The sequence below is a fragment of the Centrocercus urophasianus genome, unplaced genomic scaffold (assembly GCF_019232065.1).
Source record: "Centrocercus urophasianus isolate 14NV4802_14NV808 unplaced genomic scaffold, USGS_Curo_1.0 seq_2, whole genome shotgun sequence".
Lineage (NCBI taxonomy): Eukaryota > Metazoa > Chordata > Aves > Galliformes > Phasianidae > Centrocercus > Centrocercus urophasianus.
Genome location: NW_024884755.1, coordinates 13,076,772 through 13,137,021, shown reverse-complemented (window position 1 = coordinate 13,137,021; position 60,250 = coordinate 13,076,772). Strand labels below are relative to the sequence as shown.

The 60,250-nt window shown below is 44.9% G+C and overlaps 2 protein-coding genes across 3 annotated transcripts in view; both read right to left on the bottom strand.

The window, feature by feature from the left end:
• LOC122161706 (c-Maf inducing protein) overlaps positions 1 to 654 on the bottom strand; it is a 99,957-nt gene extending 99,303 nt beyond the window's left edge. Inside the window, exon 1 of the mRNA XM_042821283.1 lies at positions 349 to 654. Within this exon, the coding sequence (XP_042677217.1) occupies positions 349 to 654 (306 nt within the window). The remainder of the gene's footprint in view (positions 1 to 348) is intronic.
• Positions 655 to 21,087: 20,433 nt separating this feature from the next.
• On the bottom strand, positions 21,088 to 57,675 carry GAN (gigaxonin). 2 transcript variants are annotated; one of them, XM_042821281.1, is made up of 11 exons: positions 57,509 to 57,675; positions 46,656 to 46,770; positions 45,458 to 45,808; positions 44,410 to 44,627; positions 43,434 to 43,555; positions 42,852 to 42,964; positions 41,941 to 42,090; positions 41,547 to 41,683; positions 40,775 to 40,903; positions 35,026 to 35,135; positions 21,088 to 33,908 (listed from the first exon to the last, which is right to left on the bottom strand). In XM_042821281.1, exons 1-11 carry the CDS (start codon positions 57,673 to 57,675, stop codon positions 33,727 to 33,729), a joined length of 1,794 nt encoding a protein of 597 aa, XP_042677215.1. In that variant the 3' UTR covers positions 21,088 to 33,726. The 2 variants fall into 2 exon arrangements, with proteins under 2 accessions (XP_042677215.1, XP_042677216.1); XM_042821282.1 differs by lacking the exon at positions 57,509 to 57,675 and adding an exon at positions 48,152 to 48,185.
• Positions 57,676 to 60,250: the final 2,575 nt, after the last annotated feature.

Below are 60,250 nucleotides of genomic sequence, written 5' to 3'. Positions count from 1 at the left end.
AAAAAAAAAAAAAAAAAAAAAAAAAAAAAAAAAGAAGAAGGAAAAAGAGATAAATAAAAAGGGAGGAGGGGGGCACGACGGCAGCGTCGCCCGGTCAGAAGCCGCGTAAAGCAGCGCGCTGCGCCCAGGGCCGTCAGCCCGAATCAGGGGCTCCGATCCCCACCGACGCGGAGCCGCACGCGGAGCTCCGGAGCGCGCTCCCGCGCCGCGCCCGCGCGCCGCCCTGGGCCCATTGATCGCCGGGGGGCGCGGGGGGCGCGGCGAAGCCCGAATTAACGACCGAAGAGCGGCGCGGTGCCACGACCTCGCGTTTTCACCCCCAAACGCCGCGTCCCCCGCTCCACTCACCGTGGCCGAAGCGACGGCGCCGTCCGCCAGGGTCAAGTGGTGCGGCTCCCACCGCCGCAGGAACTTGGAGGTGAGGATCTTGCTGAGAAACGTCCGGGGGTGCCGGATGACGCACACCTGGATGTCCCCCTCCTGCAGCAGTTTGTACCTCATGCCGTTGCAGTGCAGCAGGGCCCGGCGGCACGGCGCGGCTGCGGGGCGGGTGCCCTCGGGGCCCGGCGGCGGTTCTGCGGGGAGCGCCCTGCCGTCCTCTGCGCGCTGCCCGCGGTCGCCAGAGCCGCCGCCGCCGCCGCCGCTGCGATCCATCGCGGCTGAGGGGATGGCGGCGGGCGGAGGCGGGGAGAGGAAAAGAAAGGAGATCCGACCCCACGCGGCGGGCTCAAAAATTTAAATCGAGGAGGAGGAAAATAATAAAAATCACAGGCCTGTAAAAAAAAAAAAAAAAAAAAAAAACACAAAGCCGCCGGAGAGGGCGAGGGAGCGGGGTTCAAGGGAAGCGATCAGAAGCCGAATTCAAACTTCCCCCTCCGCCCCGCGGCGGGGCCCCGCGCCGCTCCCGCAGCGCCACATCCACGCCCGGCTCCCGGCGTGGGCTGCAGACAAAAGGCGGCGGCGGGAGCTCGGCGCGGGGCTGCGGGGTGGCCGGCCGCGGCTCCTTCCTTCCCCCCGGGGCGTGTGCGCGACAGCGGGCGGCGGCGGGCGCGCGTGTGCATGTAGGTGGGTGCGTGGGTGCCCGCGCGTGGCCGGGGCGCGGGCGCGTATATGTGAGTGTGTATGTGTGTGTGTGTCTGTCTGTGTGTGTGCGTGTGGCGCGGGCGGGCGGGTTTCTGTGTGTATATCTGTGTGTGTGTGTGCGTGTCTCTGTGTGTGTGTGTGTGTGGTGTCCCCGCACGCGCCGCCACCGCGGGAGGAGGCGGTGAGAGGAGAGAGCGCTGCCCACTGCCTCTCTCGCCGAAGCCGCTCCGGGCGCAGCCGATTGGCTCCGGCGAGGTCACGTGCCGCCCTCCCTGACGTCAATGGCCGCGGAGCCGCCGAGGGCAGCGGCGGCAGCGGCGTTGGCGGCCGCGCGCGCCTCTTCCCGCGCAAGCAGCGCGGTCGCCGCGCCCCTCCCCCGTTCTCAGAGGGGCCGGGGAGGGCGGTGCGACCCTGAGGAAACTGCCCAGGGAAGGGCGGAGGTGTGTGGGCACACCTGCGCGCCCCCGGAGGGCAGCCCTCCGCCCTGAGGAAAAGGCTGTTGAAAAAGGGAAGAAAAAGGGGTTTTGTTGTGTTCAATCACGATAGATAGCCCCGGGGCAGGCCCCAGGGTGGGGGCGGCCCTGCCTCAGGGCTGGGCGATGGCCCGACAATCCAAAGGCCAAGGAAGTCGCAGGCTGTGGATCTTGCTCCCATTTTCCTGAACTGAACCACCACGCCACGACCAATAACATGTATATCATATCATGTATATCATATAATACACACACGTGTTACCAAACGTTGGGATGCATCGTGCTAGGCCCAGCCCAGGTCAGGACTTGAGGAGAAACATACTGGGCTGCTTCAGCACAACAGTCAGGAAATCTAAATCTCAAATGTTGAAACTCCTTGCTAATGGGAAAGGCAGGGGTGCAGTTCCAGCAGAGCCATCACCTGCCCTGGAGAAAACTCCCATTGAAACTTAGGTTCACATCGGGAGTCACAGTTACAAAGCGGAGAGGCGAGCTGCGACTGGAAGGGTTGGGAGCTTTTGCTGTCCAGCCTTTTGTGTTGGCGGCTGTTAGAAACAACTCCTGACTGCATGGTGCACAATTCTGAGCGTGTCCATCGTGACTGTTGCTGTAAAGCCGTTCTGTTGAAATCGGCTTGCATCTGACAGCAGAATTGCTAGTTAAACACTTTCAGCGGGGAAGGATTTTGTAACCTATCAATACTAGCAAACTCTGTGAATACTTTTGTTGAATGTCAGCATCAAAATTATCTAGAAAAAGCTTGGAAGTTGCCAGAGTGCTTCTAAATACCAGTTTCTAGAATGATGCACAGAATTGCAGAATTTGGCTAAAGCTAGCAGAAAGACTCTCATTTAATAACAGGAATGATACAACCAACAGGAAGACAAAAACCTCTTTTGTAGAAGTTCAGTTTGTCCATATCTAAAAGCCTTGGTTTCTTCCTGAACTTAAACTAACCAGCCACTGTGTGCTAACTATTACAAGCAGCTCCCACAGAGCTTTGTATACCGTACACTGTGAGGGGTGATTGACACATGTGTTTGCACAAATTAAATCAGATCTACCCATACCTGTAAATTTGTGTTGATCTCCTATTAAGAAAAGAGAGTGGGGAAGGGAAGGGAAGGGAAGGGAAGGGAAGGGAAGGGAAGGGAAGGGAAGGGAGAAGGGAATTTAAAAAAAAAAAAAAAAAAAGATTTCCAAACTAAATTTTAAAAGGACAGCTTTGTTTAGATGTAAGCTTTTCTCTGCAGGAACTCTGTTTCTAGGATTTCCTACGATGGGCTGATACAAGGGAGACGTGTTCTTGTCTGACCCACTGCACTGTTCTGGTTCTCGCAATAATGGTCTCAATGGTAGGACTGTTTGCACACACTCCCCTACAGCAACACTTCCATCAGTCAGAACTGTAACCAATGAGACTATTTTGGTGCGAGTTCGTGCAAACTAGCCACCTGCTCAAACCACTGCTTTAAATCTACCAGAATTGTCATCACTGACAGCTGTCTGACAATAGGAGGGCAGTATGCAAAGAGAGTTTGATGATTTCAAGTGAATTTCCTTGCAAATCAGAGTAGAGGTTTTCAACTCGTGTATTACAGAAAGAAACAAAAAAAGCAGTGGTCTGCAGCAGCCAACACATGAGTTAGCTGGCAAGATCCAGGCCCTCGCTTGAAATCTGCAGCTTGATGTTGAAATTCACTGAGATATTGCAAAAGGACAGCACATCAGGCAGCACCACTGCTAGCAAGCCAAGGACACAGCCCCATAGCGGTGCTATGTCTGCAGATCACTGAATCCACCCTTCTAGGCTGCAGGTGATCTCTGAAGGAAATTCAACACAGAACAGGTATGAAATCTCACATTGCCTGCCAACATGGGGCAACCAAAAGCCCTGACAAGTGAAATCAAAACATGCTGCTTGCTGAAATGTGCTTTAGCCATCCAACCTGCAGCAAATGTGACCCTAGGCTGAGCACATTAAAACTAAAACCCCTTCTCACATTCCATACAAATTATACCAAGCAGAAGCCGGATGTCTTGCCTTCCCTGTATGAACAAAATAGACCTGGGAGTGCGGTCAATGCTCGGTTGAACATGAGCCAGCAGCGTGACCAGGTAGCCAAGAAGGCCAATGGCATCCTGGCTTATATAAGAAATAATATAGCCAGCAGGACCAGGCAGGTGGTTGTCCACATGTACTCAGCTCTGATGAGGCTACACTTCAAAACTATGTTCAGTTTTGGGCGCTTCACTACACAAAAGACATCGAGGCTCTGGAGCATGTTCAGAGAAGGGCAATGGAGCTGGTGAGGGATCTGGAGCACAGGTTGTATGAGGAGTGGCTGAGGGAACTGGGATTCTTGAGTCTGGAGAAGAGGAGGCTCAGGGGAGATGTTATTGCTCTCTATAACTACCTGAGAGGAGGTTGTGACCAGGAGTGTCAGTCTCTTCTCACGTGTAACTGGGGACAGGGCAAGAGGGAATGGCCCCAAGTCACAGCAGGGGAGGTTCGTGTTGGATATTAGGAGAAATTTATTCTCCAAAAGAGTGGCCAGGTGCTGGGACAGGCTGCCCAGGGAAGTGGTGGAGTCACCACCCTTGAAGGCGTTCAATAAGCATTTGGATGTGGTACTGAGGGACATGGTTTAGTGGGGAAGTGGAGGTGGTAGGTGGACAGTTGGAGTGGATGATCTTGGAGGTCTTTTCCAACCTCAGTGTTCTATCATTTTGTCTCCATGCAGCCCAACAGACATCTCAGCTGTACATGTATCACAGTATTGCAAAGTGGTGTTCAGGGGTCACTGTGTTGTTTGTTTTTTAATTTTCTTTCGGGAATCTAATTTTTGTGAGCAGATACATCAGTGTGTTAGAACAAAAACAATGTGACATTCTGAAGGAAAAGAAGATGGGTAATTTGTGAATACTGCTCAGTGCCAATAACACAGGCTGTAGAGCAGTGGGGGGCCTGGAAAACCCATGAGAAAACACTTGAGGTGCCAAAATGTACACAGGGAAAAAAGCTGTTGCCTAAAGGCACCTTGTATGAGAGTATACCCATGCAGTAGTGTTGTATGACAAGCTAAAGGAGGGGAGACAGGAACAAGGGCCAGAGCACTCTCCCCAAAGAGGATTAGCAGGATTTGTAGTATGATTTCAAAGGGAAAGCTAGAAGGAGGAATAAGATAACTCTTTCCTCCACCTTTGCATGATTCCTGACTTGTTTTACAGAATAATATGATAATAATGGTTCAGGCAAAATCTTTCTACAGTCCAATCAAAGAAGGAAGAAAACAAACCTGCTTCTGTTGTTTCACTGAAATTTTTACAGTTGGAGGCTGTAAAGGCCTACTGCATTCATACTCGCTATCAAAAAACAAAAACCACAATAAAACAAAACAAGAACCCCACTGCTATTGTAGGCTCAACAAGTCCCTGAGAGATATCAGTACAGAAATGTGAGGTGGTTTTGCCAAATAGAGAAGCAAGCACCAGGAATTCCCAACTCGTATTCAGTATCCGTTCAGACTCTTACACAGCAGCTGTCCCACTCATATTTTAATCCTTGATGCATACTAGAGATAATGGAGCTTTCTTCCCTTATTCACAGAGGTGTTGTGTGGATTATGGAATTGTTAGTCAATGCTTGTAAATTACCACTGTTGACTCAGAGCAAATTCCTGCTATCAGACTGGGTAGTCAGCTCATTCTCATAACAATGCTGTATTGTTAAAAATACTTTTAAACCACTCTTCGGTGAAACTGGGAAATACAATACATTCAGGCAAACATATGAAACATAAAAGAGGTGCTGTATCAATAGTGCTAGAAGTCCTGCATTTGAAGTTTGAGTTAATCACTGTAGTGGCTCCTTAGGAAGCTACAGCAAGTCATAAAACAGAATTGTTTCCCAAAAAGAGCGATGGATATTTTAAACCTATCTAGATAAAGATTAAAGAAACCACCCTGAAAGGAGCAGTTCTGTATTTGCCCCTGAGGGAAGGACAGGCTTGATTAGGGCCATCAATCACAAATGCATACAATTAAGATTTTCAAGCATCTCTTACCCAAATTTCTCATCACCCACTTCTAAGCCTGGCATCAATTCTGGGAGACACCTCCACAGGTGATGTCTAAAGAGGGAAATCAGACTCCAGTCTCCAGACTCCATCTCTGGCATTCAGATTTCTACTCCTCTCAAGTTTACTCCCTCACTGTGTTCTCGCTTTCCCAGCTGATGCCAATAACAGTATGTTGCTAACTGCGTGCCACGCAGACTATGGTAACACATCTACCTTTGATTCCTCTCTGACACAATGCACACTTCTGCGTGCATGATGCAGAAATCATTGCTTTTTTACTGCCCGTCACCATCAGATGTTCTGATGCAGGAGTATGTAGGACGAAGCTGGTGGTATCAATTGCTAGAAGGAGCCTGCCATCTGCTGATCTGAACAGTGCTCCAGTCTGACTTTTACCTGGTGTTGGTAGGATGGAGCACTATACGTGAAGGTTAAAAAATGTCTGAGCTGAACCAGCATTAACAGACTTGCTGTGGTGAGGAATTTATTTAAGTGGAAAGAGGAAGTCTCAAGTCAGTATTCTCAAGTCTAAGGCTGAATAGGACAAAGAGAAACAAAAAGGCAACTAAAACAAACTGACAAGTAGATAGGAAGGAAATCAGCAGAAGATACAGAGGAAGAGGTACGGGCCTAAAATTTCTTCTCTGTGTTGCTGCACCCAATTAGACAGTGCAGATGGTACCAGCTATCATTCTCCTGCATCACCCTTCTAAGTGACAGCAGCCCTAAGTGGTAAATTTCTCCCTCATGTGCATCTTTCTACCCTCTTGTAGGGTCACCACATATCTAGGCATGGAAAAAGCCCTAGAAGAAAGAAAGGCTTCCAACAAAATTCCTCAGGCTGCTGCCTTTTTCCTTTAAGATGCACGTAAAAGCTTTTATTTGGCAGCACTTTGTGGAAAGTCACCATTTCCGCTGAACTGTCTGCATTACTGTTACCTCATCTTCCCACCTCCAGCTAATACTTCCTATTCCATCAATAGGTCACATCCAAGCTGTGAGTGCTCATCAATCCAAAAAGGCACTGTTATTAACACTCATAAAAGATCACTGTAACACAGAACAAGCATTAAAAGTCCAAAGCAAATGGGATATGATGCAGAGCTGTGGGCTTGCCACAGTAAGGTGAAGTTTCCTCAAAACAGAGGAAGAGCAACTAAGAAAGAAAAAGGTAGTCCACAGATTAGGGAAGTGTATCTTCAGTCACTGAACCAACACTCTGGGGAAGTGAAATGAGAAGTGGAAGAAATGCTGAAAGTCTTGGATGTTTTCAAATGACCTGAAAAAAAAAAAAAAAAAAAAAAAAAAACCAGACTGTAAAAGTGTCAGGAGTATTAGCAGGATTAGTATCCACAGATTCTCTGGTGCAGAGGTGTCTGGGAGGACAAAAGAAAAGATTAAATAACATTCTTGATTGTTCTTTTTATTATCTTTTTATTACTAAATCGTGTGTTTCAACTGTTTAAATGCAGTGTTACACAAAGTGCAGCTGCAGCTCTCCCACTGGTTCTCGGTCCTTCCCTAATGTTACGTTTACGTGAACAGGGTTCTGATGTGAGGTGTGAACTCTCACCTGATAACAGAGCACACCTGGTGCTAGTGCCTTTGTTGTGCTGAGCACCTTCTAAATAAATATAAAGGCAGTCCTTGGACTACGAATTCTAAGAAAACAAAGGGCAGAGAGGAGCATCAATTTAACACACTTCTATTTTTTGATGATTTACAGATTCCCAGATACAATTAACAAAATCAGCTGTTGGGACGTGCTTTGGTAACTACACACCTTTTTATTTTTACCAGCAAAGCACAGCTGGTTTCTTGAAAGCGTAATGTCCTTGTAGTCTTGGTAATCTAAGGGGAAAATGAGAGAATCGCAATGATTTGCTTAGGTCAGTCCCCAGCTGACATGCAACAGAGCAAGATGCTGACAAATCCAGAGATTTATATGAAAAGAACAGATGGTCAGTAATGGCAGGTTTCACCCACATAGACAAACTGTACTACATACCTAAAAGAAATGCATCGGATATCACAACTAGGGGAAAAAGGAAAAAAAAGAGCATGAAAAAGAATAATGATGCACATAGGTTTTGTAGTGGCTAAGACTGACCACAGAAATCAGAGGTTCTGAGAAACCACACTATTGCAAAAGGGAGGCATTTCAGTGTACTGTCGGTGTATAAGGCTATGTTTTATAACATAGGAAAAAAGCCAAAAAGAACACATATTGCTGGAGGTTTTTGTTAATGCTACGTTAAGTTTGAAAAGACAGGTAAAAAAGGGCACTGTAGGAAAGAAACACCTATTTAGCACCAGTTGTTCAATTCTTTGGTACAACCTTGGGAGTACTATGGATGGCACAGCTGAAAAGCAACTTGCAAATTGGTTACCTCCATTAGCAGGTTGCACCAATGGGTATCAATTTACATTTGTATATCACAACAGCAGCAGAATAAAGGCATTGTGTGTAGCAGGTCTTGTTTGTGAGCACAAACAATGTGAGTTTGGCCTCTTTTTTGTTCTGCTGTCGAAAGAAAAAAGAATCAGAGCAGTTCTAAACACTATTCGAATTTTGACAGTGAAACAAGAAATAAAATTTGTGAAGTTAGCAGGAGGTGTACTGCACAGGAGAGTGTGAGTAGGGATCATAGGGCTGGAATGTTTGGAGGCATCATGCTATACGAATGATAGACTGAGGATGCAGGTGGATCTCATGGTTCAAGCACATCTAATGAGATTACAGCTAGCTTAGCAGCATTTTTAAATGGAAAAAGAAACAAAAAACTGTATGTGAGCCATAAAAAAAAAATTCAGCTAGAGAGCCAGCTTACTGCAGGCAGCTGTTTGAGTTCACTTCTCTCTGTAAGTGGGTGTGGGGGTACCCAGGTATAAGCCATTAATGAACCTCAGTGTTTTCCAGTGCCCCACACTTTGAGGACAGTGGGCATGCAAGAAAGAAGCCTATTTGGAACTGTGCAGCTGCTTTTGGGAATAAATCTTCTCCTAATTGTACACAGGGCCTACAGCAACCCTGTACCCTAAAGCAGCACCACACAAACAGCTGGGAAGGGAGCCATTTTAGGGTCCAAGAATTAGCTTTCTGTTACTAGCACCTGTAAATGAATATCCAAATGAGAGTTATGGAAATCATGGCAGGCTCGTTAGTTTCCTTTCATAGTTCTTCAGAAAGAAAGAAGGAAGACATAGGCTGCCCAGGGCAATCAAAGGAGGAATTTAGGATGCAGTTTCTGGAATCAGTCATTGCCTGGGAAGAGGGGAGGATTTCAGGAAAGTCTGCTGCCCTGTTTTCACACTGATTATGAAACCGTGTGGGTTCACACTTGGTATGCAGCTGTAGCTGCCATGTCCTGGCATAAGCCAATTAGTCCAAAAGAGTGAATAAAGAGGTATCGCCTTCAATATGTGGTGCTGCCACTGCTTTCCAAAATATCCTCCTGTGGGCACCGAAGCAATGTTTCCATTCATCCACCAGAAAAAATACAGTCTTTACCCATCTGCCTGTGCCTCTGTGTATATAACTGGGTAATTTAATAAATGCTGCTGGGTGTTGATTTACGTCATCGTATCTCTATATAAGCACATCTCTGTGAGCATGCTGTTGGGTGTCTGTGAATGCTCATTGTTCGTATTCTGCGTGTGTATGTCTGTGTGCCTGAATGTGGTTTTGTTTAAATTTTTTCCCTAGAAAAAAAGCAAGGAGTCAGACGTTTCATGAGGTTGTTAGCGAAAGCCAAGGAAAGGAAGGGGGAAGACAGTGAAGGCTAATTTACGGAGAAAAAGGGGTAGACTTGGGTACAGTTAATCATCTGCCTTAGTGTTCACCAGGGAAGAAGGGGGAGTTCATTCCAGACATTAACATGTCTCAGGGGAGGATCGTATAGATCATGGTAGATGAGAGATAGAAGCAGTAAATTACCTAAAGGCTGACAAAGCGATGGAGCCAGACGTCATCTGATCCCACAGCAAGAACAAAAGCAGGGACAAAGAACCTTCCCAGAGCACAACCAGGATTCCCAGCGTACACCTGGGATTTTCCCTTGGAAATTGTGGGTAGAGATAGGGAAAATTACTTCTAACTCCAATTAGCGAGGCAGATCTCTGGAAAACTGGATTCATTTTGAACCCCTAACCTGGTTCCAGCTGTAATTCTGGCTCGTAGGGGAAAGGTATTATTCTGAGTCAGAATGCAGAACAAAAGAACATTAAAATCGAAGTAAGCACAATTTCCCAACATGCCAACATCCCTTGAAAAATAAGCCTCAATAGTGGCCCAGGAACACTTTCATAACATAAGTCTCCTCCAACCAACAGCAAAAGGGTTCCTACAGATTTTCCAGCTCCAGTGCCCAGATCACATTGCACATACAGCTCGTTTTCCTGCACTTCAACAATCGTGGGCCTGACTCACCACCCCTTTGCTGTGGTGCTGGGCCAGCTCAGCTGCAGCAAAAACAGCCAACCTCGGTGGCACCTCACCAGAGTAAACATGGGGCAGCAGCAGCGTGCAAGGACCCGGCCCTGTGTGCAAGAATGTTCTTTATTTCAAAGGAGAAAAAGGCAATTCCTACTTCAAAGTGCTGCACATCTTCAGATTGTATGAAAGTGAAGGATTTTCTGCACATTCACTAGGAATGTCTCGATACATCAGAAAGAAAAAAAAACAACCTCACAGTTTTTTGGCACTGGTGGCCATGTGTTCAAAGGACAGCAGCCCTGTTCACACCCAGCTGGTCCTGGCCTTTGTGGGCCAAATGCTGTGAATGCAAAAACGTTTGCACACAAGGAGCTGGGTATGTTACCTATGTCCTCTGTGACATTTTGGCTGTGATTCAGCACAGTACCTGGGAAGTACCTGGGACCTGCTGTAAAGCCCCTGTTTGCAGAGGGACCAACTCCTGCCCGGTGCAATTCTTCCCCATCACGCTATTAGACACCAATAACATCAGCTCTGACCGTTACATACATTGACTAGAGGAGGTAAAAGAAACAGAGGAAATTAGGTCTAATATCCCATGTAACATACTCCAGATGAAAGTTGCCTAATGAAAATATTTCCTGCAATAAAATAGTATCCTTCTTCTTACAGAGAAGAGCTCATCTGAGATTTTAAGACAGCTGGACACTCACTAGCTTTCCTACAGTAATTCTTACTGAATTCATCAACTTCAGATGATCCTTTTCAGGAAGCTTCCCCCACATTCCCAGCGAGGTTTGCCCTCATTAACATCCTCCAAGCAACTTCCCATTGTGGCAGACCACCAGCAGCACCCCCTACATATTTCCCCAGCTGCCATCTATCTGTCCAGCACTGCGGTAACCCTGCTGACAGCCCCCAGCAGGGCCAGGACCCATCTGCCCATAAAACCCACCCCACCATTCCCCCCCACTCCGCGCATTACGATGTGATGTGTCAGCCAGGGCTATTGTTTTTAACAGGAAGCAAGTTTGGCCGCCCCTGTAATTTAGATTGTGGGCAATAAGCAGGGGTGTGGTGTGCAAAGCAAACAGCACAGGATTAACAGCTCTTTTCAGCGGCCCTCAGGATCCCGTCCCATGATGGAAAGGTCTTCTGCTGCTGAGCACAGCCAGGAGCCAGCGTCCTCTGGGTTTCCAACTGGAGAGCAAAGATAACAGCACAGGCCCACTCCGACAGACCAGTGGAGGCTGCACATCTTGAAATGAGATTATGAGAGAAAATTAACAACAGTCTTCTCCTTTCAATAGGTCTTTAAAAACAATAACCAGGCTTTACTGTAAATTCATTTATTTACTCTCAGCATGCCAATTCCCAAGCTGATATCTCCTCTGTGTACCAGGGATATATATAGAGCTAAACGTGGCAAGAACACAGACAGACTTTATTTTGTGTAAGGACAGCAACAGGCGGAATTTTTTTTTCCAGGAAGAAGTCACATCAGAGAGCTTGCTAAAGACACGAGATAAATAAAATCCAAATTGTATTTAACTGATAGAAGGTGACAGCAGTTAGGTCGACCATTACCTTGCTGGAAGTCAGTCAGAAACCACTCAGAGCACAAAATTACAGAAAGCAGAAGAGGAAGCATGTATTCAAGATGAGTCTTGGCTTTGCTCGAGTGGACAGCGTTCATTTGTTTAGTGCCAGCATTTTTTAATACCGGCTCTGAATGCAAGCAAAGGTATCCCCAGACAGGTCCTGCCTGTGAGGTGCAGAGAGCACTTAACAAACCAGATGTGGATATCCGCAGGAAAGCACCCCATACAGCAGCTGGAGGGGAGGTGGGATAGAGCGCTGCTAATGGAGGAAACTCGGAGGTGAGCTTCCTGGAGAAACCAAAGCCTGTGACAAAACTGGCCTGGATGTCAGAGCGGTGGTGTCAATGCAGCGGTGTGCATCAGCACAGGAGCCAACTCAGATCAAGGACGAGGTTGCCAAAAGCGCCGAGATCCTTGCATCCAGACAGTCCTTTCATCTGTGAGACATTACGTGCAGGACTCAGAGACACACTGATGCCCTAGATCCATCCTGTAATCAAACACATTTTAATTCACACGTAAGGCAGAAGTGCCTCCTCTCACCATTCTCCCAGCCCTCCTCACAGCTCCCTTCTAGGTCATCCCTCCCCACAGGGCACTTTAGTGCTGAGTGGGATCATCATTCTTTCCTGGCACCGCAGCTAATCCACCTAGCCTGCCTGTAAGAGCAGGGATAGCTGCTTGAGAGGGAGCAAGCGTGTGCGAGGGGGAGGGGGGCTTTAACCTCCTCTTGCCTTGTTCTGTGTAAGAAAGTCCCTAAAACTCTCATTTGGACAGCTAATAAAATTGCTTCTTTTGTTCAGAAGTAGAGCAGAAGGGACAAGTAGCCAGAATGACTGGAATGTAACTTCGTAGAGTTATTAAAACCTGCAAGCATTTGCAGCCACTTCTGTGCTCTCCACCAAATGAACATCCAGTGACCAAATTATTCCTCTACTTCTTGGTAGTTGGGGTTATTAAGTGAAAGCAAAAAATTATATTGTTTACCTGAGATAAAAGAGCGGGTGGAAAGCAGTCTGCCTTACATTAGACTGCTATGCTAACAGCATTATCTGCCGTCAGAGTTCTTCTCTAAGCAACTGAGCGCTGTGAAGTGCTTGAGGAGACACCACCTTTGCCTGGAGATAGATTCTGGGTGAGATTTTGGAAGAAAGGTTTGCATACAAGTAGTGCGATCACCACTGGAATGCTGGTTCCCTGCTAGATATGCACACAATTTTTGTGATCCCGGGCTCTCTTACAAAAGAACAGCGACCTGCAAAACCCCAGCAATGTATCTCAAAGTGGTGGGGCAACACAACTTACATAATAATAACGAGCCATTGAGAAATAGAAGGATCAAGCTCCTGTGCTCCTCCTCAGCGCAGACCTGCAAATACACCAGAATAATTTGCATTCCACAGCCTGCCTTGCAGAATCCACAGATACAAATCAGGCTTGGCTCGGTAGGGTAACTGAGCGATATTTAGCAGCAGAACAATGGACCCGCTGGGAAGCACGTACTTATCCCGATTCAAGTGGGCAAGATGCTTTGGGCAACACAGTTACTGGGGATTGCCTGCACAGAGAGGTTAGTGCAAAGCAAACTGAGGTTTGAATGCACAGAGCGTAAATCCGCTCAAATGCAGTGTAAACAGGGGATTTGGAGGTATGGCCCTGCTGAGCCATTTTAAGGGAATTAAATATATATATATATATGGAGAAATGAGTAACACAGAGGCCAGGAGAGACAGAAACAAAGTTGGCCCCAGCCAGATGCCCACAAACCTTAAAGTTCTGGTGAGACTTCCCTGTCCCTGCACCCATCAGACATATGACCTGGTGTGCTAATACTGAAAGAGCATCAGAGGAAGTAGGATTTGGCAGTGTACAAGCAGCAGGGAGCCTGATGAGCTTGGTCCGTGGTACATGACCAATGCTTGCTTGCAGCTCTGCTGCCTCCCTAAGAACGTCTGGTCCTGGCCAAGCTTTGGTAGCAGCACTTACCAAAGCTGCCTACCAGCAACTGTGGGAGCGGGGCCACTTCTGCCAGCAGCCACACAGAGATTGGTTCTGCCAAATCAGCATCATGGCTCTATCCGGAAAGGAGTTACCCTGACCCCAGCCACTGGGAAACCCACTGGCTACTCGGTGGGAAGTCACATGGGAGAGATTTCAGAGCGTCAGCCTGAGCCCAGAAAACGTTGGGAGTTTCTGGGCTCATTGGTGGGCTGCCCTTGGGGATGCTTCAGGATTGGCACAGGGTAGGATGGGGCAACTCCAAACCCCAGCACCAAACCCATCTACAAAAATGGCATTCAGGCATGGCTCATCTCACAAGGTGAGAGGAAGTTTACATACAATTTGCATAATACTTGGGTGAAAAGTCTCAGAAGAGATTCTGGTGTCCCTTGTCACCAGTTAGCCTTGTGAAAGCAGATTCAAGTGCGTGAATTTGCTGAAGTAGCTCCTAAGTTTATAGGGGAATGGATGCAGCCTTTCTCTCAGCAGAAGCACAGGGGTGTACAGCCAAGGCTCCTCTCCTGCAGAACATTGCACAACACTTCTGCTGAGGAGCAGAAAAGCATTCATATAACCAGAAGAGCAAAGGGAGGGAGCAGGGCTAAGGTACCGGAGCGGTTTTGCCTTGCTCATACTTCCTCCTTCCAGCAGCATCACTGTGCAGTGAGGCATTAAAGGCAAGATCTGATCATGTTGAGCCCTGTGGCCAAAGGAGGCTGCCCCTGCAGCTAGGGAAGAGCTTCTGAGCAGGAGCAGAGTAGAAGTTATGCTCATCCCACTGAAGAAGTCAGCTGACAGCAAGCACTTCTGTACACAAGAAGCTCTGAACAGTCCTTCCAAGCTACCTGTGTGGACAGCCTTTCCTCCTTCCTCTGCTCTACACTCCATCACAGGGCTCTGCTCCCCAAATGACTCTTTTCAACACAGATTGCTAAGGAGGGGGAGAGTCTTAGCCAAGAGGACGAGCACCTTGGATCAAGCAGCCTGTGGTGTGGCAGTTCCTCCTGTCTCAAAACAGGAAACAAGAGAGGCACGTCCTCCAATGCATGAACTGACTTTGAAGTCAGGAGGACAGGTGGCAATCTTCAGTGATTCCCTGGCACCTCAAAGGTTATCTGTCCTCTATCCTGCAAGTCACTCACTGCAGACGAGAGCAAGGACCAGAGCTCAGGCCACCGATGACATTTGCTCAACATGGAGAAGATTTAAACTACCATAATTTCAAGTTTCTAGGCATTCTGTGGAAAAAAATAAATGGTAAAGGTCTGAGGCCCATAGTATAAATAGAAACAGATCGTATTTATGGGATAGGATGCAATATTTTTAGGTAGTATTTGTGAATTTGTTGACACATGATTTTTTGATGACACTCATGATTTATTAAGACTGCAGTACAGAAACACTAAATCTGTTTTCTGCTTTGGACAAATCACTTAATCATACTGATTCATGGCACCCATAGCTAACGAGGAGAGTCTCTTATGCTAAACTCATCACCCAAGCAAGCTTTGCCTTGCCAATCAGGATGGTGCCAGGAAAGTGCAAATACCAAATATTATAGGCATTGATAGCTGGTGTAGCAATAAGGATTGTCTTGATTATTGCGTACTTCCAAGAGAGAGCAGAAACTTGTTTTGACTTGCAAATAGAATAAACCTGTCATAGCTGTGATAGGAGTCACCCAGGCTGGCAAGAAGTAAGGCTTTTTTTTTAGGCCTCTTTAATAAACTGGTACAGTGAGTGTGGTGGTAAAATCTGTGGAAAATTCTGCTGATCAGACCCCCCCTTTGTTCTCCAAATTTCCAGATTTCCCAATCTCTACTCATTTTAACTCAGTGCCATTCCAGCTCTACACAGCACTTTCATGTCTACCAGCCCACTGTACTCACAGGGGCCTTGGCAAGTCAGACCAAAAGTTCTGCAAATACAAAACCTAACCACAGCCCCAGGTATTTGCTGGGCTGGAACCTTTTTTTGCTTTGCAAATTTAATGCTATTTCCATATGTGAAACCCAGGGTCAGACCCAAGAGCAACGGTTGCATTGTGTGCTGGAAACAGTGTGAACTTTTAGGGAAGAGTCCACTTCTGTAGAAAGGAGCACAAGGTGCAGATGCCTGCAGCTGTGATGATGGCAGCTCTCTCAGTTAAACCACACTATTCTGATGCTCCTCAACTCAGATAACCGAGTTGAATTCAATCATGGAGAAAAGACATTGATTTCCTTAATCACAAATCCAGACCGCATCCACAGAACTGAATGTCCCAGAGAAATCCTGCAAGAAGATGTTGTCTCAACACGGAACCATGGAAAAAGCAAAGACTTCAGCTGAAGTCACTTCTACAGATAGCAAAACATTCAGGATAATGTTATATCTTCCTTTTCAAACTCAAAGCTAAAGTAGGCAATAGCTGTGCTACCCCCAAACTGTTTACAGCAGCTAATAAGGCAAGAAAACATGAACCTGTAGGGCCTTTATAACACTACATTTGTGTACAACAAAGTGCAAATCTGAAGAGCCTCTCCCATCTCAAAGCAAGAGCCAGTGCCAATGCAATTGCACCACTGATCAGGACAGCTTAAGGGAAAAAGGGAAAAATAAAAGTCCAGAAAGAGATCTGGGTAAAGCGGATAAAGAGAAATGTAGTGATTTCTTTCTGCATCATTCAGCAGCCCAATACCTGCAGGATATGAAGCACCATTCTGCAAGGATAGAAAAGTTGTCAGGTAGTGGGGAACTTGGTTTTGACATCACACGTCTGACTGGAGACAGATGGAACATTTCTGCGCTCAGAGCCTCCTGCCCAACTTGGGAGAAGCACTACGATGGCGTAACGTTGTTACCAAACCAGGCTGCAGTGAGTGCAGCACTCAGCAGCGACTGCTTAACCCCAGCCAATGCCCTGCACCTGCAGGGTTCACGCCGGTCTGTTTCTCCTCAGCCCTTTCCTCATCTCATTTCTTAACATGTAGGTTGCACAATTATTCAGCTGCAAACCAGTTTTGTTTTCATTTTAGCTTACACAACTTGCTTGTTCTCTTTAAACAAGAAAACAAGGTAGTAGTGTTATTTTTTAATAACTTTCCTTGAAATATTAATAATAAGCCAGAAAATTCCAGGGAACAGTTAGTCAAAAATGAGAAGCTTTGGTGACCGTGCATCAAAGGGAAGCAGGATTTGCTTACTTTGTCACTTCATGTGTGTGATTCACAAACCGCTTTATGAGAAGAAGAACGATTTAGGAATCACTCAAGTCCTGACATAAAACCAAACTAATAGCAACAACCCAATTTCCATGAAAACAGGCTGGTCTCCAAAGCTTCTGCTGAGACCAGACAGCATTGTGCTTGCAGTTTTCCTTTCCTCTTCAAAGCAGGTAGAACCAGCAATGTTCTGTGCCTCATGGCAAGCTCTAAGATGTGGTATGAGACTTTCAGATGAGGGAGTTTTGCATTACTCCCTGAACATTTCGCACTACAGCAGCAAGGGGAGCAGCACAGGCATAGCTGAAACAAAGAGATGGACTGAGAGACAGAAAATGGATTCTGCAGCATTATTCAGTAGGATGGGGAACTGAAAGGGCAACTAAACCAATGAAAAAGAAGATTCAACTGCTGTCTAGTGAGACTTGCACTGAGAGAACAGCCCCGCCTGGTGTCCAGGCCCTTTGCCTATTGAAGGGATCCTCCAACGCAAATGTATTACAAGCAAGAGATGAAGGCCAAAGACACTCCAGGACTTGCTCACAAGCAGCAGCACAGCCCTCCCTGTCCCTGTGAGGTCAACACGTGAAGGAAAAGCAAAGGTGAAACCAGGTTTGGCGCTGACAGCAGGCTACAGGTCATCCTTCCATTTCACTGCGCAGGCCACTGTCAGCACTCTCTCTTGTCATAGATTCATTAAGATTAGAAAAGACCACTAAGTTCACCAAGCCCAACCATCAACCCACCCCTACCTGCCCACATCCCCCTGTGCCACATCCCCATGGTTCTTTAACACTTCCAAGGGCGGTGACTCCACGATCTGCCTGGGCAGCTGTGCCACTGCATCATCACCCTTTCAGAGAAATTTTTGTTAATAACGAACGTGAGCCTCCCCTAAACAAAAAGGGGATGCTGTAGAATGGCTGGAAGTGGGATGGGAGGAGGACTTGCAGCTGATGAAGGCTGCAGACTGCAGGAGATGAGACTGGATTTCTCCCCCATGGAGGCAGGCAGCAGTGCTCAGCACAGACAGCAGCAGCACAAGGCACCTGGTAGGCAGGCAGCATTTAGCACTTCAAAGCCTGCCTTCCTTTTGTGACTCCTACCCCAACCTGATGTATTTATAGCATCAGCAAAACCCCTCCTGCCCAGGTGCCCTGAAAGGGATCATTATTGTCATCTGTCTTGCCAGAAAATTACACGGCGTGTTAAAGGCTTTCCTACTCCTGAGGCAGGATTAGGGCTGGTGAGAGCAATGCAGCCAGTGGGAAACGTCAGAGCCCCACTGCTGGGAGATGAGCCCCGAGCTGGGCCACGTGTCCCTGCGTGCAGGTAAGAAGGCAGCCAAGCACAGCCACCTGCACACAGCTGCTGCTTTCCCGGGTGGCAAAGCTCAAACACAGGGCCAGAGCCCACGGGACAGAGCACAGGCAGCAGCAGTGAGGGCAGCACAGGCAGCAGCAGTGAGGGCAGCACAGCCAGCCCCGCTCTGGTCAAGCGACCGAGCCAAAAAGCAGCTTGAAATCATGGCTGCCTGGTGCACTGCTTCTGCAGAGACAGTGGGGTGGGGTGGAAGGCTGCAAGGAGGGCAGTTTTTTTCCCCTCTCTGAGACAGAAAACATCAAAGTTGCCCTAAAAAATGAAAATCTTCTGGACAGACACTCAGTGTGTTTAAAAAAAAAAAAAAAAAAAAATCAGTTTCAAAGCAGTCTTTCCAAAGGTCTTTCCTGAACACAAAAGGGATAAAGACATGTTATATGCAATGGAAAAACACTGCATGCCTGGCATTTAGCATTTTTCACCTGTGACCCAAGACTCATGTCTATTTAACTCCCCGATTTAATCCGACAACACGTCTCAGGAAGAAAAAACCTTTCAGAGTTTGGAAAGAGTTGGAAAAAACTAAAGCCACACTCAACACTTCCCCTTCCCTGGAGAGATAGGAGTGCTGCTTGCCCTTTCCTGACGATAAGCATATCCTGGTGGTTAAAAATACATTTGCTCTTACCGTAAATTCTCCATCAGCCAACTCCTTCAGCCCAGCCCACAGTGTTGGGGTTCACAGTTCCTCGGAGACCACATGTGACAGAGCCCAGCTTGCACAAGTCCAAACACCCTGGAGAAAAAGTAAAAATAACAGTGGCCGTTGCCTTCACCTGGAGCAGCAGCCACAATCTGTCAACACCCCTCATTCCGAGTTACCTGCTCCCTTCCCTATGTAATCTGCATTTGTTTTGACTGACTTTGCAGCAGCTTCCAGACAAAAGGTGAAGGATACAAATTTTGAACAGCAATTCATTCTTCAGTTAGTTTGACAGTTTCCAGTGGTCATCGTGCCAAAGGGCTGAATTAGAAACAGCTTAGCAAGAAGCGGGGCTTCTTTGCTCGATCTGAGTTGCTTGAGAACAGGAGCCAGCTACCTGCTCTGCAAAGCACTGCGCTGCCAGCTGGGTGCTCTTCCTCCCCACAACACCTCTCTCTTCTTCACCTGGAAACCTTGGCCTGGTGGAAACCTGCTCTGACGCCTGGGCTCTGCAAAGAACACAGATGGCACCTTAGTGACACAGAGCCCAGCACTGCAAACCCAAGGCTGCCTCCCTCCCCGGTGTCTCCCCAGCAGCTCAGATTGCAGTTGCTCTTGCTGGCTGTGCCATGTCCCCTGGCACACTCCTGCCAGAAGAAAGCCAGTGAGATGCAGCCTTCCCAGGTCAGGGTAAAAGCTCCTTTCTGCCAACTACTCTCAAACAACCGTGGGCATCAGACCTTTCCTGAGGGATTGCATCACAAAGTCCCAGGTCCTGTTGGTGACACGTTTTGTAGGTGAGGAAGTACAGAGAGGCCTCGTTCCCCTGCACTGGCAACTTCAGCTAAATATTTGGAGAACGTTTTGATAAAGGAAGTTTTTCTGGATTTGTTTTGTGTGTTATTTTAGGAAGAAAGTTCAGGGGGATAAAGAGAAATTTCATCTCATATTTGCACTGTGCACAAAAATTAAAGGAAATCAAGCAGCAGCCTTCTTCCCCCCAGACAGCATTCCAGGCTGTGGAATCCAAGTTCACCCTCCTCTGTTTCCAAGAATCAGTAAGACAGAGGAGATATGGCAGAGCCCATCTGCACAGCCACAACCACAGGAACACCAGCAAAAGTAGTAAACCAACACCAGCTTCCCTATCATGTCTGCACTGGAGGCCTTGGGCTCTGCACCAGTGTGGCTGGCAGTCCAGGACCTGTGCTTCACTTTGGCACGGCTCTTGCGCAACAGACGGAGGCTTCCACAGAGCAAACATAGCTACCTTTCCTTCCTATCCTACACCATCACCTTTTAGCCTGTACAGCACCCATTTCTGCAGTGTTCTGGAGCCTTCTCACTTCCCTCAGTCAGCCCCACACCTCGGATTTCGTATCCCACCTACCTCATGTTTGACCTTACCTCCATGTCCCTTCATTTAAGAAAAAGCAGGTGGAGCTCTTGGTGAAGTCGTGAGTTCTCCTGAAGACGAACATCACGGCAGTGCTGAGTTCCCTGCTCCTGTTGTACTCCCACTCGTAGCCCCCACAGCTGTGCCCCTCTTACTCAGCCCACAGCCTTTGCTCCAGGAAGCCGTTTGGCATCTCATAAAGCTCAGCTCCCTGGGCTCCATGAGTTTACGTACGCATGCCATAGTGCAACTGATGGCTGCTGAGTATCTGGCAGCCCTGGAACGAGCACTCTGTACCTGTCCTTGGGAGCTGTTCTGCTTCAAATATTTTCCTCCTCTGTTTTCAAAGGTCTCATGAAAGCAGCAGTGCTTGAAGAAGGCGAACAAAGGCGACTGCAGGGGAGGATGAAGACCTTCAAGCAATTGTCCAAGCTTTTACAGGTGAGCAGAAGCCTCTGCCCTCAGACGCTGCCCCTGGAACGGCCATCAGGACTTGCTGTCACCAGCACTCACTGCCCTCACAGAGCCCAAGAGCGACCACTCCCACCTCTCACTTTAGTTCCTTCACCTTTCCTCATTCATTTATTTCCTGTGGGTTTTCCTCTTTGATTAAATTTCTGGTATGTAGCAGCTCCATAATAAAACAGCTAACTCATGGGAGATGGAGGATATTTATCAAATCTACTGCATTTCTTTCATTCCTTGTAAGACCTTGAGAGACAATCCTGAACCACGCTTTTCCTTTCTTTTAAAAACAGAAAGAAAAAAAATCATATGAGCAGTTGACAAGTTTTCAAACCATCAATGTTTTATTTGGTTAGTTTATTAAACACCTTTAAGACAATTAATTTTGGTCTGTACCCTTCTAGAAAATAATTCAAGTTCTGAACAAACCTCCAATACATAAAGCAAAGTTACTTTACCATACGCAAATTTCAGATCAAAATACAGCACTCTGTTTTCTTACATTTATAAAACCCGGTCAAATACAAACGACATTAAAAAAGATAAAACACTTCCACTGATCCTTGGTACAATATTACAGCACAATTTGCACAGTGGCCACTAAGTCTCCAAAGCACAATTCAAACACTTGAAGAAGGGAACCTCCCTTTAGTCACCCAACATTATACCGAACACGTAAACAAAGCGAGTGCTACTTCATCCAGGGAAATTCTCACCTCCCTTTTTGTGTGTTTGAGCCACAAAGCCGTTCTGCAAGTCGTGTCACGGGTGTGTAAGCAAACAGCTTTCTGCTTCTGTTACAGCTTTATGTGCGACCACTCCATGAAAACAAACGGGTGGAGGTGGGCCAGACTCTGCACTGGGCAGTTTATGGCAACTAAAGTAAACCAATAAGCATGTTTATTGTGTTTGCTTTTTGTAAGAACAAATCATAAGTCTCTTAAAAACCAAAATCAATACCGAATGATCTGTGGGTACAACTTGAGGAACTGCCTTTTTTTTCATCTTCATGACATCTAACAGACACAGAGTGTTTTCAATTGCTGAGTCTGTTCCATTTCAAGACCCAGTGTTTCAGCAACAGGTCAAAGTGCCATCAAAATTGCACATTTTTTTTCCAATTATGAAAACATACAGTAGCATGCAGTGCTTGTTTGCCCAGAAGCTTGCACTTATGCTCGCCTATGAGCAATGTGGCACCTCTCATTAAACTGCACTGAGCAAAAATCAAAACGCATACTGAGAATGATGGAATGGAGGCGTCAGCTGACAACCATCCCCAGGAAGTTTCGACTTAGCAAACCTTACAATCACACCTCGAGAACAGAAAGTAAAACCAGAGCACTAACGGGAGGGTCTGACATACCCAGCTCAGGCCAGAGCTGCATAGGCAGCGAGGCCATTGCAACGCGCTGCAGCACAACTCAACAGGTATTTCTGCCCCTCGGTTGTCCCCTACCCTCCCCCCCCCCAATACACAAACATTACTTGCAATCCCATCATAAGTTTCATTATTTCAGCTTCAGTGAAAATGTGCACGTGTCCAAATGGAAACCACAGACCGACGGACCTGTTTTGGCCTTCTCCCTCCCCCAAGCTCACACCAGATCCATTAGGATACCACACACATTCAGAACTTGTTCCTATCTGGTAACATCAGTTTTATCCCAACAAAATGAAGGAGAATTGCATACTGCATAAAATAGCACATATTTAATAATGCTTATGTAAACACTATAGGATGGAAAAATAATATTAAAAAAGCATGAGTGAGGTACAGCAAGAACTCGATTTGCTAACTTAGCCTTTTAAGTGCAATTGAAACACTGCATACTGCCCTTCTCACAAAAGTCTCTCCACAATTAAGCTACATTACTGGGATTATTCCCTTACAGCTACATACTCATGCTGTAACTCCTTACATTGACTTAATGCAAATAGTTACGGGGGAAAAATTAATTCACAGGGTTAATTAAAGTTTTTGCAGTATTTAAAAGGAATGGTTGCGAAGGGATCAACCATGGAAAATGTGGTAATGCACATTTTAAAAACATTTCCAATAATTTTAACACAGAACAGCAAATAGATTTTGAAAAATGCATAGAAACCCTGTCAATATAAAAATCCCCACTAAAATTACACAACTAAACAATTTTAATCTAAATATTTTATGTGCTTTTCCTTTAAAGGCCACTTTGACATACAAATACAAAAAAATTTACAGTTTTTCCCCAAAATAAATAATTTGTTTCTCAATTAAGAATACTGAGTATAACGAACTTCTCGCAGACCAACTGCTCACCGCGTTGGCTGCTTCCAAAGAAGAAAATTGCCACATATTCTCAATTACCCAAAGAAATAAAACACCGCCTTCAGACTTGGTACTTCCTAGTGCTATGAAGAGCCTGGGGTTAGGGATGGAGAGGTTCTGGACCCCTCACACTGTATGTGCTAGGGAGGGAATATACACAGATGTCTGAAGGGAGATTTGCTGTTTCCCAAGTTACGGAAGAGATGGAAATAAGGGAAAATAAATAAAGGTCAACCTGAATTAAAGAGACAAAACAGTAAGTGGAGTTAGGAAGGAGACGCAGTACGAGGTACCATGGGGTGAGTAAATGCCACGTGTAAGTGAACTGCTCAGAAGGAGGCATGTAGAGGTGAGAGGACATGACAGAGACGAGCGACTCGTGGGACGCAGGACCAGGGGAACAGCACACAGATTGAACAGGGGCAAGAAGAGGAACACAAGGAACAACCTGCACTGGAAAATGGATGCAATGGGAGAACAAAGGATTTTCAACAGTGCTGACCACATGAGCATTTATCCCTGAACGGTGATGGAAGCAGCAAAATCAAACGCGCACATACATGCACAAGCAGTGGAAACAAAACAACTGGATTTGAGACATGACAGGTATTTGTCACTGTAAGCACCAGCGCCACAACAGGACAACATGGGGGACGTGAGCAAGTCAGACCTACCTGGAGTGTGCAGCACACCAAAAATCCTACAGCAAAGAGATGCAAACACTGTGAAGTGGCCCCAACTGACCCAGTGGGTGAGCTGCACTGGTGGATTTACAAGACAAGCTCCAACTGCAACACCACGAGACGGACAGGAGGGTACACTGTGACACCATGCCATTCAGACTCAGAACATCCAGCAAACCAGACAGAGAGAGGCAGGGGAGAAGGAGGAAAACCAGAGCACACAAGTTGATTGCGACAAAGAATTCTTGGGCAGCCATTTAGTACAAGTTCTTCTAACCTTGGACCAAGGACTGGGTTAGGAAGGACACAAGAGCCGTGCTTCTTCTGTAGCAGCAGGAATCCCGCTCTCTGGGGCTCTATGTTGCATAGTTTGACTGAAGCCAAAGAGCACTTCTTATTTTTCCCCACTTTTTCACAGAAGAGACACTGCACGCTCAGGTCAGAGCATCCCAAGGCCTGGCCCTCAGCAATGAATGGGCTCGTTTTTGAGGTAACGCAAAGATTTGGGGATAGGCACGTCAAAAAAACAAACAACAAATAAAGCAAAAGCTCATTCCCACACAGGACAGAAAGACACAGAGAACACATGCATATAGAAAGCCTGTAATAGCAAACATCCATCGCACAGTAGTCAAAGCGTGACAGCTGGATGATGGCAGTAAATCGAGCTGTCCCACTGCATGCCAGCAATGGCAACCAACGAAAGTGAGACTTTCTACCACAACACACTGACATTTCTGTAGAAAAGGCAACAATAAATTCTGACCATATCCTGGCAGTCGTTAATATCTTAGATCTGACAGAAGGCTGAGCCTTCATGAGCAGCAGCAGAGTGCTTGGAACGGCATGACACCCCATCGTCCTCCTATTGCCTGGCTCATGGAATACAGGTATCATTAGCTGTTAATCAAGGCGGTTATTTCATTCTCCTATGCTAAAATAAACATATTTTCATAGTACAAAATTATACTGAATACATTAGTCAGCATTCACCTGTGTATTTTAATTTGTTAGTCCAATCCTGCAAGATTCCTAGGACTCAATAAAGCAACATACAGAGGCAAAACTCTGAAGGCAGAGCACTCATCTGAATAATGGTACTTTGTTTTAATTTTGCCTTCAAAAGAAAAATCTCAAACTGTCAAGGCTGCTGCTCCAGGCCATTAAATGCTAAGTATACAAAGAGGGAAGCGATTACACGTTTGTTTATTTAATTAAAGAAAAAGAAAAAAAACTGGGAGCCAGGCATTCCCAGGCTATTGAGATCTGTACTCATCCACCCTGCAGAAAAGGTTCCAGAGCCTCCAAGCTTTCAGATTTCAGTGCACTAAGAACTCCTTGGATCTCTGCTAACACAGCCCAAAAGCCTTTCCATCCTCCCATGACATGAGGGCAGCGCGGACGCTGTAATTCACTGAACAGCCACCACAGTGCCAAGCTGCTTATTCCAGAGCCTCCTGCTTGGCACAGTCAGCAGAAGCACCAGCAGCCCCTTCTTTCAGCCTATTTGTGCGTGCCCAGTACAACACTTGCTACATTCACCTCAATGTTAGGATGAGCTGCCACGGAACGTTTCTGCAGAAGAGTTCCTGTGCAGCATTCCTTCCTTTTGTCTCGACAGAAAGGAAAGAAAGGCAGCACTTTCCCATTACACCTTGCATTATTAAGGCCTTTTGCTGTTAGGAAGCTGTCTAATGAAAACGGATTATTTGTTAAGAAAGCACTGAGTACACGCAAACAATAAAAGCACAAACAAAAGCTGAAATCAGCTTACATTGTTGCTTTGTGGAGCCAAGCACAGCATAACGAAATCAAAAGTATGCTAAAGCAGCACCTTCAGAGGCAAAAAGAGGGAAGGGAGGGAAGCTTTTTTCTCCTAAAATTCTTCAAGCTAAGCAAAAACCCACATGCTTGAAGGTCCCAAAGAAATGGATAAAAATACAACCCCGGGTATGGCAGGTTGGTGATCATTTGGGCAGCTTTTCTCTGCGGATCAGTAAATGGGAAACCCCATGTATGCCCACATTTCGCATTACAGAAGAAACTGTGAATCTGTTAGGAAAACAGAGGCTCCAGCTCAGAGGCAAATCAGCACAGAACAGAGGCAGAGCAAAAACCCAATCTGCCTTTAGAAACAGCTGACATCCCTATTTTGAGTTTTCTCTTTATAAAAATCACCAGGTCAGTCTTTCAATTGCTTCTCTCATTTACAAGTATAATAGTTACTTTCAAGTCATAATTTTGATTTACTTCTACAGCAGCTGCAGGTCAACCTTGGTCTTTCCGTTACAGAAACATGCATTTAAAATGAAATTAAAGTAAACTGTCCTTGGACAACGGCATCATTCTGCCCTGCTTCATGTTTGGGTCCAGGTTTTCACTGAAGGACAAAATGCAATGAAAGAAAAGAAGACGATATGACAAAGTGCAGGAAAAAAAAAAATGAGGTAGCTGGGAACAGGGGCTTCCCCCCTATGGACCAAAGGCAAACGTGTGCCCAAAAGAACAGAGTACACACGGCGTGATACACATGTCCCACATCAAGGATTGCTCACAGCAGCTCAGGTGATGATTAACCTGCAGACAGCACCAGCTTGATGAGCAGCCGTTTTATTATCTGTTAGCCACAAGCACTGGGCAGGTTGTCAGGGGACGCCAAGACGTGCAGAAAGCAGCAACAGCAGCACCGAGTTTGTGCAGACCTTCTCTGACCCACAGAAGCACTTCTGAGTGATCATCTGCAAAAGCACTTGATCCAAACGGAAATCTGGGACAAGGGTGAAATCAAAGGCATGCTAGTAAGACTGAAAGACAGAACAACCAAGGCCAGAAAGCAGTAGTGCACTGAGGGCATGCACAGGAACCCAGATGTTTTGGGTCAAGGCTTTGGCTGTGCTGACCCTCAGACAGCCTCTCAGGCACCAGGCCTGACACATCCCAGCCCTGCTTCCCAACAGCAGAGGCAGCAACGGGCAGCATCACCCCAGCTCTGTGCCACAAAGAGCCTCGTCCCATCGGGTGAGTACAGCTAATGCTGTGCACAACAAAAAAAACACACTTTATTGTTCTTTTTCCTCACTGCTTACCAGGCGGTATTAATACTACTCTGAGATGCCCACAAGAACACAGCTCACTGTTTAAATCAATCAAACTAAGATATCAGAAGTTGCAAAATGTCACCTCTAACCCTTAGATACAGAAAGCTTCAATTGGGAGAAGCAAAACTTTAGGTTTGGGAAGCCAGAGAGAGGAAGAAACGCTCAAAATTAGCTGAGGTGTTTGTCCATGCAAACAAAAGCTAGAACAGATCTCAGCCACTGTGAGCAATCCTGAAGAGTCCTTTGGAGTAATTTAAGACCTGTTCTCAAAGAGTTTATGAGAAAGCACCACTTGCAGGGCTACCCTTCGGCTCCCTATCAGGACAGAACTTCCACGCAGCTTCAGGGAATGTCTGTTCAACACGACCACCCTGCCGTGCCCTCCAGCGCACCGTTTCACTTATTCCAAGATGGAAACAGGCTTTGCTTTTTAAGAAATGGTGAAACACGTGGCAGATGAGAACGCTTTCCCACTTTCACGCACAAATTAATTGAACAGATGCTGCCAGGCTGAAGCTGTAGCGTGTAGATCATTAAGCTGAGACATCCAAGAAGAGTCACAGTGATAAGTCTTTACAGCATACTGCCTACCCCATGCAAAAATGTAGGCTTTCCAAAGCGGCTCCTGCTTTTTAATCAAGTGCAATTTTGTTCCACAGTGTTTTTGATTTCTGTTCTGAAATGCATGCAGGCGGCAGCACACTGACAATGCAGACAGGCAGGAATGATGCTGTAAAGGCAGCCTGCCGTACAGCCCACCTTAACAACATCCCTCAGGTTGTGACTGGGGCTAGGAGCACAGATGGAAGAAACTCGCCCTTGACAAAACCGGAGGACATCATAGCATCAATTGACAAGACATGAAGAAAGGAAGACAAAGAAGAAAAAAAAAAGGGCAATACGTGGTGATTCAGAAGCACCCAGCATTAAAAAAAATACATATTTGTGTTTTATCAGTAACATAATAGATGTTCCTTACAGCAGGGATGCTTCTGTCTATCCTATCATTGTAATCAAATCCATCAGCTTTTACAGGCCTATGGTACAGCCTCATTTCATTACAAACATTCAAGGGCACAGGTAGGCAATGGCATTGAGCATGTTCATTTACTGAGGTGCTGGGGCAGGCGTGCAGCAGCCACACGCAAATCCTGCACAGATACCAGGCAGCAAGGTTTAACTGTTTGCACTGAGAAGTTCCAGACTTTCAGCACATTATTTCAAATAACCTTTAAACGCTTCTCCTAAACAAGTCTGACACACAGATGACAACTTCTGGAACTACTGAGCAGCTATCCTGAATAAGCTATTAAAAAAAAATATTTTGTATCACTAACAAATTTACACCATTATCAGCTGTTGGTAGCAGGTTATTGTTTAATACCCCCATTACTATAAATAGCCTCTAGCAGATGTTCATCTAATTCATTAGGCACTTAGAATGGTTTTAATGCATTGTTTCAGGGTACCTGTTAATAAGGAATTGAGAGAACTGGTTACTGGAGCACAGCAACATAAGGCTGCAGTTCCCACAGGACAAAGCTGACTGGGGTTGTTGCTCTGAAGCCTGGTTGCAATCCCTCCCATTTGAATAAACGTAAAAAAAAAAGAGAACTGAATCATAAGATGACCTGTCAGTAACATTCACAGCACACAGATGTCATCTTCACAGCAGTGCTTCACCCCCATCTTACTGGCTTTACGCTTTATATCTCCCAGCGAGCTTTACTGGCCCAGCTTCTCCACCTTCAGACATCTCTCCTCCCTTTTCTTGCCAAAGCAATGTGCTACAGAAAAGCAGACACACCCAGCCCAGCTCAAGGCTCCAACAGCAAACAAGAACAGCAGCAGATGGCAAATATCAAAAGGCTACAGCATCAGTGACTGCAGCACAGGCCCCAGCTCAGCCTTCGGCAGGAAAGTACTCCGAGTGAACACAGAATAAGTAGCCTCTGCCTCAAAAAACGAGTATGCACATAATTAACACCACGCTCTGAAAAAGCTGGTTAATTACTCCAAGGAGTAAAGAGAACACAAACCCTAAAACCTTGATGCTTATTACATGAAGGATCCATGCCCTACATCAAATAAAAGCCTTTTGAAAGCGTCACTGAGCAGCACAGAATCACTCCTCGGTTAAAATCTGAAGTATGCCCGTGTCCTCTGCCATATCCACATCGCCCCAGAGACAACCTTCCTCCTGCAAATAAGATTAATTCAACTGAATTGTACTTTACCCAAGTATTTATCATTTTAAATATTAAAACCTATTGTCAGCTGCCATTTATTATACACTTGCATGGCATCAGTGCTCTAATAGAGAGCAGTGTCCGCATGCACCACACGGAGTGATGGCTGAAGGCAGCTGTGAGGAGTAACACAAAACTGCAGAACAGTACTTAAAAAAAAAAAAAAAAAAGCTAAAGATTTACAGTGTTTTAAGTAACATTCATTTAAAAAAAAAACAAAACAAAACAAAAACTCTTTTCTGGAGCACAGTGAGTTTTCAGCACCTCCACACAGAACAGAAGAGTTGAATTACTGCTATACACAGAGGAAACAGAAGTTTGGCACTTGTAACAACTACTGTTTGTTATTGCATCCTGCACTTGGCATGGCAAATGTGCATCACCAAAACCCAGGCAGGCAGTACAGACAGTGCAGTTACTGAGCTCACCAGAGATGCTGCAGCCAAAGCAGGGAAAGCACTCCCTAAACCCTTCGCTTCTTCTGCATTTACCAAGTCACGCAGGCACAAAAAATACTGCACAAAAAAATTAATTAAGCTGCCTGATGTTCTCTAGAAGGAGAGTTGGTAAGAAAGCCAGGCACTTGGGAGCTCTGATGGAAACACTTGTACCTTCAGCAAGAAGTCTGACTCAGAAGCAGATGCTGCGACATGCAAGTCTTGTGCTGTCAAACACCAAAGAGATGCAAGCCTGTCTGCTCTCACCATTGAGCCGGCTTGGTAAGTTTGCCTGTCGCGTAATCTCATGTTAATTTGAGTTTAATTTAAAGATGAGGCACTGTCAAAGCTACTGAAAGCCACTTGACCCCAACAGTTGAGCTGATATAGCATTTCCACAAAAGTGAAAACTTGAGGAATAGCTGATGAATTATCTAAAGATGTGCAGACCTTGCTGCAGTCCGGAACAGCGCAGAGCACAAGGCCCTACACAGGATATCCCTTTTTCAACTGAGGAAGAGAATGAGAGTTGGAACCCCAGAGCTGGAGAGCAGTCCACACAGGACAGGTGAGCAACAGGAACCAGGCCAGGAGTTCTGTTACCCAAAAACAATCTCTCATACCCAGGAAAAAGAATAAAAGTCTTTTCTTTTTGGGAGGAGGACAGTGGTAGGACATGGAGTGAGGGGGGAAAAGAAACACCACCATGACTCCTGTCTTCTGCAGCCTCCATTCCATCACAGGTGGCTTTCTGTTACAATTACCAGTTTGTCCATCCCTATCACAGTGAAGGGGAAAAAGCCACCCCTGCCATGTGGCCCAGCCACTGTGCGGGACCGTGCTGGGCTCAGTCCAGGATACGGCCACCCCAAACCTGCAGTGGTGAACACAGTGTCAAGGGGCACAGGGATGAACATCCTGGTCCCAAGAACTTCAGCACTATGGCTGCCTGCTGTCATGATCCCCAGAAAGCAGCACAGTGCCCTGGCAGCTCACTGAGAGGACGGCTCAACGAGTTACCTGTGGGGCAACCGTGCAGATTTATGAAGGCCGATTCAAGCTAGAAGGAATTGAGCTGGACTGGCTATCAAGAGCACCATGCCAAGCAAGGACAACTTAAATAGTTACTAAACTGCCAAATCATTGGAAAACTCCTGGATTGCAAGCTGAGAAAATGCAGGAGCTGCCTCAGGCGTGGCTTGGCCATCCTGTGCAGGGGAGGCTGGTGCCAGGGCAGCACAGGGGGCTGGGTGGCAGCACCTACAAATGAACCCAGTTCAACCCTGTGGCTCAGGAAGCTGGTCAGTGCCTTCCAATCAGTACTTCTGGAATCAAATCCTCCCTATCAAGCCAAACATCTCTTTCACCTTGCACAGAGACCAGCCATCCACCTCGCACACCATCAGCAGTACAGCAGGGCTCTCTTTAGGAAAGCAGGGCCCTGTTTTCCAGGCCCAGCTCCAACCAGGGGCACAATTTCACATTCCCAGAGAGGCACCGGTCACTGAGCATGCCAACTGACACCAACTGACACCAACTGACACTTCCCACCTTCCTCTGTGCCCAGCGGCTCTCCAGGAACCGCTCACTAACGTAACACAACACCACAACACGCAAACATTTCCAGGCAAGGCCAACAAAGACAATTTTGAGATCTCAGGAGCGCCTACATTTTTGCCTTGAGAACGTACCTGAAACTCAAGGCGCAGGTGTTGGCACAGGGTTGGTCCCTGACCTCCAGCCACATGCTAGGAAATAAAGTTAACTGTTTCAGGTGAAGAGACTTCAGCTTCTCAGTCAAATCTAGCTGAGCACATTTGCAATACAGCTCGGTTAGAGCAGAACTGCTCGCTTTATTTACCTTTTAAAAAAAAAGTAAGAATACCTACTGTTAATCCTACTTCAACTGTAAACATTTGTTCAATAACTTTAACCACAAAACACTGCTAATGCATATATGATTTGGATTTGTTATGTGCATTTATTACTTAGGCCTTCTGGACACTAAATGCCCTCAAGTGTACTGGGGAGCTACAGGGACTCAGGAGATAGCAGCCTGCAAAAGTCTACATACAGTTTCTGAGAGTTTTCTAAGCACTTAGAAAACCAAGTTCAAATACTTAGAAACATTCAATCACTTTTGAATACAGGATCTCAGCACTTTGCCTAAGAAACAAAATTAACATGAAATTTTTGAAGAGGGGAGATTTTATAGATAAGCCAACAGCACTTGATTTATTTCACATGATGGCTGAAGATGGAAATAGTGGTTCACATTTCTGTAGTAAAGCATTATATATAAATTTAAAACCTAAAGACTATATATACACACATATCAAGTTCACCGCAATGCATAAATATATAAACTTTTTTAATATGCCATCTAATAGAGGTCAGAAAATTGATGTTTACAGTTCAAGTTTTGCAGCACTTCAGCATTGTAAAAAATAAAAAATAAATAAATAATGGCCAACAGATTGATTGCTGCCCTCTTTTGTTGCCTTTTTTTCCCCCCACCCCTTTTCTCAGAACCGGAGTAATTCCCACTACACATCAGCACTGTGGAAGGACTGAGCAAAAGCAAGTTTCAGAAAGCCTCATCAAGGAACCTTTAGTTGAATGTAACTCTTGTGTGAGTTCAGGACTGTATTTCAGCAGATCTAAGGAGATTCAACAACAATGACAAGGGTTGATGCTAACACAACCGAGGGCAGATTGGTGTCTGAGGTCCATGAAGTTGCAGCATGGAAAGTACTGTACTTAGTTATAATACTGGTTGTACAAAATCTTTTTCTGAAGGGCAGGAGGCCTCATTTCTATTTCTACCTCTTTCATTGTATTACTTTTAAATAACCTTTAAATAACTACAAGTTGCATCCCACCCATCATAAACAACAGTGAAATCAAGAAGTGAGGTACAGTGTTCTACCAGCCCATCTTTACCAAGAACAGAAGTCAGTCGAAATCACTACTGAACACGACTCAATAGGAAATAAAACGCAAGATACTGAATTCCTCACTATAACCACACCGTAAAGCCCAGCTTTCAAAATCAAACAGCAGTAAACAAGACTCTGTGCCCTAGCATGGAAATCATTAGCACACCAACTTTTGATCCCAATTTAAAATAGCCGTACAAATTTCCTGCAAGTGATAATACAAAAATCTGATTTCTGTGAAACAAATGTATCCTTGCCATATTTCACCTTTGCTCCAGAGATAAAATGTTTCTATAATCCTCAGTCTTAAAAATAAAAAAACAACATCCTCCTAGTTTTCAAGTGCCCTGAAGTAGGAAGGAACACAACCTATTCTCTTTAATTTCTCAAGCTTCGTTGTCTTCTACCAAGAGCAGCAGTTGTCATGAACCATTCCAAAAACCATTTTCTCTTATTGCAAGGAAACGACCTCCAAAACCCCATGCAGAAACACATGCTGCCCATCTATATACCAGTTCATCAGGCTATCCAAATGTCAGCATAAAAAAACCACAGTTTACTTCTCTGTAGTATACTGCATCCATTTTAGATTAGTCCATTTTAAATATATTAAAAATATTTTTAGGAATGAAAACATTGCAAATGAATGAAAAACATATGTACACACCACCACCATTTTTAGGCACAGACCTTAGCTTTGAGGAAGGACTAGGAGTGAAAGGTGCAACAACCAACGCCTCCTGTGGCATCACAGTCAAACAGCAGTCTTTGCAGTACACCAGGGAGGTTGGTTTTCATATAGTTTTCATAATATTCTGCATATTAGAGCTATCTGGTGCAAGATAGCACATTTATTCTTATCGGTTCCCCCCAAGGGAAACGCACCTTAAATCTTTCTCTCTTTCCAATAAACTTCACCAAAGGAATACCAGCTCCCACCAGTTCCAGACACAGCAGATCTCCTTCAATAACACACTGTAAAGTCCAAATGGTTACGACTGAAGGTGTTTCCTCGATCCCCCCTCGTTTTCCCCCTCTTCTTTTTAATGTTTACGTAAGTTATTTGTTCCCGAAACAAGAACTGAGACTCAAGCTTTTTAAGCATTTAAAACAAAAACAGTTACCATACCAAAGCACAGCATACAGTGTAAGTTTCAGTTGTAATTTCTCAGCTTTTCCTTTATATAGAGCTACATATGGTGGACTGCGCAGAACTCTTCCAGTCTCCTCCACTGCCAGCACACGGATCACGGGGAAGGAACGCGGATGCGGAACAAGCCCTGCTGGAGCTGCAGTCGGAAGAGCTTGCAGTTTGCAATCCTCAAGGCTGCACAGCCAGTACGGCGAAGGTCCGATGGGAACAGCGGCTTGGTGCGCTGCCACGTCCCCGTGCTTCTCTTAAACTCCCTCACGTAGTCGTAATTCGTACCTAAAGCCACATGTGGAGAAAGAGAGAAGAATGCTTAAAGACATACTGGACCCACCAGCACATTTCACCTCTAATAACGGAGATGTGGGAACAAGAGCACGCACAGGACTGCAGATCGGCTTCTGGATACCCTGCTGAAATCGTTCTCAAAAGGAAACTGTGACATTTCTTCTACCCTAATACACACTGCTTGGACTTTTACTGTTCTATATTGTGCAGAAAGCCCTGTTTTACACACACACAGCCATAAAACACGTACTCTCTCAGACATCTTTTACAGCAGGGCCAGATGCTGACAGCTGTGTGGGAGGAGTACAAATGTGTTTGGCAGCACACCTGTGTGGTTAAGACTTAGAGGTAAGGGCCACTACCACAGCCAGGGACAGCACAGATGAGGGCCCAAAACACAGAACTACCTGCTTACTGCTGCAAGAATGGTGCAGCAAATGGACAGATCAATACGATGGGAAAGGCATTACAAAGGCAGGATGACAAAAGGACCAGCACAACAGAAAGGTGCTATGAGGAAAGGGAAGAAGATTGCTCACCTGTATCAGAAGATTCCAGGTTCACAGGGGAAAGCTTCACCAAGGAGGGATCTCCAGAAAGAGATCCTTCCCAGTGGCAGTCAGCCCTTAAATGAGGTCTAAGAGAGGTGCAGCCAGGCTGCAGCCCTTCTGCTCACACAGCTGAATTGCCTTCACCTGTGCCTGCAGGGCCAACCAGGTTCTTTCCCCAGGTGCTCAATCAGTGGGTCAGGCCATGGCTCAACAGTTCTCATACAGATGGGATGAACAACCCTGGCACTAATTTTGTTCTCATATTTACATGAATGCATTAACAATCTCTTAGTCCTGATTTCTTCCAATCTTCAAGCAACAAATCAACCAAATGTTTACAGCGCTCAATTTCTTTTTGAAGAGGTACAGCAACAACAACAAACCACTATAGATCTCTCAACATCTAGCATTAACTCTCTGAAGACAACAATAACAATGTAATCTGATCTATGATCACAGAGAACTGAAGTTCTAGGTTCTTATTCTAAATGTATAATATTAAAAAAAAAACCCATACTACAAGAAAATAAGCAGAAGTTATTAGTTTTAATTCTGACCTGTATCAAGATCTCCAATCACGTAAATGCTGGCTCCAATAGGCACAGCTCCATACACAAAAGAAGAGCTAGTTGGGATGCACAGGTTCTGGTCATTTAGATAAATCCACCTGTAAGAAAATAATAACAGAGAACTGCTGTATGATTTATTTTTTTTAATCTAGCACATAAAAAAAAAATCCAGGTTCTCTTTCCAGCCACCATCCCGAGCCAAAAGCAGAGTGCACAAGTGACTTTAAGAACTGCTGGGAACATTGTCCAGGTTAAGACAGTCCTGGCTCCTCCTAGCTGGGAAGCCCACACAGTACTGCTATTTGTCAAGTTCTGATGCTTCATGCTGAAGTTACTTTATTTCAGAATTGCTTCACTCTATAACCCAATCTGAAACAAATTCTTACACACAACCGGTAATCTTATGAAGACAGCAATCATGTAAGAGCCCTTTCTGCAACAGCTGCAACAATCAATTGTCCCTACAAAGACAACTTCAAGCAACTTTATCTTAAATAAATAAATAAATAAATCAAAATCATAGTTGTAATAGTCCACAGCACAGGAAATCACATGTTGCTATAGCAAGGGCTTGTTATGAAGCAATGCCTTCCCATCTATAGTTCCTCAACTTCTTCAATTGCACATTATCAGCTACAAGAATCCCCTTGCCCAGTAAGAGGAATGCAGCGCTTGGCAGTGCTTCATTTTAAACAAGGCATAAAGATTGGAACTCAAAATTGTAAGAGATTTGGAGACAGAAACGTCCTCACCTCGGAATTTAAACAGAACTCAATCAGGTATCAGGCTCTTCTCAATCACTTCCCAGCTCCTTCTGTAATCTTACAACTCTCCCGTGTTCCCATTTAAGATATTACATCTTAACACTACAACAGCCTGACCTTCCTACCAAGCAAAATACGCTTCTCCATGCTGAAACCTTTGGTAGCCAAGTGAGTACATACTCTTTACCCACGGTGGCCTTTAAGGATGTCCCCTGTCTGGAGCTGTCAGTTCCCTCTCTATGGCTTTGAACGAAATTTCTGCCACTGCACTTGAGCAGCTGCTGTCATAGTTACTGAAGACAATACAAATTAATGATGCTTCAGGTGACCGCTCCTGCATCTTTTATTATTTAATAATTTAAAGAGAACAGGAAAGTTGGATAAGCCTTGCCAACAGTCCTTCAATTTCCAATCCCACACCTGGTTAGTTTGAGGGGAAAGTTCAGAAATATTCTCACAGCTGACCTTTGAAAATCCTGTATTGCCTTAACTCATGATTCAGAAGTAAGAAGCCTCCCTTCTGGCACCAAAGGAGATGCTGTTACACACCATTTGTCTTGGGACAGCTAATCCCTTAGTTTGGCTTTCAAAAGTTTCTCCCTCCAACTTTGTGTCTGTGCTATACAATAAATGATTGGGATTTTAGGAAAAGCATGGGAATGGGAAAAGCATGGGAATGTTGTCCTCTGCAGCTGTCGCAAAGGACAGCAACCAAACTATGATGAGAGGAAAGCAATCTTTTTCTGAACCACTGTAGCTCTGTTACACCACAAAACACCTTTCAGCAAGTTTAAGTAGCTCCCTTCCCTTGCTGCAGGAAAGGAACAGATTCAGTAGCTTCACATTTAGCACCAAGTTACCTCAAATTAGGAAGGGTGCATAAAAGGCAGAGAAATGGAGGAGGAAGACTGTAGGTTTGTTGGGGAGGAAGGGGTTGTTTTGCTTTCTAGTGGTAAACACAGGCCTATGTCAAGGGAAGGAAACACATAACACTAGATGGGTTATTTTAGCTACTCATCAAGTTCAGAAATCACACGAACTCTGGGGGCTGGCTCCACTAGAAACCCAAGGTTCCAGTTTAAAGGAAAAAGTGTGGGACCCAACCGTTTTACTACTGCTGCACTTCAGAAAAGAGAGAAGAAATTAAAGCATCTGTGGTTGCTTGTGAAAATTCACTCTCAGCCTTTCTCAACAGGTCTTTTAAAAGAACAGCCACAACTTTTCAGGAACGCTTACAGCAGTTTTCACAGTTAGAACTAGGAAGGAACAAAGACAGGAAGGGCAAGGGGTCACATTTCATCAGCACTTGACGAAGCTCCAGCTCAATGTGGGCTGTGCCTACTGCTGGAACAGTATGGAAAAAACACCATAAAAAAGGAATGTGAAAACACTCTCTGGAACGTCACTCTCACATGCTTCTCCAGGATGGGTCTCCTCAAACCCAACCCGAGAGCAGCGGAGGAGACGGCGCCTAACTAGAGACAAAAACAATTACTATCAAACTGAAATATGCTTCCACTGAAACCTTTTAAAAAGAGAAGAAATCTTTTTTTTCTTTCTGTCTTAAAGTGATACAGACAAATAAATTCATCTGAACCGCTGTAAGCTGTAAGCAGGATGGTAACTTTTATTTCCAAACGGGAAGCACGCTGAGGCACAAAACAGAGCCCATGTATTCCATACACGTCACCGTAAGCTAACACAAGCTGTGAAAGGAAGCCTGCAAATGAATGAAAACCTCTTCTGTGTTCCTCTTAACTGGCTGACTGATAGTGCTGTCAGATTTCTCATTACATCTGCATAAGCATTTCTTAGTAACGAGATTCCAAGATACTGTATGTAAGACTCTTCCTAGTACTATGTTACAAAATCAGTTGGTTTACCATTCACGTATCACTGAAAATATCTTATTTCCATGATGGCCCATCAGCACAATAAATATTTTAAGTAGTTGTTCAGTGACTGTTCAGAGCAGTTGTTAACTGACTTGTCTCAGAGCAAGCACCCCTCACCATTACTCCCCAGTACAGCAGCAAACTTCTGAATGAGGAGCTAAGGAAAACAAAAATGGTTTAGAAAACCATTCTGCACTGACAGCCCACCCATGGCTATAGCCAAGGACAGGGCACACCAACAGCTCTGGCACACGTTGCACATCTCCCACTTTCACATTTTTAAAAATCAATTCTTATCTTGAGTAGTGTTTTAAAAGAGAGGATGCATGCACACAAAGCTCAACCCCTGCCTTCAAAATCTGCATCTGCAGCCTCAAGAAAGCTGCACTCCAATTGTATTCTACTTACCTATGCTCACTCATGTAAGTCTAAAGACAAACTGACAAAATATTTATTAACTGAAACATTTCAGTTACAGAAATTTTTCAAGTACAATATAAATTACTACAGTACTCTGTTTATATTTCATGTTTATGTTAGTATTCCATCTCACTTCATTTATCTCACTACTTGTTTATGTAGCACAGTGTAGCAGGACTCAATGTTTGTTTTTTTCTAGGGTGAAGAACTCTGCATATTCCCAGTCCTTGGAGGAGTCTGTACTGTACTTAAGAACTACAATTCTCAAAGACCATGCACTGTGAATTATCTTGGACTCAGTTACCATCAGAATAAAGCTAAGCCTCAGCCTTTTTACCCAGTCCAAAGCAGATTTACACATTGATGTAATTGCATATGCTTATTCACATACACTAAACAAAACTTGTAACTCAGTTCCTCACGGGCTCTAGGGTTCCTAGGATGATGCTACATCCTCTGTTCACAGGTAATAAGAGCTATGACACATAAATGAGACGTGCCTATTGCTGCCCATAGCTGTGAACCACCAATATCTGAGAGCTGAACTCAGAGAACCAGAAGTGCTTCACACTCAGAAAGCAAACGTGATGGAGTTCTGAAATTAATTAAACCCAGAAAACTCTGTGGTTCATTAGAAAGAATGAGATAACAACATGCAACTACTGAAAAGTCATTAGGAATTTTGGCTACAGAACCCTTCTGGATACACAGCTGGAATTTACATGCTGTGCTTTTGGCTCACTGTCACTAAACAGTCTTGCAAACGTATACCACCTTTCCACACATCTTCTCTTTTATCCTAATGCTTCTAGATTTTTGTCAATCATGTCATCACAGTCAATGTGGTATTTCAGGTTTAATTAGATAGTTCCAGTATTATTTCTTCATCCTGACGAGAAAATGAATAAGCTCTTGGCAGTTCAGAGGTGCTAATTTCCCTCCTCCTGGCTCCTTGATGTTGCTGGTCTGAAGGAGACCGATTACTATTATTTGTTTTAGAAACTATTACTGCAGAAATACATGCTTTTCAATAATAAATAATCTGTAATAACTGCAAAACATTAAGATGACGAATCAGACTCTGTACGTACCACGTTAACTATGCACTAAGGAAAAGGAGGAGCTGTCCCTAAGCAGGCCCAGCTCAGGCTCCTCAAGCCCTGTCTTGCCTCTGACAGATGGCACTCACCCTGCAAAGTGTAACTGTGTCTGGATCTGGAGATAACTACCAGTCCCTGCTGGCTGCTGCTGTAACAGACCATGGTATCACAGCACCCTCTTCTGGTAACGAACATCACTTCTTGCTCCAACGATGACAAAGGGCTCTCCCAAAAGCAGAGAGCAGAGAAGTGCTTAGTGCAAAGGTAGATCTGCTGCCTACAGCCCTAACTCAAGGTCACATTAAGACGAATTTCCAAAACAAATGACATGCACTGGCAAGGCAGAAGATAAAGAGACAACCTGAGCAGCTCCCTACAAGTGCCTCCAGCTGCAGCTGGACAGTCAGACTACTGCTACCTCACCTCGTGCCAGCACACCCTTGTGGCACTCACATGACAGAAGGGGTGCAAGATCAAGAGCTGAAGTGACTGGAACTGTATTATATCTTTAGTCGAATCCTGTAACTCCCTAGGATGCCACTAAGCAAAAACAGAAATGCAGGCATTAGAAATGCTGCCTGGCAGGTACCTGTGCTGCAGACAGCAGGTGGCACCAACTCACCTGTGCTCAAACTTCACCAACCAGTGAAACAAGTTTACAGTCATTGGTAAGGAATTGTGAGCCACAGAGCACCTGAAGAATGGCATCAGTCTGGAAACATTTCCATCAAATCAACTAAAAGCAGGAGGCAGTTTGTTGGACAGCATCTATTTCCAGAATTTACCTTCTGCAAACTCTCCTGCCCTAAGGCTTATTCACTTTTAACATTTCCCCATGCCCCCAAAGGAACAGAAAACACCAGGGAGAATCAGCAGGATTCTTATCATCTGTCTGCTTCCCATAACCACCTTGAAGTGAGTTACCCCTCCAGCTTCTTCTGGTTAGAGCTCTTTTGGACATCACTTTGAACAACAAAAAGTCAATTTCATACAGAGATTAAAGTCTCTTTACATCTGCACCTTGGAATAAGATTATATAACAAATTCCCCACTGCTATACGATTTTTATATGCTTTTATACAGGTCACATCCTAAGATGTGATCTCGTAACAGATTTAGTAAACTCCACCACAGTCAATTCTCTCTGAGATATCTGACTGCAGAGTCTTATTTCAATTTGGTTGATTAAAAAGAAAACACAGAAAGAAATTTATAGTTTAATGCAAAAAGAAAACACTGGAGGTACAAAAGTTTTCCAATTACACCCAGAGCATAAGGTAACTTATCCATAAAATTCAGACTAACATAAGCAATGTTTTAAACAGTTATCACAGGCAGTTAAGTAGATTCTAAAACAAGAGACAAGAGATAACAAATGAAGTTGTCAGAAGCAGATTCAAAACAAACAAGAGGAGATCAGCCACACACAGTGGTGGAGGTAACTGTGGAGTGAACAGCACCCACAGCATCTTTTCTATGACAAGAATCTACACTGTTTCAAAAGCCAACTGTGACTGTTTTGTATGTATTCCCTAGGCTTATAGCTATAATTAGTTACCTTTTAAATTCATCATGATAAAACTCAGATTTACACGTCACCATCTCGCTGGCTTGGCTGTCATCACGACTCCTGACCCCACCAAACACATAAAGCTCAGAGGCAACTCCACAGGCCACTGCCCCAAACCTAAGAATCCAATAATGAAGAAAAAAAAAAAAATATACAAAAAACACACAATCAGAAGATATAAAAAAACATTCCATCCTTCTGAACTTTTTCAGTTTTTTACATGTATTTTTAGATATGCCATTTATTGATGAAAAATATACATATACACATTTACCACTACATTATGCATTTATCTCTAGAGAAAATGTTGAAGTTCCAACTGAACTATGATTTCTACTCTTCACTTTGCCTCAGGATAGCATTGCTTGTAATATGCTGAGCATACCTCTACGGAAACATTTTGATTGATGGGATACTTCTCTTTGCTCAGCCACATCTTGGCATTACAATCACAGGCCACCATGATCAGGAAGACAGTAAAATCCTCAGTGATTTCTAACAGCAATACAGAGGGATTTACCCCACGAATAAAGGCAATTTTCACTCATCAGAGCATCAGCACTTCAGTGTTAAAAAGGCCACACACGTTATCAAACACACACTGACACAGCACTGATGACATCATCAGTCAACTCTTCCTTTACTTAAAAACAAACAAAAATAATACTGGTGCTTCAGTGACTATTCTGGGGGGCTCTGACTGAATAGACTCCAGCAGTCTAGCCATCCCTCTCCCCTCCCAAGCTCCATCTTCACCCACCTTCTCTCTTTCAGAGGACAGATGGCCGTCCACTGTTGAGTCCTGGGGTCGTAACACTCAACAGACTCAAAGAGCTTTCCATAGGAGCCTCCACCCATTGCATAGATTTTCTTCTTCATAGCTGCATAGCAGCCAATCTCAAAAAAGATAGGAACACAAGATTACCCACAAATGCATTTTACCAAGAGCTCAAAACTAACCACACACACTTACATACACTTACATGTATTGTGCACAAATGTTTTCAGCCATGGTTCTAATATACATAAACAAGGATGTGCTCTCATTCCCATACTACTTACTAGTTACCAGTTGAAGCAAAGCCTTATGATACACAGGATGGTTGCAACTGTTTAACAGCAAGGAAGGTGGTAACATACAATGTAATTCTTACCTTTCTAACCATAGTCAAGTCTGGCTGCTTGGTCCAGGTACGGTTATAAATATCGTAGCTCTCCATAGAGATCAGTTCCCTTTCACCATCCTCGCCTCCCAGAATATACAGAATTCCATCAATCTCCACCACACCAAAATTATGCCGTGCCTAAGGAATATCAATGAGGTTAGCACTGTAAAAAATAAGTGCTAACTGTGAACAGTCAATACAGTCTTCTCTCGTGTCTCTCAGCCCAATGATACTGGTATCAATTACTACAGTGTTTTTCCTATATATATATAGGAATATATATATATATTTTATATATATATATATATACATATATATGTATATACATATATATACACATATATACATATATATATACAGGAATATATATATAGGAATATATATATATATATATATAAAATACAGTAAAGTCTGAATCTCACAAATAAGATTATTATATTCTCCAATTAAAGAATATAAAGGATATTCAAAGAAAAAAAAAAAACAGAGTAGCAAAAGCAACGCTGCAGAAATCCAATAACAGAGCTTGGCCATATTTCAGTTTGCACAGCAGTGGTCTCCAAAACAAAGCTGTTGCTTTTCAGGTCTCTACTCTCACAATGCATCACAACTACAAATGTGGATTTCCTTTGAGCTCAAGTACAGGCACTTGACAGCAAGGAATTCCTGAAGTTCAACTTCATGGCAAGCTCTTCAGTAACAGTTTGTGTTTGCCAGTTCTGCAGCCATTAACAGGCTACAGGTAGCAACAGGGTATAAGCAGAAAGCAATCCCTAGCATGACTCTGAATGCATAAGATGCAAATGATCAGAGATTCAGATAATAATTCTGCAGAAGCAGAATTTTGCCAAAGTAGAAAAAAAAAAAAATCAACTCCAACAGTTAAACAATGATCTTGCCTCATTCATCGGTGGCAAGGAACTCCAGGAATTGGTGTCTGGATCGTATTTCTCTCCAGAGCTCAGCGTTCCCTTGTTTTCATCCTGACCACCAAGCACAAATAAAAATCCTTCTGTAAAACAAAAAGCAATGTGATCTTAAAAACAGGACTTGTGTTCACTGAGCAAGGCAACAAGACTGGTGAGCTGTATCCTGCGTTTGCTGAGAGTTTCGGATCAGTCACAGGTCAAGCTCTGGACTGCAAGAAGTAAAGTTCTACCCACACTGAAGCCTACCACTGCAGATACTCTTCAACACATTCAGTGATGCAGCAACTAGAATTCACTCAAAACACAATACACTCCTGGAAAAACAGATGAGCAGATTCCAACAGATACTTTGGGGATGGTGACTGTAAGACACTCTTATGACAGGGATTTTCACAGAATAAAGTGATGTTTTGGGCAGACAAAGGGGAAGCATGAAATAAGCCCAGTGCAACGTAATCTTAAAGAAAAAACATATATAAACTGTATCTCATATTTTGATGCACTGGTAAGTTTCCATAATACTGCCTTTACAAAAACAAAGCTCCCCTTTACCTGCTGACAACACTCCATGATTGATCCTTGGAATACTCATAGGAGCAAGTTCAATCCAGAGCTGTCTATTGGGATCATAAAGAGGACACATACACCGCATCACTGACGTTGGTTTCCGGGATCTGAACACAAGGTAGGGAACAAACAAAACCAAAGCACAGTTTTACAAGTTCACCATTAACTAACTACTTGTATCTAAAGCTATGCTGTCCACAACATACATTCATAAAGTGCAGCATTTCCCTGATAAGGTAAGTTTAGTTTTCTACACACTGGAGACATAAAAAGCAGGCCCCCCTCATTCATACTGCATTTACCTGTATTATTTTTTTTAGGAGCAAATTTGAACAAAAGAATGGATAGAGATTATCAGAAACCTCTCAGCAAAGTGACTACAAACTGATGAGCAAAATGTTATTTGAATTGTAATAATGAGCTATCTTTTAGAGTGCTGCAAGTACTAAAACTGCTCTGGTACAGAAAGGGATTATTCTGTGACACACCAATTTTCACCTGGCACCTCAGGTGCACCAATAATGACTTTACTTTAGAACCACAGCTGTCGTAGATGAAGCAGTTAAAGTATATGCTCATTATCTTTCAGGTTACTATAGATGCTTTTTAAGATGATTAGAAAAGTGTTTCTCCAAAGTTCTGCGCTTGTTTTGAGTACAATCTATTGAGTAAGAAACAAAATAAAAAACACCAACAAAGCAGCCAGCACATACTGATACCAAACAAACACCACATCCTACTCCAAGTCAGAGGATTATCACACAACAACTACTCACTGCTGAACCACTCAAAAAATATCTCAGGTGTGGCTGACCAACTCCAAACCAAGTTCAAATGATAGGGTAACAAGCACACTGAGGTGCAAATACTGACTCCACGCTGCATTCTCAGACCTAGATGCTCCACCTAGATGCTTCTATTTGACCACTCGTACCAACCTGCAGTGCCACTCAATACTTACACTCTTTCTTCCCCACCGACAGTCACGATGCACTCTGAGTAGCCACGGGGCTTGAAGGAGGCCAGCATGGCCTCTCCCTGCTGAGGTGGTGTGAGTGGGATGTTGTTGCATTCTTTCACAATCTCCCGTACCAGTGGTTCGCTCATCATCTGCTCACGTAAATACGCCGCATCCAAGCCTGAGACCCACACTGCTGACATGACATCCTTCATGTGAACCTACAGAAAGAGACCAACTCAACATTCCCAACACTCCTTGGAATGACACTAAGGCATTCACACACAGATTAACAAAAACTTTAAAGAGCATTTCTGATATTTGGAAGTAGTAACAAGATCTACTGCAATGTTACTAAGAATTCTTTGAAGTCTCACTAGAAATGTGCTACTTGCTTTCTCTCTCTGAGATCAACACTATATCATTAAGTGTCAAAGGGTTTCTCTTCTTAATGCCTATTAAATAATAAAGACAGGAAATAATATATCATCAGCACAGCTTTCTTTCATGTTTTTACTACAATCACACAGTCTGCATTTCTGGCAAAATTCAACTCTATAAAAATCAGATCAGCCCTCAAAATAACATTCCTGGAAAACAAGACCTACAAGGAGCAGCTGAGAGAGCAGGGATTTAGTATTGAGAAGAGGAGGCTGAAGGGAGAACTCATTGCTCTACCTGAAAGGAGGTTGCAGCAGAGGAGTCAAGCGACAGGACATGAGGAAACTACCTGAGGTTGTGCAAAGGGAGGTTTAGATTGGATGTTAGGGGGAATTTCTTATGAAAGGAGTTGTTAGGCATTGGAGCGGGCTGCCCCAGGAGGTGGTGGCATCCCCAGCCCTGGAGGTATTTCAGGGTCACGTGGACATCAAACTGGGGGGCATGGTTGAAGTGGTAGACTTGGTAGTGTTACATGATGGCTGAACTCAATGATCACACGAGTTTTTTTCCAACCTTAATGACTCTACGATGCTACCTGAAGTTCCCACCCATTAGAATAAGCATACTGATTGAAGTCACATGCAAAAAATAAACCTTTTAGTATCCTCACCTTTCTCGATTCTGAATCGTGAGAAATCCACCTAATCACTGCTTCAAAGACGTATCTTTCATTTCCAACATTGAGCTTTTCCATCGACAGCACTTCTTTCAGTTTTTGAGGAGTCAGTTCCAAGAATTCCTCTGTGCTGCTGACATCTCGAAAATGAGTTTCCAGATACTCTGAGGCAAGGTAGTGAACATGATGCAAACAATAGTGCAGTGCAAAGTCCCGAATACCAATACAGTTCTCAGCAGCTATGCAACCTTCTAAAAACTCACAGCAGAGAGTTTTTAAGTCTGTAAGCAGCAGGAGATCAGCTGCCTGTACCACATCTTGGATAGTTTCTTCATTTAGCCTGATCTGCAAGAATTAATTTAGAAGTTATGCTACTATCACCCATTTGCTCCATGACATGTCCATATTCACTACAGTCATTCTCAGTGGCTGGGAAATGGAATATTAACAGCATTGCAAAAGTTATGAGAAATCAACATGACTACTACACATATATAAATTAATCAAGGAATGGGAAGGGATTGGATTGACAGAAGGTGTCACTGCAGGATTTTGCACCCCAGGGAACTATGAAATTGCTACTCTCATCTGAGAACCTGTAATGAATTTTTCTGCAATAAATTAATAGTCTTTAAAAAAGTGAATGTCCAGAAAAGAATCTCAAGGTATATCTGCTTCTTTGCTTTTGCCTAAAGCTTAAGCAGTTCAGCAGTAACTCTGGTTCTGAATGAACTGCACACATTGATTCCTGCTAAGGCTACTGGAATAAAGACACAACGGGCACATGGCAGGAGAACCAGACGTGAGAATGCCTGCAGTACTTCAATACATGGGGTCAGTGATGTGTCTCAGCCTCCATTGCTGTCAATCCAGTTTTCTTTTCTGGTAGTGGTCTGTTTTAAAGCAGGTTACTAAACAGTGAACAAGCACAAGTTACTAAACAAAAACAAGTACTCAAAATGGAATTTTTCAGAGTCCTCCTCCATGGTGCGACAAGAAAGAACTCCTTGCAGAACTTGCTGCCTCTATTTCATGGGCAGAGCCTATGTGAGATGTACCACTCTGCAGTTGCTTCATCATTAATCTTTAAAGTGTGCCTCCTGATGGATTTGTCTTTCAGTATAGTACTGTTAAGACCCAGATTATTTTGTCAAGCAATCCAATTTCCACCTAGTTCTTTTTAATACCATACCTGTCCACTGAAGATGTAATCTAGTATCTCTTTCATGATATCAACAGATATCCCTTCAAGTTCAATCTTGTATGTTGAGCCATCATCCTTTGGAGGATTATAATTCAACTTCGTCCTAAGAGAAGAAGGGAAGATGAACCAATAAATAAGAAGCACTCATGAGCTGGGCACAGCATTTCTTTCTAAAGAAAAATGACAGCAGGCAAGCTGCAAATTACATTTGCTGAAACAGAAATGGTAAAACCTTACAACATAATCTGAAAATTGGCAAGAAGAGACTATACGCATGCTCTCTGGTACTGCTTATCATATGTGCAGACAGAACAAGCAGGCTAGCCTTGGAAACTACTTATGGCATTGGAGAGCCAAAGCAATTTTCTCCTGGCTCACTCATCCCAAGCATCCACAAGCATCACTCAAAGCTTCAAACAGAAGGGCAATTCTGCTGACAGATGAAAAAAGAATCTGCTTTGGTAAAGGTGAAACAAACTAACCAACAGCCCCCGTTGCTTCCCCCCCCCCCAAAAAAAAACCCCACACTGGAATGAGCACAGGTGACCAAATGTACACTGGCAGCACAACAGGACCATTCTGTCTGGTTTATGATGTTATCAGATCAACGTTACGACTGGCTTTCAGCTGCACTGTGTGCTCACAGTTCCAGGAAACAGACCATGTTCTGCTCAGTCAAGCTGTAAATATTCATCTATGTCAGCAGACACATTACTGGTGAGCAGTCTCTTCAAAAATCCCAGGAAGTTTGGATGTGCTTTTGAATAGAACAGAGAACTGAAAAACACCTCACACTGTCACTGTCTTCTGTTATCCACACTCACATGAAGCAGATACGACCTAGTTAAGGGCTAGATGCTGCTTCACTTACACTCAGAATTAATCATCTCAAAACATGCAACTCACATCAAATAAAATCTGAGTTATAAATAGTTATGAATAGTTATTCTGAAGTACAAATAAAGATGGCAATTTCAGCCCTCCACCATATCTGCTGCCTTGTTTTCACATTGCTCTTCCAAGCTGTGAGCAAAACTCTGTCAGAAATAACTGCTCCAATTCATGCACATCACTGCAACAGCACTGACACTGAGCTGCTTTGCTCTGTGTTTGTGTAGCACCTTGCACAAGCAACAGAACAACAACATCATTTGGATGAGCAAATTGCTTATTTCCTAACTCCTGGAATGAGATTAGGAAAATTAAACACCTTCTGTAAATGGCCCACATGACTCCCAATCATGTTGAAAGAACAGACACTGATCTGTGAACTGCCAGCTAAAAACTTCCATAGCAAATGTAGGGCTCAAGCAATTTCGTGCAACTTGTCTCCCAACCCACCCCTTCCTGCCCATGGGAAACAGGCATTTCCCACACCTACAAGCTCCAAATGAAGGAAAGAGCATATGCACACACACCAACATCCATTCCCAATTCCAGGGTTAGGTTTCTACACACAGATTTTTCAAGTCTATCCAAATTACCTCAATTTTATGTATGTTGGTTACACTTGAGTTCAGGGTTTCTTGCTTGATAATGAAAGCTATTCCTTATTTCCTGGGACAAAATGGCATTTTTGTTCAGTAACACCAAACAGATCTACATTTGCAGTATCTGGCTTCTTCCCAGGAACAGCAGCCAGATGGGATCCATTCCACACCAAGCACCTATGTGCAGCAGCTACGGAACCACACCAAACCAGGGCAGCCAATGCAGTGTGGGTTTTAAACTGAGTGCAAGCATATAATAAACACATTACATGGCAGCACTAATGGGGAGATTAGGGAAAGGACTAGCACTGCTTATCACTAACTTTCATCTCAGCATCACCAGCCCACACCCAAGCTAAATCACCTCCTTGCACGGACTTTACACTGACACCTCCTAGTAACAAGGAAGCACTGCCCACAGCTTTGGGGTCTTATCAGGCTCTGTGTTCTATTTCCTGTGTACTCCTTCAGGGTACAACAGTTGTTAACCTGAAAAGTAACAAACCAATTGCAGATGCCCAAAACAAACAGAGCAGAGAAAATAAACTTGAGAGCACATGGAGAAGTCTGCACAGTTACAGACTCTTGTGTGCAGACAAACACTCACAGTATGCAACTGCGGCCCACTCAGCTTCAGACGACGCTTTGCTGTTTCTCAGATGATAGGAGCAGTTATCCATCTGTCTCAGAGCCTTAATTTGCTAGCTAATGAACTATGAGGCTCTCCGTTTTGGCACAAAGGTATCTGAGCCATGACACAAGAACCACTCCCAAACAGCAGCTGGATGGGATAGCGGGGCTTAGGGCTGGAAAAGGCTAAGATAGAAAACTGAGTGTAGCAGTTCAGAGAAATCTGGGAGAGGAGAAATTAACAGGGTATGTAAGAGGAAGGAACGGGGACATGCCTCCTCTTGCACCACCTGCATCCACTCCTCATCAGCAAAAAGAGAGCTCAGGTATCCTGGTCACAGCACATCCAGCTCTCAGAACTGGGAAGTTTCCAAACACGTTTGTTCCCAGCTCAGGTAGAGAGCAGACAGCAGCACGAGCAACACATAACCCCGGTTTTCTCCATTAAACTTCAATCTAGAAGAAAGCTTCCAAACCACGCTTGAACAAAGGTTTCCAGTCTGTGAATATGCCAGGAAGGATGTTTGCTTTCCCTGCCAGCATGCTCTTTTCCACAGTGATTCATTCTTCCTATGATCTGCATGGATGAAATCTGGAATCCAACAACGAACAGCGACGCACTACGGCTGCTTCTGATGCTTCTGCATGTGAGAGCTTCCTACTAAGGACAACGTTTCTGATGACTTTAAAAGCACTCTAATTTGCCAAACCATTGCATAAATAGCTGCCTCGGTCTTCCTCATCTCAGATGAAAGACCAGACCATCCAGATTTGGAAGGAAATAAAACCTCACGGCACAGAGCACAGCCCAGATGCACACAGAGCTAGGGGAAAACAAAGCAATGGAATTTCTTAACCTTATTTTCTCACCTAATTCAGTTTTGAACAGTTTGACTCCATGCATGCAAACAAGCACTACTGTGCTGTGCTTGATGTTGTGTGGCTGTCACAGACAAATTTAGAATCTGCTCTTCCACGTCACTTAAGGAGCACAGTCCTAATGAGTCATCTCAGATGTCACCGCATAATGCACAGCAAGGAAAAACACCCCAACATCTCTTCTTGAGAAGTGAGCAATAGCACCAGCAAGGTAAATGAGAGCAATGCAGCCTCCAAAGAGAACGCTTCAGGTTGCAGTTACTTGAGTAGATTTAAAATATCTGTAGTGAAGAACAATCAGAAACTGGGAAACAAAGCTAGTTGCTTTGGTTTTGGTGCTCTGCAGAGGTTAAAACACAACAAAACTTTTGCCTACTTGGACATCACCACACTGCTAACAGTGCAGCTCTGCAGAGCTGCTTACACAGCTGTGAGAAGTGAACCCAGGAGGGAAGAGGGAAATGCTCTTCTTTTTGAAAGAAGCTGCCTTTCCAGATTACTGATTTAGTGATTAACTCCAGATTAGCCACAAGGGCCAGCCTACGCCACACAGGCTCTGCCAATGGACACTACTCTATCTCAGCACTAAGGAAAGAAGGCTATCCTTCCAAATCAAGGCACAATAAAATCCATTTGTGCTGACACATCCCTTATCTGCACTAGTGCTGTGACCTTCACAGGAAGGCATTTTCAAATGGAGCTGTATCTCTAACAAAAATTTCTGGCAAAGCTGCACCCCAGGCCAGAAGGAGATGGCCATGGGATGCCAGAGAGCACCAAAAATGCCAAGTTAAGTGCATCATTGCTCCTCATCAGTAGAGAAAAAAAAACTTTCAAATTCTGGTTTCAGTGCAAACATAACATCAGCAAAAAATCATTTTATCTCTTCCTTACCCTGGCTGAGTCTTCACACTACAAGCTTACTGGGTTAAATCTAACCCCTGCTTAACTTCACTGTTACACTGGCCAATTCTTTCTCACATCTGCCCTTCTATCATAGAATGGCCTGGGTTGAAAAGGACCTCAAAGACCATCTGGTTTCAACCCCCCTGCTATGTGCAGGGTCGCCAATCACCAGACCAGGCCGCCCAGAGCCTGGCCTCGAATGCCTCCAGGCATGGGGTATCCACAACCTCCCTGGGCAACCTGTTCCAGTGCGTCACCACCCTCTGCGTGAAATGTTCTATCTGCAACACTTTCCTTCCAGCCAGGCTGATCTTTCTGCATGCAAAGAACTTTAATAATTACACCGTTAAATAGGTCACACACAACAACATGATGCAGCAGTTCACTCCACCCACTGCCCTCCTCCAACACTGCACTTTACAATCAAATGAGAGGCTCTCCTGGAGGTTGCACCCTGGCCTTCAGCAGTGCACATAAAAGACTGACTGTCTTCACCACACCCTGAAAAGGGTGCCAGCTCTCAGTGCGTTTTGGCTGTGCCTTCACTAGGTCTTTCTTTTTAAAATCATCTGTAACTGCAACTTCTGGTCTCAAGGCAAAATATTCCACCCAACAGCTCAGCATAGAGATCCGCACAAGTTGCTTCCTTTGGTTTAAAGGGGAGCAAAGAGGAATAACCTCAACTTTCCAACAAAGAGAAAAATTCAGGCAAAAACTTAACTTACGGTCGGACTAGGAGATGTTGGAGGTCTTTCCCAACCTTGGTGATTCTATGATTAAGGCTTTTTTCCCCTCCCTCTATAAGAGAAAAGTGAAACAAAACAAGAAGCGACTCCTTCAACAGCAGCACAGGGTGTGTTCACAGCTGGTGGGCTTCCCCCAGTGAACTGCCTGTTTACCCCAAACATCTGACTATGCTGAGCTCGCCCAGAGCCAGGCTGCAATCTCAGTTGGCAGCCTCCCCTCAGCCAGCACGTCCTGCACAAACACAAGGTTAGCACTAAGCAGACAGAACACACACCTGACTAGAACAGCCTCCAAGCAGGGACTCCTGGCTTTAGGGCTCACCCCGGAGCCACGTAGAGCCAGGCCTCACCGGGTCGTGTAGCTGAAGGGAACAGGCCTGGCTGCCACCTCCTCAAAGGAAAAATGACTATCACATACCTTCCTGCAAAAGAAATACCTCTGAAATGTGGTATTTCTGTACCAATTGTTTCAGATAGGTCATTTGTTCCTTTTAAAAGGTGGGAAGAAATATTGAACTGCAGTTCCTCAGCAGGCAGCAGGCTAGTTCCATGCAGCTCCATCAAGGCTGTTCCTCAGCAACTTCAGTGTCACATCCACACCATTTCGGCGCTCCAGAGCATGTTCACATCCACCCACTGAACAGATGACTCATGAGACTTCCATTCAGCATCAGCTGAACACTAGAGCTGAGTTTCTACCAAACAGGAAGCAGCCTGGAGCCAGGTCTTCCTTGGAAGAGCAAGGAAGGCATTTCTACAGCTTTAAACCAAGAACTGAATTGTACCTTAATTGAAAAGTCTTCTTTTAAATTAAGTCTGTGTTTAAACGTGTTAATTTTTTTTTAAATAAGTAGGAGTGAGAACAGTACCATACTCACACCACTAAACTTCCAATAAAGTCTTTATGAACTGTAACACCATCTAATACATCTCTAATAAACTAGACACACCGCGACTTACTGCAAACTTACTGGAAAAACACCAAAGAGCCTGCTGAGAAAACCTGATTTTTTTCAGGTGGGTTTTTTAACCCTCTTACTCTTGCGGAGCTCTGGAGAACACCAGAAGCTGGAAAACCACAGTCTGCAAGGCTGCGATGAAAAGCAAAAACAGCCAAGAGGAAAAAGGAAAGTGAAGTATAAACTTCGCCAGCACAAGGAGCCAAGAGTCTGCAAGTCAAAGGGCTACATTCATAACGAATAGCAAGAGTCGCAGTCGGCAGCTTACAGTTGTTCAGGAGATGTAAAAGCAACATGCCTAAGGACATATGCCACCAACTACATGGTATTACAAAGCTATTTCCTTGATAGGCAGCTGGTAGTTTCAGAGCTGTCCACAGCAGCAATTTTGTTTGTTGGCTTGGAACTGTTGGGAGATGAACAGGGGAGACTTCAGCATGGAAACACAAGTGGCATTGTGCTCAGCAGCAGATCGAGAGGGGAAGATTTGTACACACGTGACATAAAAGGTCTACACAGAGCAAAGAAAAACTCTGTGAGATCATTAGTTACTTCCCATTTCATTATCTGTCAGCCCACATGAGGAAGAAGTTCCTTCTCTGTTTGTAACTGAGATCAGTGCAAACAACACAATGAACGAAGCGTTCAAACTCAGTCTAGATTTTCCCTGGGGCGCAGCAGCACCATCAGAACAGCCCTGTTCCACACAGAGTACAATTTAAAGAAGAAAGGTTAATACAAAAAGCCCTGTTAACAACAAAACTTTGGGCAAACAACAATTAACAGAGGTGGACACACAACCTGCAGAGTGGAACTGACCCAGACATCCTGAACTGCTGCATTCTGCTCCCCTCCCTCAAACCAAGCATGTGCTTGAATTGCACCTCTTCAATACAGAGACCACAAAGGGTCATCTCAAGATCTCCTCTGTAAACAAGATGGTCTGATTTCATGCTCCCCCTTTGCCTGACGTGGAGCAACAACCGGCTGCATTGCCTGCCTGTACCTTGCTGGGCAGGAACCTTACTGCTTCCTCCCTCCAGGCTGTGTTTAGGGGCTTGTTGGAGCAGGAATGTAATTAGTAACTCCCCACTCAAGCCCGGCATAGCCCTTTTTAAACCATAAGCACTTAATATACCTATACTGCTGCTGCCCCTCAACTCCTTACCCAAACACAATCCACGTTTAGACACTTCTGGGCTGTGCCAGATAAAGAATTTCTGGATGAGCCACAATTTTGATTCACTGCTCCTCAGAGCTGCAGAGACTCTACAACTGAGGTATCACTAAAGCATCACCAGTAACACTGTAGTATCATTTGGAAAGAAGTCTTGCATAATTTGCAAAACAGCCTTAAAAGTCTGGGAGGAAAACCTGTCACAGTCTGTTCCTTCCTTACTGCAAGAGTTCACACTGTCAGGGCAGCCTCTGAAATCCCCGGGAGACCGACAGAAACAAATCTCTCCTAAGAAAGCTTTGCTACGGCACGGCTTGAAACTCCTGCTTGTAGAAGCACTTACTACAACAGCATTCTGCAGCAGGGAGCAGACAAACGGGGAGGGATGGGCAGACATATGCCTTCAACCTGCAAGAAGCAGAGAGCAATTCAGCTAAAGCACAGCTTAAGAAAACAGAGCCCTCATCACCAAAGTAGCACCCAGCTTCAGCTGTTAGTTGTCTCAGTCCTGAACAGTGCTAAAACACTACAGAGTCCCCATAAATGCCAGTTAAAACCAAACAAGGATCAGGAAATAAGCAGCGGGAGCAAGTGGCACTGGAACCCACTTTGTGCTGCTCTCCAAAGGAAAAAGTCTTACTGGCTGCCTCCTGGTAACTCCAATGGACCAGTGGTGGCACTGAGAGGAAAGGAGCCAGGTGACAGAGGACACAGCACAGATCCACTGCGGTCTGTGGAGGTTTGGGAGTTGCAGAAGGGTCTCACAAGGTGGGCTTGTGAGCATGTTTTAGGCATGCCAGAAGGCTGAACAGCACAGCTCAGAAGGTGCAAATGCTGTCGTGTTATTTCCAATCAAAACAGATCTACAGGTAAAGTACCAGACCTTCACCTTTCATTTTTATTTTGGCTATATTACGCTTGTCTGGCAAAAGACACAAGTATGGTTACTGGTCTGTTATTGAGTCAGAAAAATGTTGAGGAACAGCACAGAGTACATACACCCATCTACAATCTGTTCACACAGATGTGTGAAAACCAAAGACGAGACACACTGAGATAACAAAAAATTCCTGATTTGTTAAATACAGCACTTAATTGAGATAGCAGAACAATCACCACGTAACAGTGAGAAGTTCATTCACAAACTTGAGTTCCTACACCCCCCTTGCTCTCGGTGTGCCCTGACACACGGGGAGCAGACAGAGCTGCCAGGCGCCCAGAGCTGCAAGTTTCAGCCGGCCTCAAACTGCTCAGACAGCGACAGACCTGCTCAGATGAGAAACCTGCTGCTGAGGATACCAGGAATACTTAACCAAACCTATCCTATAAAAGGGTTCTGGATGAATGCTACAACTTATACCATGCTAGTGTAAGCAGTTTATTCTGTCAAAAGCACTCTTATGCTGGAGTAATTTACTGTGGGTTCCCAAATCAAACCAATTGAGCCAAAGGAAACCATCTTGGGAAAAACGTGTTACAGCTATTGTCAGGACAAAAGCACAGAAGAAAAAAGCAGTAGTGCAGAGCTGTGGCTGATTTGTTACAGCAGAGAAAGCCAAGAGCTAACCTGGCTCAAACCAAACCTCTCTGGGGAGCAGAGCAGTGCCCATGAGCCAAACCATGCTTTGCCCTATGGCGGACTCCTCATTAGGACCACTCCTTTTCTCAGGCTCAGAAACATACCACGAGATGTTAGAAATATGCAGGAAGACTTCTGGTTTGTTTGTTTGCTTTTTAAACGTCAAGATTCGCTCTGGGGCAGGCTAAGGGATGAAATAAAGCTGCACAAATACGTCCATCCTGTAGGAATTCACACAGCCACCCAAGGCCCTGCTGCCCATAAGAGGACTATGAGCAGCCTGGTATTGAGCAGCTGCGGCAAGACCTCAAGCTACCACACAAACACAGTCTTACTGGCCCAAGGGCTGACAGCTCACCCTTGAAGCTGGTGCTTTTTCCTGCCCCTGCAGAAGCCAGCAAATGAACAAAGGCAGATAGGGTCCACAGCATCAGCAGAACTGCCGTGTGTCTCTGCTTTGTCTTCATGTCTTTCTGCCTCTTCCCAGCTGCCATTTCTGAGCTGCATGGATACTCAAGCTGCCAAGTAACAACAGGGAAAACCACATCACTGCAATTTATAAATGTCCTACTCATAACCACTCAGCCAAATAACTTCCATGCAAAACTCAAAAACAGGTAACGCTCCTCTCTCTGTGGCTACACAAATCCTTCAGCACACAGTACTGTGCTCACACCCAACCACCCCCTCAGAACATCCATGCCTACTTATTTTCCTGCTCACACCCTAAATTCAGCATTCATGCAAACCATACGAAGTTTCTGAACTTGTCCACAGCCACAGTATATAATGACAGAGCCAGGAAAGGCAATGCCAGCTAATACTTCCACTGCTACGTTCCACATATCCACTCATTTTTCTTCCAAATGTTCTTCTGAAATTAGTTATTGGATTTTTGGAGCTACATATTGGAATAAATGTAACTCAAATCAATTGGCAGTTGGACTTTCAGACTCTGGTAACATAGCATGCTTTGGAATAAGCTAGCTTTAAAATAACATGACACTGAATTCCTGCGTCTCCTGGTAACTCTTTATATAGAAACATAAATCAATCATTCTGAAAACACTCAGAATAAATAGGACTTGCAGAAGTTTGGGTACAGCTAGAGCTGCATTTTATCACCAAAGCCACTGAGATGTTCATTTCAGCTGGAACCACAGTTCTCCAGTACTGGTGCCCTACCTGACCCATTCCACCCAAAATAAAGGACAGCTGGAGTAAGAAAGGGATCCTACAGTGATGAGAAGAGACAAGCATCACAGGTAAAAATGTGGTTTTGCAAAGGCAGGTAAGGCAAACATGTTTCTTAATGTGCTGCAGAATTGGGTACATGTATTGTCACATCTTGTAAGCCCAAGGAGAAAAGATGAGTAAGCTCAAAAAAAAAAAAACAACAACCAAAAGAAACAAAGGGACCAACACTACATCATATTTATGTACTAATGCAGGTAACCTACTTTCCACATAGCTAATGAGTTCCTTCTTGGATATGAGCCTGAGCAATCCCGAGTTACAAAAATACCCACAACTCCAAGGAGTGCAGGTTTTGTTGGAGCCAGTGCAGCTCTGTCTAACTCCAGGACACCTAACTTGTGTTTCCCAGCAGGTTTTTCAGAGATCAAGAACAAAATGCAATACATTGAAATGAACATCTGTGAAAAGGTGCCCTTCTATAGAGTAGTTTATAGTATCCTTGAACTACAGAGGTTGTGCAACCAAAAGTCACACATTCTGTGTATGCCTATACTGCTGCTGCAACAGAATGACAGCATCTCCCACTTACAGCAAGCCTTCCAGTCTTGATTTTGGATCTGGCATTGGGTCATCTACAAAATGACAAACAACAACCAAAAAAGGATTCAGGCATTTGAAGAACATTTCATTGACTGCTCACCCTTACTTCATGCCTTCGGCTTGCCTTTCAAAGCAGCTTTCCACAGCTGACTCTGAGTACTGAAGCACCTCAGTGTCCGTTCTGAGGGTTCTTTTTCCTGCTCTTCCATCTCGGTGAGTTTTATAGCACCCTACTCCCGGCCTCAGCCATGCTTGCTCATGGCTACGGGCAGGGAGAAGTGCTCCTTTGGACCAACATCCATTTAGAAGTTAATCACCAACTTCACACTCCGTTTGTTTTTACTTTGTTTTCACGCTTGAAAACGTTGAGGGTGTACCACAAAACACCGCGCCGCCCCAAAAGCGTACAGAAAGAGCCGCGGAGCGCTCCGCGATGTGGCAGCAGCAAGCAGGCAGCGCCCGGCCCGCGCTCTGCGCCAACCCAGCGTGCAGGCGGGCGGGCGGGCAGGCACGACGTTCCGCACCCAGCGTCCCAACAGGCCCGGCCGCAGCAGCCCGGAGCCGCGCTGGCCGGCGCTGCCCAAGCCCCGATGCGCAGCGGCCGGCAGGCAGAGCGGCGGCCCGCAGTCCGCGCTCCCCGTTACATAACCGCCCCGGGACGGCCCGGCACCGCCGCACCTGATGTAGGGACTGGCGGCCGCCAGGATGTTCTTCTGCACCGGGATCTCCTCGCCTTCCAGCACCAGGTGCGCGTCGCAGAAGCGGCTCTCCTCTCGGAAGGAGCTGAGGGCCCGCAGCAGCCGCGCCGGGTGCTGGGGATCCGACACGGCGCTCGGTCCCGACATGCTGCCCGGCCGGGCCCCGCCGCCCGCAAACACCTCGCGCTGTGCCGAGCCGCGCCGCGCCGGCCGCCTCAATCGGTGCCTCGCACCATGGCTGACGTCATCAACCCGCGCCGCCCATCTGGGCGGGAGCGGCGGCGGCGGAGCGACGCGCCCCTGCCCCGGCAGCGCCCCCGCACGGAGCGGAGCGGCGATGCAGGAGGGCTGGCGGCGCTGTTAGAACGTGAGGAGGTCACTTCTGGCTTGGGTGTAATTATCCGGAATGTCAGATGTCTCTGCTTCGAACCAGACCGGCAGGATGCAGGAGGGCTTCACGCACGTCTCCGCAGCACTGAGCAAGGAGAGCTCTCGGGCTGCTGGTGGAAGGTGTATTTTGCTCATTGTTGGGTAATTGCACACCCGAGGGAGCAGTGGTTTGAATTATTGCAAAAGCTGTCATTGAGTGGCCTGGTTATTTGAAAAGACAAACACGGGTTTGTTTCTGTGCCTCCTGCATGGGCTGTAAGGGTGGAAAACACAGCTGTGTTACTGGTTTTAGCTCTTCCTCCTGCTGTGTATGTGGGGCACTGGGACAAGGCGTAACAGATAATACCCACTTCCAGAGAACAAATTAATGGTTATATTTTGTTATTCATTTCATTTCATGAAACTCACTAATAAAAAACAACAATGCACCAAACCTGTGCCTCCTAGAGGGCTGCTTGCAGCATCTTTGAAGTGACGAGTTGTGTCCATCCTGCTCTGCTCAGCTTTCGCTCAGCTGTTCTTTCCCTTTGAGGGAGCAATCTCTCTTTACTATTTTTATTTGCAGCCACTGAGTGTGGGTTCTTTTTCTGCCATTACAGGAATCCCAGTAGTTTTAGGGGCTAGCTTAAGACTGGAACTGGTGCAAAAATCCAGCCCTTATGACCCTCAGGATCTCATTCATGGTGAAGGGCGTCAGGGAAGCAAAGCAAATTAGGAACTTGCCTACCATGTGTTGTACTACCACAACAAAACACCCACAAGCCTTGCAGCCACTTGGCAAAGCACACGTGCATTCCCTCTTGCTGTTGTCAGACTCGAAATTATACTGTATGCCACTGTACTTGTGGTAAATGTTTCATCAGATCACCATTGCAACCACTAAAAATAGTCTCAGAAATCTGTGATTAGCTGTATGGTCTGATCTGTATGGTCTGTGGTGCAGGATGACCTGGATCAAATACTGAGATTAGCAAATAGTAGTCTGTAGATAATCAATCTGATCTGTTTTTATGATGAATATTCCCCTTTCATGTCTTCTCTGTGGTATGAGTTAACTCCCCAGAATCCTGTCACTCCTGTATCCAAACTCATGGTCATCCAAACATGTAACACTATGAAATCTCAGATGGAATTCTGGAGATAAACTCTCAAAATGAGATATAATAATGGTTAGACCTTTGACTGACATCCCTCTTATAATTTCAGAAATATTTGTGGAGATTTTGGTAAGTCTGAAAGTATCAGCTCCTATTTATTTCCATGGAAACTACAGGAGATACAAAGAGCACAATAACACTACTTGATAGAGCAAATTCTCAGCTACAAATCACTATTTTGCAACATTGTCACCACCATTAGCACTGCATTTTTGCCAGTGATGAACAAGAGCCAGCATGCCACACTCATAAAAATCTGCACCAGAAGAGGTGACCCACTGTCACTGTCCCCACCGCCTCACTGTGCTCACTTCCACTGTTTGGTCTCCATAAATGTTCAGCAGGCGATGAATGTCAGTGGGTGCCATTTTTTTCTGCACAAAGGAATTCAGTAACACACCTTTGCTTCATACTCGCTTTCTCGTCTGATGTCATTCTGCCAGACTGCCCCTCTGCTGCCATCTGTCACACGGCAACAAAATGGAATGGAATATCGGCGGGAAGCTTCAGCTTCTACTGTAGTACCACAACATCCGCCTCTGATTCGTGGGCCAACGTAATAATACAGGAGGCATTGCTTTTGGAGCAGCCTTTCTACTGTCCCAACACCAAAGGTCGGTCTGCCATTTCAGTACTACTTCTATGTTACATACAAAACGGAATTCAGTTTCTTCTTTAGATTATAAAATTCTCATATAGGGTGGTGGTAGCATGCCTTGAAAACACTGATGATCACTATTTCTGCATACACACATTGTGGAGTGTTTATTTCCATTTTAGGGAACATATAAACATTTGAAAACCCCAAACTGCTTACTTCAGCCCTAGATCTGACCCCAGTGACTTTTTAACAGGAAAATTAGGCAGTGTATTCTTTATACATGCGAACTATAAAGACAGCAAAGGGAGTCATAGCAGAGCAAGCAAGAACTGTGGATGGTGTTGGTTCTATTGCTGCTCTGCATGGTTACATCTTATGTAACCATGAACAAGTCACCAAAGCCCAATTGTTCTCATGTGATGGGGCAATAGATGACAGTGATCTCATTTTGTTTCCCTCCTGCAAAATACAGTGAGTAGCAGAAACACCGAGAACAGGTATGTGAAAGTGAGAGATACCCAAATAGTGTGGTGACACATACAGACCAAGTGAACACCTAACATGGATGGATGGA

What these genes read in the sequence shown, in the direction of transcription:
- GAN (XM_042821281.1), bottom strand. Translation starts at nt 57,675, where the DNA reads ATGTCGGGACCGAGCGCCGTGTCGGATCCCCAGCACCCGGCGCGGCTG. An exon ending in GTCGGTGGGGAAGAAAGAGT is followed by an intron (nt 43,556 to 44,409) that starts GTAAGTATTGAG and finishes CCTTGTGTTCAG; the next exon opens with ATCCCGGAAACCAACGTCAG. An exon ending in GATTGGAGATCTTGATACAG is followed by an intron (nt 33,909 to 35,025) that starts GTCAGAATTAAA and finishes ATGTGGCTTTAG; the next exon opens with GTACGAATTACGACTACGTG.